The sequence below is a fragment of the Aquarana catesbeiana genome, linkage group LG09 (genome assembly GCF_042186555.1).
Source record: "Aquarana catesbeiana isolate 2022-GZ linkage group LG09, ASM4218655v1, whole genome shotgun sequence".
Lineage (NCBI taxonomy): Eukaryota > Metazoa > Chordata > Amphibia > Anura > Ranidae > Aquarana > Aquarana catesbeiana.
In genome coordinates this window covers 222822627-222876073 of record NC_133332.1, presented here as the reverse complement: position 1 = coordinate 222876073, position 53447 = coordinate 222822627, and the positions used below count along the sequence as shown (strand labels likewise).

Below are 53447 nucleotides of genomic sequence, written 5' to 3'. Positions count from 1 at the left end.
AAAGTAGTTCACAAATTTGTATTTTAGGTGTACATTTAGACATTTTCCTGGAGTTAATCAATTTTTTTTTTTTTTTTTTTTTTCTCTTTACGTTTTTATTAAGTGTTCAGATAAGATGACATATTCCAATATTGTTGACAGAGTATATCTATAGCTCATTGTTTAAACACTGTAAAAAGGCAATGTTAGTCAATAAGAAACAACGTGGAAGAATACAAGGTAATATCATTGTTCCTGCTAACCAATTTCCGCTTACCCCAATGAGAACTAACTTGAAGCAGAGATTGACCATCAAGATCTTAAAATCTTAAAGCCAACAAGGAAGGAGGAAGTAAATCTAGATTACATGCTGTACTAAAATCTAATTATTACAATAATCTTATTTCAAACTGGTGACAATCATAAATTGCTTTAAGTAGGTAGAAGCTCTTGGGTTATTTAACCAAGCTTGCCATTTTTAAAAAATTGGTTGTAGAGTAGTTTTTATATGCTAATAACAGTTTGTATTGTGCTTGGGTCTTCAGTCTAGTGATGGCATTGGTTAGGTTAGAAGTTTTGGTATCCTGGAGTTCATCTTTAAGCAATTCAAAACATTACAATGGAGAAACACAGAAAAATAAAAGGTGATAAGAAATATAAGATTGTGTTCACACATCTTGTTACAAATTGCTCAGTCCGTGTATGTTTTATCATTTTTACAGCATTGCTGAAATTATTGTTTACAAGCCATGAAGAGTTCTATTAATTTCCTTTCCAAATATATGTAATTTTATGTCACGGTCTCCTTTACTTTCCAGATTAGTGAGAGGCTCTCCTAGAATTGATTTTTTTACACCCCCACCCATTCATTGCAGAATGACAAATTCTCTCTGTTTGTAGTCAATGTTTCTTCTTTGGAAGAGGCAGATGTGATTGGCCAGGCTAATTAAATGGACATCTGTCATTCCCTCTGGCAAAGTGATTGGTGTGCAGGACTTGGACAGCGCCATAAGGAAATGTGACTCTTGTGTGGGTCACACGATACAAAATGGAAGCAGAACCAAGCCTGAATGAGGCTGACAGTCTGGTCAGAACAATGGATAAAGTACTGGTGAACCCAAAAGAGATAGAAAAAGACAAACAGCATATTCCCTAACATGTTTTAGGTACTGGATGGATAGTACGTGCATAATTGTCCCCTAGAGTAGCTGGCAGTTATTGGAGGGACTGTAAAGTATTGTTAATAGAGGGCCATGCTAGATAAACCAGAAACACAGGACATTGTTTCATTTTGTAAAATATAGGATGTACGGAAAGGCAGAACCCCGGAGGGCAAGGGTGCGAAGTGTTGACACGTGCAAAAGATCGCGGGACAGGGAAAAGGAATACTGCATTTGAGATTTAAAGGGTACACAGAGGACTAACTTGGGGTCTTGAGGAGCAAAGGAAATATTTAGAAAAAAGAGAGTGTGTGTGTGTGTATATGTATACACACACACACACACACACACACACATATACATACTGTGTGTATGTGTATGTGTGTGTGTGTGTGTGTGTGTGTGTGTGTGTGTATATATATATATATATATATATATATATATATATATATATATACACATATATACATACACACACACACACACACACACGTGTGTATATATGTATGTATGTATGTGTATGTATATATCAATTATCTCACAAAAGTAAGTACTCCCTTCACATTTTTGTAAATATTTTACTCTATCTTTTCATGTGCCAACACTGCAGAAATGACACTTTTCTACAATGTTAAGTAGTGAGTGTACAGCTTGCATAACAGTGTAAATTTGCTGTGCCCTCAAAATAACTCAACACACAGCCATTAATGTTGAAACAGCTGGCAACAAAAGTGAGTACACCCCTAAGTGAAAATGTCCAAATTGGGCCCAATTAGCCATTTTCCCTCCCCAGTGTCATGCGACTCGTTATTGTTACAAGGTCTCAGGTGTGAATGGGAAGCAGGTGTGTTAAATTTGGTGTTATCGATCTCACTCTCTCATACTGGTTACTGGAAGTTCAACATGGCACCTCATACCAAAGAACTCTCTGAGGATCTGGAAAAAAGAATTGTTGCTCTACATAAAGATGGCCTAGGCTATAAGAAGATTGCCAAAACCCTGAAACTGAGCTGCAGCACGCTGGCCAGGACCATACAGCGGTTTAACAGGACAGGTTCCACTCAGAACAGGCCTCGCCATGGTTGACCAAAAAAGTTGAGTGCACATACTTAGCGTCATATCCAGCGGTTGTCTTTGGGAAATAGACGTATGCGTGCTTACTGCATTGCTGCAGAGGTTGAAGGGGTGGGGGGGTCAGCCTGTCAGTGCTCAGACCATACGCCGCGCACTGCATCAAATTGGTCTGCATGGCTGTCGTCCCAGAGGGAAGCCACTTCTAAAGATGATGCACAAGAAAGCCCGCAAACAGTTTGCTGAAGACAAGCAGATTAAGGACATGGATTACTGGAACCATGTCCTATGGTCTGATGAGACCAAGATAAACTTATTTGGTTCAGATGATGTCAAGCGTGTGTGGTGGCAACCAGGGGAGGAGTACAAAGACAAATGTGTCTTGCCTACAGTCAAGCATGGTGGTGGGAGTGTCATGGTCTTGGGCTGCATGTGTGCTGCCAGCACTGGGAAGCTACAGTTCATTGAGGGAACCATGAATGCCAACATGTACTTTGACATACTGAAGCAGAGCATGATCCCCTCCTTTCGGACACTGGGCCACAGGGCAGTATTCCAACATAACGACCCCAAACACACCTCCAAGACGACCACTGCCTTGCTAAAGAAGCTGAGGGTAAAGGTGATGGACTGGCCAAGCATGTCTCCAGACCTAAACCGTATTGAGCATCTGTGGGACATCCTCAAACGGAAGGTGGAGAAGCGCAAGGTTTCTAACATCCACCAGCTCCGTGATGTAGTCATGGAGGAGTGGAAGAGGATTCCAGTGGCAACCTGTGAAGCTCTGGTGAACTCTATGCCCAAGAGGGTTAAGGCAGTGCTGGAAAATAATGGTGTCCACACAAAATATTGACACTTTGGGCCCAATTTGAACATTTTCAATTAGGGGTGTACTCACTTTTGTTACCAGTGGTTTAGACATTAATGGCTGTGTGTTGAGTTAGTTTGAGGGGACAGAAAATTGACACTATTATACAAGCTGTACACTCATTACTTTACATTGTAGCAAAGTGTCATTTCGTCAGTGTTGTCGCATGAAAAGATATATTAACAAAAATGTGAGGGGTGTACTCACTTTTGTAAGATACTGTGTGTGTGTGTATATGTGTGTGTATATATATATATATATATATATATATATATATATACACACACACACACTGTATTTTTCGCTCCATAAGGTGCACTTTTTTCCCCACAAAAATGGGGGGGGGGGGGTAATGTCTGTGCTTCTTATGGAGCGAATATTGACCAGCCTCGAACCCCCCCGGTCACCATTGCCGTGTTAGAATACCGGCACTCGGCTTCTCTGTGGCAGAAGAGAGGAGGATGGGATGTGAGGTGCAACCTGGCAGGGGCGTACAATGGGGGGGGGGCGGGGGTCCCACACATGGGGGGGTGTCAGTGGTGTTGCTCCGGGTTGACACCCACCAGAGCTGACATCATCCCGATTGTGGCGAGAGCCCTGGCTGCTCTCTTTGGTATTTTTTTTTTTGGCCGCACTAGCCTGGTCCAGTCTGTCACTTCCTGCTCCTCTCACTGTCAGCTGCTGCTGCAAACTATGTCCACAGTCCTCCAGACCTTCCTCGCTGCCGCCCACCCAAGTGTAGCTGAGGCTGAGAGCCAGCCGCCCGCCGGGGGAGGGGGCTGTGGATTGCAATGGCAGTGTCCTCCGCTGCCTGAGATGAGCTGGTGATAAGGGGGTGGGAGGTGTGAGTTTTTCATGGTATCCACTGCCCAGTCACCTGAGCTGGTGTGAGAAGAGGCTGAAGGGTTATTTCTGTCTATCCTGCCACCCTGAACAGATCTGTAAAGGGGGGAGGTTGCTGTGTCCACCACCACAACCCTTATATCGTGCAGCTGAGCTGATTTGATGGGGGACTGCACAAGTCACCAGCTCTCTGCTCAGAAAAAAACAAAAAACAATCCCATACTTCTCGTTTAGAAGTAATTAATAAGAACTGGGCACTAGGGTCATACAGATTGTACCAGTAAAGAATCTGCAAGGTCAGTATGATGTCACAAAGTTAAATGGTTTGTGTGACGAGCCGCCTGGTGACCCGCTGGGTGCCTCCGTCAAGATACAGCTTCCTTCACTCTGGAACCAGGTATTATAGCTGAATATTGCACTCAAGAACTAGATGACACTAGCTTAAGTGCAAACTGGAACTAACTTTATTGTAAACTCACACAGAATATATACCACACAAAATCAGGTAAGAACTTGATCATATTATCCTAAACACAATGCAAACTGTAAACAGTAATATCAGTACATCTAATAAGCAGCTAATATAAAGACATAAACATCCCACAATAGTTTGGTATCACGGTGAGCTGAACACAATACTAGCAGACAGACAGAAACAATAGGTGACTCAATTAACAATGGGGATTCACACCTAGAAAGCACACGATTATACAATGAGGGAAAAACACCTTAAATGGATTATAGCAGGAGACCACGACATCAGGTTGTTTTGAGCTGATTATATTAACATCTATTCAGAATCCCTAAGTCTAGAAGGGGGTGAAGCAATCATTGCTTGTTTGGGCACAGAGGCCCCAAATCTGTATCCAGGTCCTAGGATCCCAGAGTCTGTGTGTTTTCGGGGGAAACATGAAGCAAAACCACTCCAAAGGTCCCCCAGGTACACATCTTCCAAAGAATAGAGCCCCCTCAAAAGCCAGGGCCCATAGTCAGTAGGCAAGAGGCTACCCTGCAGTCCCCTCCAAAAGCCCCTGTCCCCGTTGGGTCTGTCACAGTAGCTATCTTGCTTGCTGACATTCTCCTATTGATGAAGAAAGGATGATTGAACAAGTGATTTTAGTGTCCAAATGTGTAAAAGACAGTAGAGATAGTATTAAAGGAAAAAAATGAAGAGAGGAACAATGATGTGTACTGAGGGGGAGGAGAGCCAGGTCACTCCATCATAGCTGACTTTGTTCGGAGGGGGGGAGGCGGTTAGCCTCCAAAATCCAATCTGGAAACACTGATGAAAATCTGAACATAGACAAGGAGGTCTGCTGTTCTCTGTCATTTTCCTGCAACAACATATATTATATGTCCCTGATAGAGCCAAGTTCACGCGCCCATTCTGCAAGGGAAGGTGTGGTTGTAGTTGATAAGATATAACCATCCTGGCTGCCACAAGAAAGTGTCTTAGGACATCTGTCTTGGCAGGTCCTGGGTTAATGGAGAGAAGCACTAATGTAGGGGATATGAGTTGCCATGAGCTTACAAAAAAGATTAGGAATTTGTGTCCAGAATGCCTGAATTGGGGGATATTCTCACCATATGTGGGGCATAGTGCCTTTAGAATTATGACACATCCAACAAGAATCTGGAACTGCATGGTTAAACTGATGAAGGATGGTGGGGCACCTGTACCATGTAGTGATGAGCTTGAACCCTTTTCCTGGACCTTGCTTAAATGAATATCAACATGCTCTTTTTAAACATATGTGATACATTAGTGCTCAATTGTTCATTCCACCAGTGTAATAGTAATAATAATACAGTCCAAAATAGTCCATCCATGTGACAAAATTCATGCAATCCAAATAAAATCACCACATGATGGTGAAGTGGATTGCATAAATTTTGTCACATGGGTGGACTATTTTGGACTGTCTTCTTATTACTACACTGGTGGAATGAACAATTGAGCACTAATATATCACATACAGCGGGTAAAATAAGTATTGAACACGTCACCATTTTTCTAGGTAAATATATTACTAAAAGTGCTATTGACATGAAATTTTCACCACATGTCGGTCACAACCCATGCAATCCATACATACAAATAAGTTCAGAAATTAAGTTATGTGTAATAAAATGAAATGACACAGGGAATTGAACACGCTAACTGAAATGTATTAATAATTGGTAATGACATCTTCAAGACGCCTCCTGTATGGAGAAACTAATCACATGCACTGCTCAGGTGTAACTTTGGCCCATTCTTCCACACAAACCATCTTCAAATCTTGAAGGTTCAGTGGGCTTCTTCTATGAACTCTGATCTTTAGTTCTTTCCATAAATTTTCCATTGGATTCAAGTCAGGTGATTGGCTGGGCCATTCTAGCAGCTTTATTTTCTTTCTTTGAAACCAATTGAGAGTTTCCTTGGCTTTGTGTTTGGGATCATTGTCTTGCAGAAATGTCCACCCTCGTTTCATCTTCTTCATCCTGGTAGATGGCAGCAGATTTTTATCAAGAATATCTTGGTACATTTTTCCATTCATCCTTCCTTCAACAATATGAAGTTTTCCAGTACTGTATGCTGAAAAACAGCCCCACACCATGATGTCCCCACCTCCAAACTTCACTGTTGGCATGGGGGTGTTTTTGGGGTGCAGTGCCATTTGACTTTCAAACATGGTGCGTATTATGGCATCCAAAGAGTTCAGTTTTGGTCTCATCTGACCAGACTATATTCTCGCAGTATTTCACAGGCTTGTCTAAATGTTGTACAGCAAACTTTTAACGAGCTTCAACATGCTTTTTCTTCAGCAATGGAGTCTTGCATGGTGAATGTGCATTATTATTGTTTTTTGTGAAACAATTGTACCTGCTAATTCCAGGTTTTTCTGAAGCTCTCCACAAGTGGTCCTTGGCTCTTGGACACTTTTGATAATTCTTTTCACTCCTCTTTCAGAAATCTTGCAAGGAGCACCTGGATATGGCTGGTTTATGGTGAAATTATGTTCTTTCCACTTCCGGATTATGGCCCCAACAGTGCTCACTGGAATATTCAGAAGTTTAGAAATCCTTCTGTAACCAATGCTATCAGTATGTTTTGCAACAATAAGGTTGCAAAGGTCTTGAAAGCTCTTTGCTTTTATCCATCATGAGATGTTTCTTGTGTGACACCTTGGTAATGAGACACCTTTTTATAGGCCATCAGTTGAGATTGAACCCGCTGATATTAATTTGCACTGACAAGGGGCAGGATTGCTTACTAATTACTGATAGATTTCAGCTAGTGTCTTGGCTTTCTGTGCCTTTTTCCACCTCTCTTTCTTCATGTGTTCAATACTTTTCCCCTGTGTCATTCCATTTTATTACACATAACTTCATTTCTGAACTTATTTGTTTCGGTTTCTTTGTATGTATGGATTGCATGGGCTATTACCAACGTGTGGTGAAAATTTCATGTCAATAGCACCTTTAGAAATATATTTACCTAGAAAAATTGTGGCGTGTTCAATACTCATTTTACCTCCTATATATTTTAACCCCTTCCCGCCGACCGTACGCAGATATGCGTACTCGGCTTTCCGGGGTTATACCGGGATGATGCCCGCAGCTGCAGGCATCATCCCGGTACCGTTGTTTACAGCGGGCGATCGGCTACCCGTGTATAACAACTGATGCGGCTAAAAGCCGCTCGGCTGTTATACCGGAGGAGTGGGAGGGGACCTCCCGCCGCCTCCCGCCGCTGTTACCGGGCCTCCCGTGCGATCGGGAGGCCGGTGTCCGTTCGGCTGCCTTCGGTGGCTGGGGGCAGGCTGGAACGAAGCTGCGCGCGGCTTCGTTCCAGTCTTCTTGTTGTAAACGCGGAAGCGACGTCATGACGTCACTTCCCGTTTACTCGGCTGCCAATGGCGCCGAATTTAAAAAAGTACACAGTATTCAGAATCGCCGTTTTCGGCGATCTGAATACTTTGAAGTGTAAAGGAGGGATGGGGGGTCTTTTAGACCCCCCATCCCTCCATAAAGAGTACCTGTCACCACATATTACTGTCACAAGGGATGTTTACATTGCTTGTGACAGTAATAAAAGTAAAAAAAAAAAAAAAAAAATTTTAAACACAATTTATAAAGTACAAAAATAAATAAATTAAATAAAAAAAAAAAAAAAAAATTTTAAAGTGCCCCTGTCCCCGCGAGCTCGCGCAGCGAAGAAAACGCATACGGAAGTCGCGCCCGCATATGTAAACGGTGTTCAAACCACACATGTGAGGTATCGCCGCGATCGTCAGAGCGAGAGCAATAATTCTAGCCCTAGACCTCCTCTGTAGCTCAAACCTGGTAACCGTAAAAAAATTTTAAAGCGTCGCCTATGGAAATTCAAAGGTACCGTAGTTCGTCGCCATTCCACGAGTGCGTGCAATTATAAAGGGTGACATGTTTGGTATCTATTTACTCGGCGTAACATCATCTTTCACATTATACAAAAAAATTGGGGTAACTTTACTGTTTGGATTTTTTAAAATTCAGGAAAGTGTCACTTTTCCAAAAATTTGCAGTTAAAACACCGCTGCACAAATACCGTGTGATAAAAAATATTGCAACAATCGCCATTTTATTCTCTAGATTCTCTGCTAAAAAAATATATATAATGTTTGGGGGTTCTAAGTAATTTTCTAGCAAAAAATACGGATTTTAACTTGTAAACACCAAATTTCAAAAATAGGCTTAGTCATGAAAGGGATTTATATATATTGAATTGCTTAAAGCTCAGTTGTGCAGTGTGTTTGCACTTAATTTATGGCATTTTTTTTATGCCTCTATACAGAGTTTTATATTAGCCTATGTGGCCATGTACATATGGTGTTTTGTATCTGTATTTTAAGAGCAGCGTTTACAGACAAAAAAAATGCACTAAAGCTGCATTCAGAAAGGAGCCTATGAGCATAATTTTCGATCATATAAATGTATTCCAATGGCCAGAATAAATGAATGGATGATGTTGGTATTATTAGATATATTGTATGTCAGATATTGGATGATTATACATGCTATGGCACTGAATATCAGAGGTAATAATCCTGGCATACACAGAATGGATGATGCTAATATTATTAGATATACCTGAAAAAGTTTTCATACCCCTTGAAATTTTTCACATTTTGTCATGTTACAACTAAAAACATAAATGTATTTTATTGGGATTTTATGTGATAGACCAAGACAAAGTGGCACATAATTGTGAAGTGAAAGGAAAATGATAAATGGTTTTCAACATTACAAGTAAATATCTGAAAAGTGTGGCGTGCATTTGTATTCAGCCTCCGAGTGAATACTTTGTAGAACCACCTTTCGCTGTAATTACAGCTGCAAGTCTTTTTGGGAGGTCTTTATCAGCTTTGCACATATAGAGAGTGAATTTTTTGCCCATTCTTTGCAAAATAGCTCAAACTCTGTCAGATTGGATGGAGAGCGTCTGTGAACAGCAATTTTTGTCTTGCCATAAATTCTCAATTGGATTTAGGTCTGGACTTTGACTGGGCCATTCTAACACATGAATATGCTTTGATCTAAATCATTCCATTGTAGCTCTGGCTGTATGTTTAGGTTCATTGTCTTGCTGGAAGGTGAACCTCCACCCCAGTCTCAAGTCTTTTGCAGACCCTAATGCCCCGTACACACGATAGGATTTTTCGACAACAAAATCCATGTTTTTTTTCCGACAGATCTTGGCTCAAACTTGTCTTGCATACACACGGTCAGACAAAGTTGGTTGGAAATTCCGAACGTCAAGAACGCGGTGACGTACAACACGTACAACGAGCGGAGAAAAATTAAGTTCAATAGCCAGTGCTGCTCTTCTGCTTGATTCCGAGCATGCGTGGCACTTTGTGCTTCGGAATTGTGTACACATGATCGGAATTTCCGACAATGGATTTTGTTGTCGGAAAATTTGAGAAGCAGCTCTCAAATTTTGTGTGACGGAAATTCCTATGGAAAATGTGTGATAGAGCCTACTTGGTCTGAATTTCCGACAACAAGGTCCCATCACACATTTTCCGTAGGAAAATCCTATCGTGTGTACGGGGCATAACAGGTTTTCTTCTAATATTGCCCTGTATTTGGCTCCATCCATCTTCCCATCAACTCTGACCAGCTTCCCTGTCCCTGCTGAAGAAAAGCGTCCCCACAACATGATGCTGTCACCACCATGTTTCACAGTGGGGATGGCGTGTTCAGGGTGATGTGCAATGTTAGTTTTCCGCCACACATAGCGTTTTGCTTTTAGGCCAAAAAGTTCAATTTTGATCTCATCTGACCAGAGCACCTACTTCCACATGTTTGCTGTGTCCCCCACATGGCTTCTCGCAAACTGCAAACAGGACTTCTTATGGCTTTCAGCAATGGCTTTCTTCTTGCCACTCTTCCATAAAGGCCAGCTGTGGATCTCTGCAGCTCCTCCAGAGTTACCATGGGCCTCTTGGCTGCTTCTCTGATTAATGCTCTGCCCGCCCGGCCTGTCAGTTTAGGTGGACGGCCATGTCTGAGTAAGTTTGCAGTTGTGCCATACTCTTTCCATTTTCCGAAGAGGATTTGAACAGTGCTCCGTGAGATGTTCAAAGCTTTGGATATTTTTTTTTTTATATAGCCTAACCCTGTTTTAAACTTGACAACAGAAAATATATACTCAGCGCTACCTCTCTCAATCATAAATGTGCATATACTCGCATCAAATATGTGTCATATGACAACATGTGTAACAAAGTGCCAATATAGTGCAAAAAAAGTGCATTCAATAAAGTTCAAAAATTCAAAAAAATTGCAAAATAAGGTGCAAACAATAAAGTTCATCAAGTGTGAGGTGCAGGGCTGGTGACACGTTGACGTAATCTTGGTGACTTCCTGTGCTCCTCTCCTGGATCCCCACTCACTAGATAAAGATGATAAATACGCCTGTGGTGTCTCCTGTCCAGCAGATATGTAGATTGGTTGTGCCTCAGAGAATGGAATCTCCTCTCCTTCACCACTTGATTGTAGATCCTACATACTTTACTTAGTCAAAGACGATCGGAGTAGTAAAGTTTGGACAAGTGAAGAGAAGAGGGCATATAGTGTAATACTGCAAGGTTTATTAAAAAGTTTAAAATCATTACACTTACATCAGAATCTTTAAAATGTGCAAAAATTGCCGCCTTGGCATCCAAACAGCCTTCACAGATTATCCTTAGCTTGACATGTTTCGCCCCTCCCACTGGGCGTCATCAGAAGCTCCACAACTTTATCCCTGACCAGTCTGGTGTGTTCCTTGGCCTTCATGATGCTGTTTGTTCACTAAGTTCTCTAACAAACCTCTGAGGGCTTCACAGAACAGCTGTATTTATACTGAGATTAAATGACACACAGGTGGACTCTATTTACTAATTAGGCGACTTATGAAGGTAATTGGTTCCACTAGATTTTAGTTAGGGGTATCAGAGTAAAGGGGAGCTGATTACAAATGCACGCCACACTTTTCACATATGTATTTGTAAAAACTTTTGAAAACCATTTATAATTTTCCTTCCGCTTCACAATGATGTGTCACTTTGTGTTGGCCTATCACATAAAATCCCACTAAAATACATTTATGTTTTTGGATATAACGTGACACAATGTGGAACATGTCTAGGGGTGTGAATACTTTTTCAAGGCACTGTATATACGCAACATTGGAGTAATTATTCTGCCAAGTTCTGTCAGAACAAATCCAACACATTTGGGGCACACAATTCTCCCACCTGTGTATGAGGCGGTGGCGGCCTATTAGATGGATTGTATGTAAGGTGTTGGAATGAATCCTGATGATGATATTTGTATTATTAGATATATTGTTTGTATGGGAGGTGTTGGAATATTGCACATGCAATGACACTGAATATCACAGGTAATAATCGTGTCATGATGTTGGCTTTATTATCTCTATTTTGTGTCATATATTGTAGTATGATCTGAGTGTGTGTGGTGATGATGTACACAGTGTATGGAGAGGGTAGCACTGCTGGATGTCATTAAAGCATCTCCAGGGAAGATGATGCAGCGCGGAGGGATCTCCATCTCCAGCCTCATCACCAAGGTCATCCACCCTGTCCATCCTCCGCTGACACAGCCGCCCATTCAGAGCCCCGCTCAGCCCCAGTCGCTCCGGTTACCCCCGGGTACCCCTCAGCTCACCCAGTCCCGCCTCCCCCCCGCCCTCTGGCCCCTCTCCTCAGCTCCTCCCGCCCCCGGGGGCCCCGGCTCATTATCGGGGACTACTTGTCGTCGCGGAGGCAGACAGGGCGGTGCTGCTGTGCAGCCATCTTTGGTCCATTAGATCCGAGCTGTGCTAGAGGCAGAGGAGCTCCCACCCCGGGCACCGACTCAGGATGGACGAAGAGTACGATGTCATTGTGCTGGGCACCGGCCTGACAGTGAGTATGAGGGGGGACTTCATTGTGCCAGGGCTGGGCACTGCATGGGGCTCTGCCATCCTCTGGGGGGAAGACTACAAGTGCCAGCATGCCCTGCTCAGTGTGCAGTGACTGGGCTGTGCCATCACCTGCAATGTATTGTCATCATTGGAAGGTTCCTTATATGGGGGGCAGGCCTTGTGTCTATGAAAAAACTACAAAGATCAGCATGCCCTGCTTCATTGTACAATGGCTGGGCACTGCCATAGGGGCACCTGTACCCCCTATGCTAGCAGCTGGGCCATATAATCACATTGGGGGTTCCTTATATGGAGGACAGTCCTTGTGTCTGTTGAAGAACTACAAGGATCAGCATGCCCTGCTTCATTTTACAATGACTGGGCACTGCCATAGGAACACCAATACCCCCTGTTTTATCAGCTGGGCCATATAATCACATTGGGAGGTTCCTTATAAGGAGCACATGCCACGTCTCTATGGGAGAACTACAAAGATCAGCATGCCCTGCTTCATTGTACAATGGCTGGGCACTGCCATAGAGGCACCTATACCCCCTGGGCCTGGGCTCAGCTGGGCCATTAGTCATCATAGGTGTTCCATATATGGAGGACAGGCCTTGTGTTCATTGAAGAACTACAAGTAACAGCATGCCATGCTTTATTGTACAATGACTGGGCATTGCCAGAGGGTACCTACACCCCCCCTGTGCTATCACCTGGGCCATATAATCATCATAAGGGTGCCATATATGGAGGTAAGGCCTTGTAATTATTGAAGAACTACCAGGATCAGCATGCCCTGCTTTATTGTATCGTGAGCACCAACACCCACCGTGCCATCAGCTAGGTCATTGAACCCTCATGGGGGTCCGGGTAGTGGAACGGGCCTGGCATCTGTTGGAGGAATACAGGTGTCCGTATGTCTTCTCCATTGTGTTGTAGTGAGCATTGCAACCGGACACCACTGTCACCTGTCATCTAATGGATCATCATGGCTGCTGCACTTATTGGGGCCCAGGCCTTGCTGCCTTTGGAGAACTACAAGTGTCAGCATGTCCTGGCCCATCGTGGCCTCTGCCATCTCCCGTGCAGTCAGTAAACCTATGGACTATATAGTTGTGGGTCTAGACCTATCCTCAGTGAATGGGCGCTCTGATGCCATCTGCACTATATGGCCGTGTATAGTTGGGGGACTACAAGGGTCAGCTTGCTTTATCAATTCCCCGATTTCTTCATATGCAGCTGTTAGACATGGCCGATGTAGCTGCCAAGGAACTACAAGCACCAGCATGACCTGTTTAGGTTGTCTTCGCAGTACAATGACTTCTATGCACTGGGCAGTGCCCTCTTAATGGCTAAACACACATTCATTGGGGGACAGTAAGGTCTCCCTGTGTATTTGGGAACTACAAGCTCCAGCATTACCTGATACCGTCGTAGAACACTAATGTCACCTTTGTGGCCAGCTAAATGTTATATTATTATTATTATAATTATACAGCATTTATATAGCGCCAACAGTTTACGTAGCGCTTTACAACTTGAGGGTAGACAGTACAAATACAATACACTTTAATACAGTAGGAATCAGAGGGCCCTGCTCCTTAGAGCTTACAATCTAAGAGGGAAGGTCAAGAGATACAAGAGGTAATAACTGTGGGGGATGTGCTGATGGAGAAATAAAATGTACAGTTGTTAGGTGGGGGCCAGATAGGCTTCTCTGAAGAGATGAGTTTTCAGGGATCGTCTGAAAGTGGATAAAGCAGGAGAAAATCAGATGGATTGAGGTAGAGCATTCCAGAGGATGGGAGAGGCTCTATACATATACAGTGCATTTGTTAAAGATTGGAGAACTACCAGCACCAGCACGGCCTATGTTGTTAAGCAGTAACTGGGCTCCCTATTGTGCCATGTTCTTCCAGTTTCTGGAGTCAGCTTAGATACATATGAGTCCCATTCAATCCATATATTACATTTGTGCTTTTGGGGTACTACAAATCCCAGCAAGACCTGACTCCCCCCCTCCTTACAATACAGTGATGGGATGCCACAGCTGGCTCCCTGACTTCCACTATTGTCTAAATCAGTGGTCCCCAAACTGCGGCCCATCGGCCCATCTATTTCCGGTCCTTGGGCTTTACTCCCAGTACCACTGATGATGGTCCACTATTCCTTCCACTGACACCAACAATGGGGTACAATTCCTCCCACTGACCTTGATGATGGGTCCGAATTCTTCCCACTGACTCCAGTGGTGGAGCACTATTTAAGGTGGCCCACTAATATCAAGGATTGGGCACTATTCCTCCCACTGACACCAATCATGGGGCACCATTCCTCCCACTGATACCAATGATGGGGCAGTATTTCTCCCACTAATGCCAATGATGGGGCACCATTCCTCCCATTAATAGCAAGAATTGGCCACCATTCTTCCCAGTGACACCAAAAGGGGCACTATTCCTTACCCTGACACCAATGATGGGCACTATTCCTTCCCCTGACACCAATGATGGGGAACCATTCCTCCTACTGACACCAATGATGGGGCACTATTTCTCCCACTAATACCAATGATGGGGCACCATTCTTCCCATTAATAACAAGGATTGGCCACCATTCCTCCCACTGAGACCAATGACTGGGCATTATTTCTCCTACTGATAGCAACGATGGGGCATTGATACTCGGGCACTTTCCATTCACACAGACAGACTGCCCTCCCCAACTCTGAAGGACAGTAAACTGGCTTTTTGTTTAGAACGTTTGTAGACCCCTGATCTAAATGATTAGTATAGGGTATATCTGTATATTTCTGCTCTCATTGTGCCTTTAGTGGAGACTTCAGTCAGTTGTGTTTATGAATTAGACAATGCAAGCAAGATCTGAGATGCCTGGAAATGGGGATTGCATTGCAGTGCAGGGTTGCATGGAAAGTGGAATAAAGCTGAGTGTGATGAGGCTGGGGGGTGGTACCGTGCTTTCTCTTGCACAGCGGAGGGGAGCGGCGATAGGCCATGGACTGATGCAAGCTGTAGGTTTTCTGATGACAGCAACTGGATGATTCAGTGTATGAGGCAGCGGTGATGTGTCAAGTGCAGTAACCTCTAGCAACCAATCAGATTCCTCATTACCAGAGGCAGAGCAGGGAGACGTGAGCAGTGATTGGTTGCTGAGGAACTTTGCTCTTTGCCTTCTATGATAAACCAGCAATTTTTCTCTCTCCCTGGTGCTGGAGGAGTTAATAGCACACCAGGCGGACCCACCCTTTTGCCCATACTGGAGATTGGGATGCTGGTAGACGCGGGATGTGGATGCAGACATCTGATGGATGGGTGGCAGATTGCACCCGGGGAATTGATATGTCGGCAGTGCTGGTTGCATTTTTGCCAGATGATTTTCGATCAGCCTGTGTGTTCTGGGTGTCTGTGCTATGGGTGGGGGCTCTTACTCTAGCTGGATACTCTCATTGACAGGTGTCAGGTTTCTGCTGGCAGAAAGGATCTGCACATCCTGGAATTCCAGCTAAACACAAGCACTCATGCAAACCTGCCTGCCAGGGTGTCACCAAGCAACATGACACTCCGAGGTGTCACGTGGCAATGTGACGCTCTCTATAAGCAGCACAATCTCTCTATAGAGAGTGACAGTTGTCACGTTGTAACAGGATGTCACTGTCTATAGTGTTGGTCACATTGTAACAGGGTTTCCCTGTCTAAAGTGTTGGGGTCACATTGTAACAGGATGTCACTGTCTATAGTGTTGGGGTCACATTGTAATAGGGTATCCCTGTCTATAGTGTTGGGGTCACATTGTAACAGGATGTCACTGTCTATAGTGTTGGGGTCACATTGTAATAGGGTGTCTGTCTATAGTGTTGGGGTCACATTGTAATAGGCTGTCTGTCTATAGTGTTGGGGTCACATTGTAATAGGGTGTCTGTCTATAGTGTTGGGGTCACATTGTATTAGGGTGTCCCTGTCTATAGTGTTGGGGTCACACTGTAACAGGATGTCACTGTCTATAGTGTTGGGGTCACACTGTAACGGGATGTCTATCTATAGTGTTGGGGTCACATTGTAATAGGGTGTCTGTCTATAGTGTTGGGGTCACATTATAACAGGATGTCTGTCTATAGTGTTGGGATCACCTTATAACAGGGTGTCACTGTCTATAGTGTTGGGGTCACATTATAACAGGATGTCACTGTCTATAGTGTTGGGGTCACACTGTAACAGGATGTCTGTCTATAGTGTTGGGGTCACATTGTAATAGGGTGTCTGTCTATAGTGTTGGGGTCACATTGTAACAGGGTGCCCCTGTCAATAACGTTGGGGTCACACGATAATAGGAAGTCCCAGTCATGTATTTCAGCATCACGCTGTAACAGAATGTCTCTATAGAGTGTTGGGGGTCACACAGTAACAGGATGACGTTATGTAGAGCAGTAACCATTTTTCTGATTGCTCTAATCCAATGGTCTCCAAACTGCAGCCTGTGGGCTGGTTGTGGCCCTTTGCTTGCCTTTCTTTGGCCCTTGGGGCACTGTGCAATCCACGGACACCAGTGATGGGGCACCATTCCTTCCACAGACACCAGTGATGGGGCACCATTCCTCCCACAGACACCAATGATGGGGCACCATTCCTCCCACAGACACCAATGATGGGGCACCATTCCTCCCACAGACACCAGTGATGGTGCACCATTCCTCCCACAGACACCAATGATGGATCACCATTTCTCCCACAGACACCAATGATGGGGCACCATTCCTCCCACAGACACCAATGATGGGGCACCATTCCTCCCACAGACACCAATGATGGGGCACCATTCCTCCCACAGACACCAATGATGGGGCACCATTACTCTCACAGACACCAATGATGAGGCACCATTCCTCCCACAGACACCAGTAATGGGACACAATTCCTCCCACAGACACCAGTGATGGGGCACCATTCCTACCATGAATATAAACAAATGAGTACCATTCCTTCACTAAAACTAACAATGGGGTCCTTTCTAATCCCACTGGCCACAGCTCGGCCCCCCTAAAGCCTCAAGGACAGTAAACTGGCCATTTCTTCCAAAAGTTTGGGGACCCCCTGCTCTAATCTAAAAAAAAGTGGAGCTGTGACTAGTAAAAGTATGTTTGGAGACTCCGCAGGTACAGAAAAATACCTGTTGATCTGCCAGAAATGTGTCCAGCTTCTAAAGCTGACCATAGACTTATAGATTTTTTCCTTTCAGCCTGATCTGATTCCCCCATCCCATCTACACAGTGCAGATGGAGAAATCGCCCACTGCAACTATTTTATCTTTTTTATTGACAGCCAGCCTTGCAGCTGTCAGATTCCCTGAACAGCACCTGCATCTGATTGGATGCAGCTGCTGTTTGGCCAACAGTTTTCCACGAGATCCTTTGTTTTTTTCAGTCGAGGCCAGAAGGGACACCTACCTACTGAATGAATTTGGGCTGGTTCATGAGGAACCAACCAAAATGTACTCTTTGTATGACCAGCTTAAAGCAGTTGTAAAGCTTAATGTTTTTGTCTAAAATAACAAACGCAATATACTTACCTGCTCTGTGCAGAGGTATTGCAAAGAGTGGCCCCGGACTTCCCCTGCCAGTGCTTTAGGCTCCTCCTCTTCTCACTTTCTCACTGCGCCATTGCAGGAAGCTGCTCCTGCTGCAAGATCGTTCCCGAGACGGGCTGTGTGCATCTATAGACATACACAAGGCAGCTTGGCCCAACCCCCTGTTCCCTCCTCACAGGATTTGATTGACAGCAGCAGGAGCCAATGGCTCCTGAGTCCTGTGAGGAGAGGAAGAGAGAGCAGCGCTGCTGCACTCGAGCACAGCGCTAGATTGAGAGAGAGATCAGGTTAGTATTTAGGGAGGTGAGAGGGTAATAATACTGGGACATTTTTTACCTTAAAATATAACTAAAGGAAAAACTTTTTTTAGTTTTGAACAGAGTGGAGAGGAATTAGAACCCCTGTCCATTTTTATTGCTGCCTGCGCCCTCTTTAGGGAGATACCTCCTCTCTATTTGTCCTGTTTACCATTATCATTGAAAGTGAAAGTAAAAGAAAATCCCAAATTTTGGGTTGTCCCCAGAAAAGTAATAGGGGGAGATCTTCCAATGGGGACACTAGTTCTGGTGACTTGGGGGTCCCCAATTAATTCCCTTAATTTGCAGGGATTACCTCTCACTTACTGTTTGGTTCTGGGACAGGAAGTGAAGAGAAATCTACAAAATGGGACACAGATGGCCAAAAAAAAAAAAAATGACAGGGGGAATAACCCTCCCTTGTTCTATCCAAAATGAATTTTTTTTTGCCTGTAGTTCTAACTTAATGCAGGGAATGCATTAAATCGGTTGCAAACCGTTGGAGAATAAAAAAACAAAACAAAACTGTAAGACAATGGCATAATGAGCTAGTATGCATCGCATACTTGCCCCATCGTTGGTTTTATTGGAAGGAATGGTACTCTATTGTTTATATTCATGGTAGGAATGGTGCCCCATCACTGGTGTCTGTGGGAGGAATTGTGTCCCATTACTGGTGTCTGTGGGAGGAATGGTGCCCCATCATTGGTGTCTGTGGGAGGCATAGCATACTAGCTCATTATGGATTACTTACCTGAGATCGAAGCGACCCTCGTTCACGTCCTCCGTTGCCGCCATGATACCCGGAGTGACTTCTGGGTATCGCTGTTCCGGCGCTGTGACTGGCCGGAGCAGCGATGACGTCACTCCGGCGCATGCACGCGGGAGCCATCAGTGACGGCATGATCGCCTTCATTAACGGCACACTTAGTGCGCCTGCGCCGTTGCGCGCCATAGACATCGCTGCCCGTTTTTAGGAAAATATCTCCTTAACCGTGTAGGTTAAGGAGATATTTCTTGCACCTACAGGTAAGCCTTACTCTAGGCTTACCTGTAGGTTAAAGTGGTCTGTAAGGGTTTACAACCACTTTAAGTCCTGTTGTGGGCTGATGACACACAGCATTTTTGTAAACGAAGTGGTGTCAGCCTTGACCACGTTTTTATTTGCTAAATCACACCCCTTTTCTCATGTTCACAACATCAGCACTAATCATTTTGTAGCCCAAGAGCTAGGAGGGCTAATCGGGCTCCCCGAGATAACACAGGAAGTGTGCACAGGACCCAGGACAACTCTGAATTTCTGACAAGATCAGCAGGTTTTTTTTTCCACTTATCAAACAGATATAACAAAAGACTTTCAGTGGCATTTTCAACAGACCACAAGGGAGCGGATAAAAGAAGATCATTGTCAGGGTTTATCCACACTTTAATATACAGGGAAAAGCCCACATGGAATTTGTTTTATAGCTGTCCAGGGTTCAGCCTAAAATTTTAGGTCTTGCATAGTTTTTAAACAAAAGTGCTGACATCACTGTCTGGCACACATCTATCCACACTAGGAAAAATCTAAGCATAAATTGAAAGTCTCCTAAAGTACAGCAGAGTATTAAAGTGTTACTAAACCCACAACAGTAAAATCAGTCTGTATATACAGTACAGGATGCTTGTTATACTCGCTGTAGAACTTAAGGGGTTAATCCTCTGCATTTTGTAAAAAGGCTGTTTGATCCTTTCTTCTCTGATCCTCCCCTTCCACAGTCCCCAAACCATCTGATAGTATAGATCCCTAGGAGGCACACTCTGCACATGCTCAGTTTGGTGTGTATTGCTAGAGAGTTTTTTTTTGTTTTTTTTTTTGGGAGAGTGCATGTGATCAGCACAAGGCCAATCAGCACTGTCCAGACAGAGGGTCAGGAGGCATGCAGCCTCATAAGACAGTCAGAGTAGAATGAAAACCCCTCTTACAAGCTTTAACCAGACACTGATAGAAGTCACAAGACTGCTCTAACTACTGATGAGAAAAGGTATTATATTTACTAAAATAATTGCATTTCCATGTTCTGTGTATTGTGGAATACTAGATATAGTGAATGCAGGTCCTGGGTTTAGTAACACTTTACGAATGGAAAATGTAACAAAATTGTACAATCCATGTGTACTCACTGAAAATACTTGATAAGATCTTCCCTAACATATCTGACACTTGTATTGGAACTGATGAGTTGTTTTTAGCTGTCTGACATGGATTGTGTGCTTTTCAGGAATGTATCCTGTCTGGTATTATGTCTGTCAATGGAAAGAAGGTCCTGCACATGGACAGAAACCCCTACTATGGCGGAGAGAGCTCTTCCATCACCCCTCTTGAGGAGGTACGTATCCTTCCCAGCGTTCATTTTTCTTCTTATGGGAAGCATTTAAAGAGCACATGTCACTATTATAAAGCAAAAGCAAAAAATTCAAAGTAGCTGTAATTGATCCTTTTTTTTTTTTTTTTAAGGACGTCCCTGAGTTGTTTTCTGTATGCAAATTCCAGGCCACACCCCTTGCATCCCTCAATGCATTGCATAAGCCCGTGTATAGGTTATTATTGTGCATTGAATTGTGCTAGAGTACTAGGCCGGCCTACAAGTTGGAATTAGCATACAGAATGTATGGGACTCCAGCCCCCCCCCAGGGCCAACAGGATCGCTTAACACAGGTTCATTTCTTCTGTGTAGGTTGACTTATGGTGACTACTACTATTAAGCAATTATCTAAGAATGTTTCACTTTAAGCTGAACTCCAGGCACACAGCTAGAAACACAGATGAAATAGAAATAAGGGAGCAGCGTTACCTGCCAAATTGTTTGTATTTCTGTCCATCTAGTCCTTAGATTTACACAGCACTGCCACAAAGCACAGTTCTGTCCGGCAGGGGAGGAGAACTGATCATTCTTTGCTCCAGCTTCGCCTTCAGACCGAGTTCACATATGTGCAAATTGGATGTGGGTTTCACCACATTCAATTTGCATGACATGCGAGTGTGACTGCCTGGAGTTCAGCTTTAATACCACGTTTACTGTAATGCCGCGTACACACGGTCGGATTTTCCGTCGGGAAATGTTCGATGGGAGCTTTTTGTCAGAAATTCTGACCGTGTGTAGGCTCCATAGGACATTTTCCATCGGAATTTCCGACAAACAAAATTTGAGATCTGGATCTCAAATTTTCCGACAACAAAATCCGTTGTCGGAAATTCCGATCGTGTGTACACAATCCTGGCTCACAAAATTCCACGCATGCTCGGAATCAAGCAGAAGAGCCGCACTGGCTATTGAACTTCATTTTTCTCGGCTCGTCGTACGTGTTGTACATCACCGCGTTCTTGACGTTTGGAATTTCCGACAACATTTGTGTGACCGTGTGTAAGCAAGACAAGTTTGAGCCAACATCCGTCGGAAAAAAAACATGGATTTTGTTGTCAGAATGTGCGATCGTGTGTACACGGCATAAGGTGTATGTAAAGCCAAAACTTTTTCTGTATTAGATAGTTTAGGGAACAATTGGAGCACCTGTCATGTTTTTTATTGCTGTCTGTGCTTGAGCTAAGTAGATTTATCTTCTCTGTTTTGGTGAATATTGTCACTAAGTCAGAAAGGCGTGGGAAATCATTTTTAGAGTTGTCACCAGAACAAGAGATGAGAGCAAATCTTCCAGTGGAGACAACTGTCTAAGACTGGGGTTCCCCTCTGTAAAGATTCCCTCTCACTTTCTGCTGCGTCTCCAAGACGGGAAGTGAAGGGAAATCTCTGTAATGGGACACAGGCAATAGACAATGAAAAAAGTTTTTGCTCTATATATATATATATATATATATATATATATATATATATATATAATTCCATGTTAATAATACAAATGTTATTTTTAATGGGCTGCATGCAGTTAGCGGTCTCCTGTCTGTATATAAGCCGAATGTATGAACCACAAGCCGGAATGAACAAAATTACAAATATTTGGCGAAACAATTCACTGGCTAGATTATGCACACAGGTATCCAGGATGGTTTGCTAGATACAGTTCCTGTTTGGAGAAAACATTGTAGATCCAGACAGAGGTGTACCCCATGGGCTGCTAGTGTCTCATCACAGTCACATGGTCTGCAATGACTTTGGCTACAGCCTTGGTCATCTTTACACAAACCCAAATTTCAAGCCTGCCAGTGGTGGTGCTTTAATGGTCTTCTCAAACAATAGTGCCAATCCAGATCTGCAGTCTGTCTGGTTGTTATATGCACCATATTTCTAACAGTCTCTTAGTCCAGGCACCTAATTAGGGCGGGAGGCCTGTGGGTAGTGCCTAGATATCACATAGAGAAAAAACTGGGTGTTCTGAAAATAGCAAATGTTGTCCCATTAGGACAAAACAAAATGATAGGAGGTGAAACAAACAGTGGGTGCAGAGAAAATTCTGACTATTTACAGGTGGGCCACGCTGTTGTGGTTGTTTGAAAAGAAGTCTGACTGTTATCAGTTATAAAACCTATCATTGTCCCCGTCGGGGTGATTCTGATTCCCTTCCTATGAGGTCAGTAGGACAGGAAGCAAGAGGAAAGCTCTTCAATTGGATTCCAGACAGCAATAAAAACCTGTCAGAGATTGTGTCCCTTATCCACCTAAAACTGAAAGCAAAACAGTTGTAGCCTGAGGTACAAGGCAGATCTCTAGGTTTTAGTGAACTTTAGATCGTTTGGACCAAGGTGGTCTAAAAGAACTAATTACTTCATGAACAGATGCAGTAGCAGATTTTTTGGGGGTATGTGGATAGATTATGGAAGGGATAGAACATCTGTCAGGTTTTTATTACTGTATATTTCCCCACTGGGTAGATTCCTCCTCTATTTGTCCTGGTGACCAATAAAGAAAATGATGGGTAATACAAAATGTTGGGGTTGTCACTAGAACAGTAGAGGAGGGAAAATCTTCTAATAGGGACACCTGTTCCTGTAACATCTTTCTAAGATGGGATGCACCCTAAATTGGAGACATTTTCTCCCACTACCAGTTGTGTCTCTGGAATAGTAAGTTCTCAGCATCTCTAAAAATGAAGGGTTACTAAACATTTTTCCTTCAAAATAATAAACATGTTATACTTACCTGCTCGTTGTAATAGTTTGGCACAGAGCAGCCCCAATCTTCCTCTTTTCGGGTCCCCCCGCCGGAACTCTGGGCTCCTTCCCTCCTCCGAGTGCCCCCATAGCAAGCTGCTTGCTATGGGGGCACTCGTGTGTGCTCGCTCCAGAGCCATAAGACACACAGAATGGGGCTTGGCCCTGCTCTAGCTGCCTCCTTACTGGCTGTGATTGACAGCAGCAGATGATCAGCCGCTTGTGTACATTGCTGGATCACAATTGTGTTCGGATTTAGGGTTGCCACCTCATCCCTTTAAATCCAAACACATATTCATTACACAGGTTCTGTTGCTGATTAAGGTGGTAATTAGACTCACTTGGTGCCTTATCTGCATTAAATTAGTCTCAGAACCTGTGTATTTCATATGTGTTTCAGGTATAAAGGGATGAGGTGGCAACCCTAGCTCAGGTAGATATTAGGGGGAGCTTCACACTGAAGGTTTTTTATTTTCATGCATAGAATGCATTAAGGTAAAAAAACCTTCAGCCTTTTCAATAAGTTTAAGGGAGCAAAAACAACTGCTAGGTTTTATATAGCCATGTAATGGGTATCATATTCTTGGGCAAGCTGTACATAAACTACTAGTCCCAGCATGGTCAGGTACCATATCTTGTATAATGTTTATAATCTGCTTTTTTACCTACAGCTTTATAAAAGGTTTGAGATCCCCGATGGGCCCTCTGAGAGCATGGGAAGAGGACGTGACTGGAACGTGGACCTAATCCCCAAGTTTCTCATGGCTAATGGTGAGTGTATATTTTAGCACATCCCAGATGCATTGTAGAAAGGGGATCTACTAAAAGGCTTAAATGGAGGGTTTGCACAGGATAGGTGCAGTATTCAAAATTGTCTCTGACTTCAAGGCCTCCCTCCATACCATTGCATCATGGTAACATGGTTATTGCTGTGCATTGCGGTAATGAGCGGCACTGTTTGCAGTCTTCATAAAGAATGGCACCCCAATGCACATTACAGTAGGTGCCGATGGGCCCACACCACAATTCAAAGCTAAAATCAGGTCCTGTTTTTTCCTATTGCTGTGTGCTGGCAGCACATTCTAAATGAATAGAATTCATAATGCAACGACACACGCACTGTAATGTACTGCAACAGTGTGAAGGGGGTCGAAGAAACATTTAGCCTTTTTACAGTAAAAACCCTTTTTTTGCTACAAAAGCTTGCTCAGTGGCCATCTCTATTCCTGGATTGGTCTGGCTACTGAGGCCTTAACATCCCAGAATTTGAGGCTAAGCCCTGTCCTTTTATTGGCAACATGGATCTGATGCTGTGTTAGGTGCAGAACCTTCAGAATTTGGGAGATTTACTAAAGCTGGAGAGTGCAAAATCTGGTGTAGCTTTGCATAGAAACCAGTCAGTTTCCAGGTTTTATTGTCAAAGCTTAATTGAACAAGCTGAAGTTAGAAGCTGGTTGGCTACCATCAACTGCTGCACCGGATTCTGAGTGCTCCAGTTTTAGTAAATCCCCCTCTATGTGTCTTTTTTTCCTTCTAAGGCTGGGTTCACACTCATGCAAATTGGATGCGGGTTTTCCCGTACCCAGTTGGCATAACGTGACATTCTCTCAATGGAGCCAGTTTACACGGCTCTGAGGCAGCCACTGTCCGTATAGTAAAAGGGTCCTGTGCGTCTTCAGCTCTGTTTTCAGGTCCGAATTCAGGCAAAAATTCGGACCTGATTCGCCCTTGAAATGGAGAACGGGGACACAAGGGACCCCTGCTGCAAGCCGTAAACCCGGCCTTAATAAGAACCCGGAGCTGTTAAGAAAACATGGTCTGGGCTTTTCAGTTAACCACAATTGTGAAAAAGTTGAGTAATCCAAACACAAAAATGATGACTGCATGTTGTTGTAAAACAGGAAGCAAAATCTGAACACAATGTTGAATCCGAGCCACAGAAGAGGAAGCGCCTGGATTGCAGCTGTATGTCAGTTTAGCCGGAGCTTCTAAGAATTGTGATGCAAACGATGGTTGATTTTCTGGGTGTTAATCTTCCTGTTTGACTGCCACCTAATCTACAGTACATCCACATATACCCCTCGGTTGTACTTCACTGTACTCCACTTCTCAGAAGTACCCAAATGTTAACAAAGAGTAATTTAGTAAAATGTCTAACAATCCCCCCCCACCCTCCTTTTTGCAGTAGCGAGAGTGATTCTGATTGGTTTCTGTGGGCAATAAAGGAACTACTTTATCTCCTCTTTTTTTTTTTTTTCTTTTTTTTTTAGCCCGATATGGCTTACAGATGAGAAATATACAGCCCTAGCCAAAAGTTTTGAGAATGACAAATATTAATTTTCACAAAGTTTGCTGCTTCAGTGTTTTTAGATCTTTTTGTCAGATGTTACTATGGTATACTGAAGTATAATTACAAGCATTTCATAAGTGTCAAAGGCTTTTATTGACAATTACACAGTGTTAAGCAAAGAGTCAATATTTGCAGTGTTGATCCTTCTTTTTCAAGACCTCTGCAATTCGCCCTGGCATGCTGTCAATCAACTTCTGGGCCACATCCTGACTGATGGCAGTCCATTCTTGTATAATCAATGCTTGGAGTTTGTCAGAATTTGTGGCGTTTTTTGTTCACCTGCCTTTAGAGGATTGACCACAAGTTCTCAATGGGATTAAAGAGGACCTTCAGTCATTTTTTCAGCTTTCCATTTATTTAATCTTCTGTCCTTATAGCATAACCCGAGCCACCAGGTAGATGACATCAATGGAAGCCTCCCCCAGAAAGGCGGATGCCAGCCTGATTTCCTGGATAGGCGAGCTTCTGGCCACTTCACTGGAGATACCTCTGAGGGTCTCATCAACGCTGTCCAACCAGGATTCCAAGGCTTTAGATACTGCGGCTAAGGCCAGGACCGGTTTTCAGGCCATGCCCGCTGTTAGGTAGATCTGCTTCAGATCGGAGTTGATCCGCCTTTCCAAGGGATCTTTAAAGGAGACCGTGTCTTCCAGAGGAAGGGTCACATATCTAACCAGTCTCATCAGTGCTGCGACCACCAAGGGACTTGAGATGCATAACCTCTTCCTCCCTGAAGGGATACAGCTTCAAAATTTTAGATTGCATGGAACTCTTCTTGTCCATTTTGCCCCATTCATCAGAGATGATGTCGCCTACTTCTGTGAGGAAGGGGAAATATTGACGCTCCTTATTGAGCTGCTTGAAGAATTTCCTCTGCTTCGGAGGAGAAGTTACAGAATCTTCCCAATTCAGAGCTTCCCTTACAGCTCTCACCAAAGAGGGAACCAGGGCATACTTGAAGCCCATCCCTGGATCCTCTACTTCTGACTCACTATCCGAGGGAGGAACGGATGGGTGGCTTGGCTGGGAAGATTCCCATGTCTCGTGGGCCTGCCCCTCTCCCGTTGGAGAGCATAGTGGCTCTGGTGGGGGAATCCCTCTCCTGTAGGGATTCTCTCACGACCCGTTTAACTAATGATTCGAGGTGCTGGTCTGCACCCTCCCTCTCGTCAGCTGCCTTGGAAAAACAGTGGTCACAGAGAGACTTGCTGGCAGGGACTGGGGCCCTACACCCCCAAGACGACTTCTCCGCCCCCTTGCTGGGGTGAGATGACGGGGGATGGGGAGGATCTTTACTGTGGTGTCTGGACCTAGAAGGAGATCCGCGGTGCCTGTGTCTAGAGGAAGAGTGCCAGCGGTGTGGTTTCGAAGACCCGCTTCCTCTGCAGGAACTGCACTGTGGATCAGAACTGGAAGGGCTGTGGGGATGAGAAAAAGAGGAAACAAATACGTTAAAGCTGGTGCCCTGAACTCCACTCTCCTCCCCCCCAGCAGGCAGAACACAGGGATAATCCCCAATTCATGCCTGCTGTGAGAGGACTGGCCATTAGGAGGCAGTGAAGGGTTCATGTTATCCAAGGTAGATCCAAGGTAGATCACTGCAGGTGAAAAAAAAAGATCAGCTGCCAGGTAGGGATTTATCCAATCCCCTAAAAGTCAGTACTTACCCGGGGGAGCCGCTACAGATGCCTGGAGAAGTCGCCGCATATGCCCACGATCATTTCCGAGGCTCTGCAGGCTTCCCCCATGTTTTAAAAGTGGCGCCGCCTGATGTCACAGTCAGCGCCAGGTAAGAGACGCTCGCGTGCATGGGCGAACCAGGCCTCACTTTCGCATGCTCAGAGCGTACGCCGGGACCCAGAAGAGAGGGCGGCAGCTGGAGGAACCAGCTGCCAAGCTCAGGGAAACACCAGTGGGAAAAAGAGAGGAAGGGGAACAGACACAGGGCCAAATGGTACAAAACAAATAAACATACACAAATACTGCTGCCATGGAAGGCGACGTCCATCTTACCACTCCACCTTTGAACGCCTAGGCCTAGGAATCCCAAACACACACCGGACTTTATGGCAGATAATGGCCGCCTCCTGACAGCTAGGCAATCAGGTCTGTGTGCGCTCGCCTGCCGATGGCCAGGCTTCCAGCACTTCAGCACTATTCTGCGTATACACTCCATACCCTGCTTAACAGTCAAGGCTTATCGGAGGGATGTGACACCTTGTCGCTCGGCTGATCCTGATCGCTGGGATGTCGTCTTTAGGTAGGAGAACCATCAACTTGGTCCTACGGAGGAGGACAAAAAAGGAACACGGCTGGTAGCCCAGAGCAAAGATTTATGGGAGAGGTGTCCTATAGTGTAGTTATGGAGGCGGGGGTAACCACTTGTATGCTGCCATGGAGCCTGTCAGGAAACAAGCATTGGGTAAAGGAAAACCAGAGAGGACAGTAGAGTAAACTTACTGCAACCCTCCCAGGTGGTACACACTTAAAGTGTTGCGCACCAGGAAGGGTAGTGAAGTATGACTAGTCACTGGCAGTAGGGTTAACAAGTGTGTCGTACCACACGGGAGGCAATGTCCCAGATCCACAAAGAGGAATGTCTAAAAGGTCCCACAGTTCCCAGATTCGATTGTAGTTATCTAAGGTGGTAAGGTATTCCATCCTTTTTACACCCTGGATCCTCGTATGAAGTTCAACCAAGGAAGAAGGCGCCCATCTGTTCTATTTGAGTGCAACTAAGCACCTCGCTGCTGTTGCACATGAGCAAGAAGTTTTTTAGAAGTTTTAGAAAATGATCATTGGGGGAGTCCTAAAAGTTTTAGGATTAAAGGGGATCCAGTATCCAAAAAAGGTGATGAATGAGGATGTGGACAACCCGTCAGTAGGGTATGATTATTGGGCAAAACCAGTAAATGTGTAGAGTTCCCAGCTCTATCTTGCATTGCCACCAGCAATTGTCAGCAGAGGAATATATGAAGTGGAGCAATTCTGGGGTTTGGTATCAATGAAAAGCGGATTTTGTACTGCATTTCCTTATAGAGAAACATATTGAGCTTTTAGAGTTCCTTCTAATCTTATCTAAAGATCACAATCATTATGATTTACTAGTATTATGAAGCAAAGCCATGGAAAACTGCTTACCTGGTTAATAAAACTGTGATTTCTTTACAAAAGGAGGAGTAAATAATGCATAAATATGCTAAATAAACATCTATTAACTATTTCCCTAATATCATTTATTTAATCTGGCCCCAAAATTACAAACCATAGTTTTAAAAATATATGGTGGCTGTAGAAGTACAGCATGTGCAGAGGGCTCTACTAGGTTTCTGTCTAGTTGCACTTTATCAAAACTCATTCTTCCTCTCCAGTTCCTACTAAGTTTCCATCCAGGATTGAAAGTATAACGAGTATGTGGTTAATATGAGAACTGGGTCCCAAGAGAGACAGTATTCTCAAAACATGGAATGAGTATTCAACTTTCCCAATATAAAGAAACAATAATAACCCTGTTTTATACTGAATTTTCTAGGCCAGCTTGTGAAGATGCTTCTATACACTGAAGTTACTCGTTATTTGGACTTCAAAGTGGTGGAAGGAAGCTTTGTCTACAAAGGAGGGAAGATCTACAAGGTGCCATCCACCGAGACTGAAGCTCTGGCATCCAGTAAGTGAAAATCGCGTTAATAAACATCAGGAAAATTCCTGAAACTGTTATTATTTCCCCAAATCTCTAATATAGGAGAGCCACATACAGCTTTGTTTTCTGGGGTCATTGTAAAATATATTAAAGGACAATTTATGTCAGACTATATTGGGTAAAACATGGATTGCAGGGACTTAGGTTTAATTCTATCCCACCAACTTGTTTTTCTGCAGACCTTATGGGCATGTTTGAGAAGCGACGCTTCCGCAAGTTTTTGGTTTTTGTGGCCAACTTTGATGAGAATGACTCAAAAACATTTGAAGGAGTGGATCCCAAGAGCACAACCATGAGAGACGTCTACAAGAAATTCGACTTAGGCCAGGACGTCATTGACTTTACAGGACACGCTCTGGCCCTTTATCGAACTGATGAGTAGGTGGATTTATTAAAGCAGTGGTAAACTAAAAAAACAACAAAAGACTGGTCCCCCTGCAGGTTAAATGTCATATTGTACTAGTATACACCACATACTAGCACAATAAGACAGACTTACCTATAAAACAGACGCGCTGTCATCACTGATTTCCATCTTCATCCAGTCTTCCTTCTGAGTTTGCAGGTTCTGACTGTTTGAATGGCGGTGACATCACTCCTACGCATATGCGCCAGAGTCACGATCGTGGCACAGCACTCTCAATGGATGACATACTCGAATGTGCTGTCCATTCAGGGTGCAGTGCATGTGCGACGGTGACGTCTTCGGCTGCTACACATGCAAATATCTCCTAAACGATGCACGTTTAGGAGATAATAACTGTACCTACAGGTAAGCCTTTTTATTGGCTTGCCTGTAGGTACAAGTTAAAAAGCGGAGTTTACTACCGCTTTGAAGAGTAACTACACTTTAGTGTAAAAAAAAAAAAAAAATGATCAAAAATAAATAAATAACATAGCATATACAATTGCGACACAAGTCATATTGTAATTGATTGTTATTAAAAGTTACCTTTGCTTTTCAATCTGTAGCACAGTAATCTTTTGTAAAATTCAATGCTGTATGGCTACCTGGAGGCATTCTGCACACAGAATGTGTACAGAACACCCCCCATTGGCTCACTGATTTCCCCAGAAGTCTGCACTTACAAGTCAGATATAAGTCAGATTTTGAGCATCCCCTGCAACAAAAATGTGTTTTTTGGCGAGATACTCTCAGAGGGAAATCATGTCTAAAGGGTTGCAGACCCTACAGATTTTCTTTATTAAAGTCCTGCAAGTGCAGCAGCTGATTGACAGCTATATAATCACTACAGATTCCCTCCCTTAGCACACGGACACAGACAAACAAACAGATATTTCTTTAGAATAACAAAAGGTAGGAATCTGTTACAAAGTTTGTTAATCTCCTTGTAATGTACATAGATCACCCAGAGGGTTTTTTCTTAACAAAAGTGGAGTTACTCTTTAAAGTGATAATAAAGTCTCACTTTTTATTCTTTAAAAATAATGAACATGTCATACTTACCTCCTCTGTGTAACGGTTTTGTACAGAGCAGCCCAGATACTCCTCTTCCCAGGTCCCTTGCCGGCGCTTCTGGCCCCTCCCCCCTGCCTAGTGCCCCCACAGCAATCAGCTTGCAATGGGGGCACCGAGCCAAGCCGCTGCTCTGTGTGGCCATTCAGACACAGAGCCACGGTTCGGCCCCGCCCCTCTTTTTTTTTTGGCTCACTGACTTTGACTGACAGCAGCGGGAGCCAATGGCGCTATGCTGCCGTCTAAGCCAATGAGGAGGGAGAGTCCCGGGCAACTGATACACCATCGCTGGATCAAGATGAGCAACATCGCTGGATCAAGATGGGCTCAGGTAAGTATTAGGGGGGCTACTGCACACAGAAGCTTTTTTATCTTGCTGCATAGAATGCAGTAAGATAAAAAAACTTTCTGACTTTACAACCACTTTAAGTATTTTTGTACACTGTTCTAAAATAATGCATTTGGATGACGTCTTGTCCTGTTGAATCTTTGGGTCAGACTTTTCCAGGAAGAGCTGAAATCCCCAATAAATAGAATATGTGGGTCATTGCTAATCTGTTTTTTTTTTTTTCTATTTCAGCTATCTGGATCAGCCTTGCCTTGAAACTATCAATCGTATCAAACTATACAGTGAGTCTTTGGCGAGATATGGAAAGAGCCCCTACCTGTACCCTTTGTATGGACTTGGTGAACTGCCACAAGGGTTTGCTAGGTGAGGTGACATTGGGTCTAATAAATTTATATGAAGATCAAACATCGGTGGGGTTTTAAGTTGCTCTAAGCAACTAGTCAGTTGTCAGGGTCATTGTTTATTCTGGACATTTCATTCATTTCCCTAGACATCAAATAAGTCTTTTACTCTGTTTATCCTCACAGGCTGAGCGCAATCTATGGTGGAACATACATGTTAAACAAGAGTGTAGATGAGATTGTAATGGAGAAAGGAAAGGTGGTGGGAGTAAAGTCAGAGGGAGAGGTAAGTTCTGAACCAGTGACTGGAGGATATTGAAATGTGGTGTTTTAATGTTTGGGCTAATGATGCATTTTTAAAGTCTGCGAGTTCCTTAAGTATGGACAGTACAAGCCCTGGGTTGCTGAGTTGTGCATAGATTTCAGAAATATTTCTGTCTAGACATCTGGTGAATTTCTAAGCAGTGACTGTAGGCCTGTTGTACCATCAAGCAGTGACTGAATATCTGGCGAGTTTCAAAGCAGTGTTTGAAAATTTTAAAACTTTTTTAAACAGTATTATGGAATCTTAAACTCATCAGTGTCTAGATAAATAAAAGACCCTGGGCATTATATGTAAAGTTCCTGAATAGTGTTTTAAGGTCTGTTGGGTTTTAAGGTACAGGGAGACTGAGGACAAGTGTTGAATACCTGAGCAGTGTCTTCATATCTGTTGAGTTGCTAAGCTGTATCTGGACTTCAGGTGGGTTCCTGAAAAGTGTCTGAATGTGTGGTGGGTTCCTGAATATTTTCCTGAGCCTGGTAGAGTTCTGGAGCCCTGTTAGATGCATAGTGAGGTCCCAAGCAATGTCTAAATGTCTGGTGGGTTCCCAAGCGGTGTCTTAAACTGAATCTGTGACATGGCTATGGTCATCGAGTATTTTTAACAGGCAGGAAATGAGCTTTAAACCTTTATAGCTGTTGGCACTTAGAGAAATTCATCCTCAAAGTTCACAAGCAGTGAAGTGTCCCAAGTTGTTCTCTTGATAGATCAGCCCACTTTGACCCCCACCCCCCCCCGCCAAAGTACATGCTCTTTGTCTCTTTGTTCCAAATTAATTTGCTACAGAGTGCTAATTTACTATATCTTTAAAATCAATATATGCATATATCTGGGGAGTTTCTGGGCAGAGTGTAGACATCTGGTGAGATCTTAAATGCTTATTTCTTCTAAGAGTAAGGGAACATAACTATCACATTATGCCTGTATCATGTAGGTGGCACGTTGCAAGCAACTGATTTGTGACCCCAGCTACATTTCTGACCGAGTACGCAAGGCTGGTAAGGTAATCCGCCTCATCTGCATCTTGAGTCATCCCATCAAGAACACCAATGATGCCAACTCTTGCCAAATCATTATTCCACAGAACCAGGTCAACAGGAAATCAGGTAAGACCAGTAGAACAGCAGTGGAGTTGTTAATTATACAGACTCACTGTGATTAGATAATCAGTGAAAAGGAAACTTTGTGCTTCTGTTCCAATGCAGACATCTATGTGTGTATGATCTCCTACGCACACAATGTGGCCGCACAAGGAAAGTATATTGCTATCGTCAGCACCACGGTGGAGACACAGGAGCCTGAGAAAGAGATTGAGCCAGCCCTAGAGCTGCTGGAGCCTATAGACCAAAAGTAAGAATCTACATGACATCTGCCAAGACTTTTTGCTAAAATCTGTGTAATGTGCATAGATAACCTTGCAGAAAGAAGTATTGCCTAATCATTAAATACAACCAGTGAACATTTTAACCTCCTTTTGTTGTAATAGAGAGCAGCCAGTATTCATACTCATAGCTGCCCAGTAACTGACAACCTCATGGTCTATATAATCTGTGTCTGCTCTCTTTCCATACTAAACAACAGTACTCTCATGCACTAGCGGTCAGGGAAACCTTACTAAGGGCTTGTGTTGTTAATGGGCAAATGCAGCTTCCTCTCATGTGCATTCAGCCTGCATTTGACATCAGTTTGATGCTTTTGAGATCAGAGTTTATTGATGTGCATTTGACCTGTAGTTGATCTCTTTTTGACCTCCATTTGGCCTTCTAAGCTGGATCACCTTCCTTCAAGCTGCTTTTGCATCCCATTGACTTGTACAGTAGAGCAGCAGTTACATTGACACATGTCCTAAAGGAGTTGAGTAATAACGCAGACCTGTCCCCCTGCAGCTTCTGAGTAACTGCTATGCTCCTCTCAAGAAATGAAAGGCTGGCTCACCCTAGGAGTGCCTCTGCAGTTTGATCTTGTCAAGTGAAATGTATGGGTTGTTAGAATCTAGAGTTTTAAAGTGTTCACATTCACACTTAGCCCTGATTCACACCAGTGTGATTTTTCATTCGATTCGACTGTTCAAAATCACATGACAAGTTGCACCCCATTGCCGGCAATGGGACATTTTAAATCACTGTGACCTATGTCGCAGTGACTTTGATAAAGGTTCCTGCACTATTTCTCTGCAATTTCACGTGCGACTTGCCTTGACATCTGTGTAAATTAATTCGCACAGATGTCAGGAAGCCACACTGATCGGCGGCTTTGAAATCACGCTGAAGTAGTATGATTTCAAAGCCGCACTGGTGTGAACCAGGGCTAACACACTGAGCTGAGATGTGTTGGCAAAGCATTCTGCCTACTGTATCTCATGCTAAAATTGTAGTTAACTCAGTGGAGCCCTTAAAGTGATACTAAAGTGTCCTTTTGTTTTGTGTAAAAATAACAAACATGTTATACTTACCTGCTCTGTGTAATGGTTTTGCACAGAGCAGCCCAGATCAGGAAGATCCTCCTCTTCTCGGGTCCCTCTTTGGCGCTCCTGGCCCCTCACTCCAGTTGAGTGCCCCCACAGCAAGCAGCTTGCTATGGGTGCATCCGAGCCGAGCCGCTGCTCCCTGTGTTCATTCAGACACAAAGCCTTGGCCTGGTCCCGCCCCCCTTTCTCTCCTCATTGGCTCACTGATTTTGATTAACAGCAGCGGGAGCCAATGAGGACTGGGGTCCTGGACAGCCGAGTCTCTCGTGCAACATTGCTGGATCTAGATGGACCTAAGGTAAGTATTAGGGGGGCTGCTGCACACAGAAGGTTTTTTCTCTTAATGCATAGAATGCATTAAGAGAAAAAACCTTCTGCCTTTACAACCGCTTTAATAAAAAATTTTCAAAGTGCATCTAAATTTGCACATTAAACTATTGCCATCTGCTGTAAATGTACCCTAAAAGTGAAATGTGAGCCAAAATCCTAATTGTACAGTATAAGACACCTATGGTCATGGTGAACAATGGCAGATTCTTGGACCATGGTTTAAATGTTGCTATCTTTAGGCAATTGGACAAAAGTGTTGTACCCATATAACCCCACCTACTTTTTGAGGCTCCAGTTTTTGCTAGTGTCCTTAGGTGATAGACCCCTTCTGTTGGAGAAGATTTTTGTCTATTTTTCACAAGCTTTATTTTTCTTCTTTGAATGTCACTTCACTTATATGGAGATCTGACTGCTTATTGCCTTGTGGCTCACCAGCAGTTTCCAGATCGGTTACCCTTGTTGTATACCTTGGGAACCATACCCAGGCCCCATGGGATCAGGGCCGGTCTGTAATATTTGCTTTGGGCACTGGATCCTGTGTTTGGCGCTAACCTTGGCACATGGTGCAACTAGTGGGTTAGCCTCAGGGTGCTATGCCGGTCCAGGGTCATGGTTCTTTCCTATGGCACCCTGACAACCCCTTCAGGGGTATGCTCACCATGACAGGTGAAGCCTAGACCCTGGATAACACCAGTGAAGTAGACAATCTAAGACATGGTTTCCCTGTACCTTTACACGCTGGTTCCTGGCTATACCTTTCTTGTTGGATCATTACTTGGATCTGTATTACACACTACGTTCTATCCTTTCATCCTACAAGACACACCACAGTGCTAAGCACACAAGCAATTTTAAAGGCATAGGTTATAGGGTAATCTACACTTTTTGAATATTTTTTCCTTAGCTTTTATTGTCTCGTTTTATTTATCCTCATAGATAATATTATCATAGCACTCACCTATTTAAATTTGGCAGTCACACCTGCTGCCAGATACCTCAAAGACACAACCACAGGAACGCAGTTAGCCTTTGGTTAATGCAATTCCTTCACACTGGACACATAATATCGATTCCATGATTATCCCACATGGGAAGATCCTCACTTAGCAATGGCAGATTACAGGAGCTTGGGACAAATAATGACCATTCTGCTGCCAGCCATGAGAAAGCTGCAAGTCCTTCTCAGTTTGATAGCTGTTCCCTTGTTCCAGAGGAAGCTCTTATGCTGACACAACTATTTTCCTGAATGGGGCTCCCTCACGGACGCACAACACATGGCCTTTCTGAATAAAGCAAAATTCATGGTCCGTATGTTTGAACTATTCCAAAGGCTTTCCCCAGTTCTGGAAACGGCGGGTGCCAACAGCTGTAATCTCTCTTCTGCCTCTCTTCCCCTGACTATATTCATGGGTTACAACCGGAATTGCTTGGCACACTTACACTTGCAGAGAGTAAAGGGGACCCACATATCCTAGCTTTTGAAGATTTTTCACCACCAAATTTTGTGAAGTTAATTCTTTAGCTTCTCACCACATGCTGGCCACGGTGGACTCTGACTGAGGCAATATGTTCGTCTTTGGCTAGACACAGCTTGTTCTGCACAGCTTCTGTATATTCCACTAGGCACAAAAAAGGGGTAAATCCTAGAAAGTCTGTCCCTATTCTTGACAAGACAATTGGGCTTTATATAATGGATTGGCCACTCCTGATTAGTAGACAGTAAAAGGAAAGGAATTGGCAAAAGCATCTCGATATGTGGGTAAGAGGGTAGAGAGGGAATAGAATGGGATGGTGGTAGAGAGCACAACAGCTAGCCAGAATCTGTCTGGAATATATCTCCAGTATATGTTCTGCAAAGAGGCGCCAAAGCAGACCCAGGCTTTCCACATCCATTGAAAAGCATTGAGAGTGTTTTTCATTCTCGCTGTAAGAGCTTCCATGAGTTCAGCTATTTGAATGTGAGAGTATAAGTCAGGCATTGTCAGCCCCTGTGTCCGCTTCCAGTGAGAAGCGATCAAGCATCTGGTGGCAGTAAGTACATGCAAAAGTAACTTATTGGCATCTTTAGATACTGCAGATGGAGGAAGATCCAGCAAGTAAATGGATGTATTGGTCAGCACAAGTCTGTCCACTGCAGTACAGGCAGGCTGTGCACCCAAGTAGAATGCAAATAAGCAAACTGACCAGGCTTGCATAGATGTGCTTCCATGGCCTGGCATGGTCAGTCTGAAATAGGAAAGCAGAGGGACTGGCAGTATCATCAGGTTCACACAACGGAAGCAATACAAAGAGAGTGGGATAATTTTTAATAGAAGTACATGGTAACATGGACACATATTGGAAATATGAAATGTCTTGAACATTCATTTTCCAGGGTATCTTGAGGTTTTTACTACAAGGCTCTTGTGCCTAATTTGTTAAACCACGTGCCCAAATGCTTTTGAATGATCTCGCATTCAATCTAGAGAATCTCTCTAGCAGGTACATAGACCTTGACAGGTTTTTCCACAAAATGAAAAAACAGTTTTGGCTATTGTGCAATTTTAAATAGAATCCGTAACATTGGGTTTTAGGAGCTACAATTGCTAACTTAAAGTGGAGCTCCACCCAGAAGAGGGAGCTCTGCTTGTCTGCCTCTTCTCCCCTTCTGCTGCCACATTTAGCACCTTTTGGGAGGGGGTACCTGGTTTTGAAGTTTGGCCCCCCTCCTTCATCCGCAGCCTTCTGGGACACTTCACAGGTCCCAGAAGATGGTGGCCCATTCACAAAGTGCAGCGTGCTTCACTCATGCGCAGTAGTAGACCAGCTGTGAAGCCACAAGACTTCACTGCCAGTTTCCCTTAGTCAAGATGTCGGTGCCAGCACTCGATAGCTGATTAAAGAATTAATTCATTAATTTTCAGGAGATCTTATATGCAAACACTTTTTTCAGGTCAGTTACTAAATCAAGAATACAGGCGATAGCCATGTAGCTAATTTTCACTTAACAAGTTTTCTTTTAAACAAAAGGAACTGAAACCACAACATTTTCACATACTTGAAAGTGAGTGTGAATTAAAAAAAAATGTTTTTGCAATGTTTTAACCTGTTGCCCTAGAAGATCATTTGTTTCAGGAACCACAGTGCTTGGTTATTCTTAAACCAGTAGCATTATCAGTACATTTTTAACACAATAATTTTCTTAAGGCAATAGTAAAGTTTGTGTTTATTCTAATTTTTGTTACAGGTTTGTTGCAATCAGTGACCTATATGAACCTACTGAAGATGGAACAGAAAGCCAGGTAAGCCTCACAGTGAAATCTTCTTTTCTGCCCTATGGCAAGCCTGCCATAGAGTTACTGTCTATTTGTCTTTCCACTTACAGTATCTCACAAAAGTGAGTACACCCCTCACATTTTTGTAAATATTTTATTCTATCTTTTCATGTGACAGTACAGAAGAAATTACACTTTGCTACAATGTAAAGTAGTGAGTGTACAGCTTGTATAACCGTGTAAATTTGCTGTCCCCTCAAAGTAACTCAACACACAACCATTATTGTCTAAACCGCTGGCAACAAAAGTGAGTACACCCCTAAGTGAAAATGTCTAAATTGGGCCCAATTAGCCATTTTCCCTTCCTGGTGTCATGTGACTCATTAGTGTTAAGAGGTCTCAGGTGTGAATGGGGAGCCGGTGTGTTAAAATTGGTGTTATAGCTCTCACTCTCTCATACTGGTCACTGGAAGTTCAACATGGCATCTCATGGCAAAGAACTCTCTGAGGATCTGAAAAAAAGAATTGTTGCTCTACATAAAGATGGCCTAGGCTATAAGAAGATTGCCAAGACCCTGAAACTGAGCTGCAGCTCGGTGGCCAAAACCATACAGCGGTTTAACAGGACAGGTTCCACTCAGAACAGGCCTCGCCATGGTCGACCAAAGAAGTTGAGTGCACGTGCTCAGCGCCATATCCAGAGGTTGTCTTTGGGAAATAGACATATGAGTGCTGCCAGCATTGCTGCAGAGGTTGAAGGGGTGGGGGGTCAGCCTGTCAGTGCTCAGACCATACGCTGTTCACTGCATTAATTTGGTCTGCATGGCTGTCATCCCAGAAGGAAGCCTCTTCTAAAGATGATGCACAAGAAAGCCCGCAAACAGTTGGCTGAAGACAAGCAGACTAAGGACATGGATTACTGGAACCATGTTGTGTGCTCTGATGAGACCAAGATAAACTTATTTGGTTAAGATGGTGTCAAGTCTGTGTGGCGGCAACCAGATGAGGAGTACAAAGACAAGTGTGTCTTGCCTACAGTCAAGCATGGTGGTGGGAGGGTCATGGTCTGGGGCTACATTAATGCTGCTGGCACTGGCGAGCTACAGTTTATTGAGGGAACCAACAGTACATGCCAACATGTACTGTGACATACTGAAGCAGAGCATGATCCTCTCCCTTCGGAGACTGGGTGGCAGGGCAATATTTCAACATAACAACCCCAAACACCTCTCCAAGACGACCACTACCTTGCTAAAGAAGCTGAGGGTAAAGGTGTTGGACTGGCCAAGCATGTCTCCAGACCTAAATCCTATTGAGCATCTGTGGGGCATCCTCAAACGGAAGGTGGAGGAGCACAAGGTCTCTAAACATCCACCAGCTCCGTGATGTAGTCATGGAGGAGTTTAAGAGGACTCCGGTGGCAACCTGTGAAGCTCTGGTGAACTCCATGCCCAAGAGGGTTAAGGCAGTTCTGGAAAATAATGGTGGCCACACAAAATATTGACACTTTGGGTCCAATTTGGACATTTTCACTTAGGGGTGTACTCACTTTTGTTGCCAGCGGTTTAGACATTAATGGCTGTGTGTTGAGTTATTTTGAGGGGACTGCAAATTTACACTGTTATACAAGCTGTACACTCACTACTTTACATTGTAGCAAAGTGTCATTTCTTCAGTGTTGTCACATGAAAAGATATAATAAAATATTTACAAAAATGTGAGGGATGTACTCACTTTGTGAGATACTGTATAATACCAGTGCCTTCCAAATTCATATATCAATATGATGAATTCATGAATCAATAAATGCCGTAACCAAATTCCATGCAATGCCATGGTAACATGAAACAAATGGTAGTGCAGCTTATCCCTTTCTATACAAGAAGTCAACTAAGCATAGATGTGAAGACCAAATTTAAGCAGCTTCAGTTATCTTGAAAATAACTCTTTCACAAACTTACCTTCCTGAATAATTTTTACACTAAACCTTTTTTACACCCTGTGTTGCATTGTGGTAGCTGCCCCCTGATGTTTCAGCTTTTACAGTTCCCTTCCTGTGCAAAGCAAAAGCTGGCAGGTGTGTTTGTAAACAAACCTCATTCACTAGGTTTGGCTGTCATGGTGATCACATGATTGAAAAGTTTGTAGATTTCCAATCATCAGTGCAGACCAGACAAATTACTTGCAAAGATCAGTTGTTTCCTCTAGAGAAAAGTTAGCATGATACAACCCCCATTTAGAACCCTTTCTCTGCGTTTTTTTTACCTTAAAGAGAAAAACTCCTTTAAATGAGTATTCCACTCTTCACAGTAGAACCTTTTAATTTGTCAAAAAAGGTCTATGTTCTCTTCTGCCCTCCTGCTTTGCAACATAATGTTTCTTACAGTTATATGCCAATTTATTTTTTTTTTTTTATTCTTTAAACTTTTGCAACCATGCAAACATATGTGATGACCAAATTACACACTTTATCCCAATTTATCTCTATGACTAAGCCCTATTGGGTGAAACGTGTTAGCGTGGGTAGTCCTAAGTTAGGGACCACCATTTCCAAGCCTGTGGACATTAAACACAATAAAAGGTGTGTGATGGCTCTTTTCTTATCTACACTGAGTTTATGAACAGGGGCAACACCATTTGCCTTCTGTAACTGGGGTTTAAGTGACAGTGGGAAGGAGTGATTTGGAGTTGAGCTGCTTAGAGCGTAGAGCTGCCTATTATGTTGTCATTCAATTTATATAGCAGTCCAAAGAGCCATTTCAAACTCGTTAGTACAATTGGTGGGTCAATTGTGGGATTACTTTTGCTTGTATACATCCTACAGGTGCATCATTCCACATGTTTCAAAGATAAATATGGGTAATTTTTTTTTTTTCTTTTAATTAGAAAAGAAAGTTTATTGTACAAAAATATAAAAAAGTACAAACAGTTGGAGTATACACAGAATAAACCCTCCGGTAGAAAAGAAAGGAGAAATACAATATAAAACAGTGAATCAGAAAGTATACATACCAGAAAACAAACCCCGGGCAGTATCCGCTTATCACAGTACTGCATATACTTTACATGTACAATTCAGTGTTCATCAATGCTTAGTCTGACCAACAAAACCAACATAAAGTACAAAAAAAAACCAAACCAACTAGCAGAGAGTGTGTCCTTATCCGAATAAGTTTTACAGTTGAGTTGTGCATAGATTCACAGCGCAAACCTGTACCAACCATACCTCTACATCTGAAGCAGTCTATCCAGGACTAACTGAGGCGGAGCTACCTCAGGAGCGTCTAACCATTCTTGCCAGATCTTGGTAAATTTACCACACGCATTTCTATGCTGATAGGTAGTTTTCTGTCTAATCAAAATGTCATTGACCTGTTGAATCCATTGATGCAATGTAGGTGCATGAGGAGTACCTCGCTATCAGCTTTCTGGCTAGGTAGAAAAATCTAGTTAAGGCAATGTAAGTATTAGGTGAATAAAGTTCTTCTTCCTGACCACCGAGCACGCAGATGACTGGGTTTAGCTGTATTTGCAGTTGATAAATACTATTAATAACCCTGAGCACTTCCTGCCAGTATCTCACTAGCTTCGGGCAGTGCCACAGCAAATGTATGAGGGTACCTGGGTGTAATTGGCACTTCGGACACAAGGGGGAGTCCCTCCTACCCCATAATGCGACAAACATGTAAACGATACCAACACCAGCGGTCCAGCAGCTAGAATTTGTGACCAGCTATCCCCATCTATAGGGCCAAGATCTGCTTCCCATTTTTCCCTGCAAGGTAAAAGATCTGGTGCCTGTATATACGGGAGATAATCCCCTTCTTATCAGGAGTAGCTAAGACTGAACTAATGGGTAATTTTTTTACTGTAGAATCATACTTATCTAGGTGGATGCAGCATTGGTCCTCCGCCGGCTCTAAGACAACCGAGCGATCAAACACCGCCAACCGCACAGTTCTCAGACATCAGTGAGCAGAGACTTGGTGACCGTCAGTCACTGGCCTCTGCTCTGCACCCCCGCACTCACTAACACTGGGCTGTGGAGGGGGCGGGACTTGCTGGCTCAGACTCCCAGCAGCTTGCTTGCATAACAAGCATTTTAAAGTGATTAATTACCGCCAAAAGAAAGCTCTGTCTAAAAAAAAAAGATAAGGATTTAATTTGGGTAGAGTGTTGCATGACTGAGTAATTGTCATTCAAAGTGTGACAGCGCTGAAAACTGGCCTGGACAGGAAGGGGGTGAAAGTGTCTAGTCTTCATCTGGTAAAGGAAGCCCCTCGGAGCTTAGTCATGGGGATGATGATCCCCATGACCATGTTCAGAGGAGCGGAGTGAAACGCAATGGGGGCATGGCCTGGCGGGAGCCCAGGCTGAGGTTGTCTCTCCCATCACCATCACAGGACACTGTGAATGTGCGGCACCAGGGATCTTTCCTCTCTTTCTCTTCTAATGACTACAGGAGCTGGGACGAGCTCCATCCCTTGCTGGCACTCCTGCAGTGGATGCAGCATCACCCACACTACTCCCCACAGTGATCGAGCCTGAGCGGCACACTAACAAATCGTGGGTCACTGTGTATTTTTAATACTGTCTTATAAGCCTTATTAAAGGAGCTGCTTCATGCTGAATGGCAATTTTGTTTTGCATTGATAAATGTCACACCGGCAGTGCCCAGCTACCCATATCTTTTGTTTAAAGGGGGTCCCTGCGCCATTTTTTTACAACAAGAAAAACAAGCAAGCAAGGAAATGTCATTTTTTGCTTGTATACATCCTACAGGTGTGCCATTTCGCAGGCAGCTTTAATGCATCCCCAACACCACTGTGGGCGGCACAGTGGTGTAGTGGTAGCACTCTCGCCTAGCAGTAAGAAGGGTCGCTGGTTTGAATCCCAACCACGACACTACCTGCCTGGAGTTTGCATGTTCTCCCTGTGCCTGCGTGGGTTTCCTCCGGGTACTCCGGTTTCCTCCCACATTCCAAAGACATGCTGGTAGGTTAATTGGATCCTGTCTAAATTGTCCCTAGTATGTATGAATGTGAGTTAGGGACCTTAGATTGTAAGCTCCTTGAGGGTAGGGACTGATGTGAATGTACAATGTATATGTAAAGCGCTGCGTAAATTGATGGCGCTATATAAGTACCTGAAATAAATAAATAATAATAAATAATAAATAAAAGAGAAGTGTGGGAATCAAAAATACCAAACTCATCTAGATGGCTGCAGCACTGATCCCAGCTGCAACTGTCCCCAACCAATAACCCCCCCACCCCGATCAAAGATTGCTGATTTTTCATTGGTCATTCTTCAGTGTCTCCGGCTCTCTGCTCTGCCCCTCCAGCGCTTACTGGAGTGTTGGGCTATTCAGGGGGCTGAAGCAGCTGGCCCAGGCTCTCAGCCGCTCAGTGAGATGCTGAGCCAGCTGCCAGTCCTGGTATCTGGATAGATCCCAACATTAAAATCAGGATCTCTCCAGAGCCTGGACCCGCTCTGTGACAGCAGCCGACCTGGCTGAAAACAGGTCACAGGATTGCAGAACTAGGTGCCCTTTAAACCTTATTAAAACAGCTGCTCCCTGCTAAATGGTATTTTTTTAATGTTTTTTTGCATTGAAACATGTCCCACAGGGAAGTGTTCAGCTTGCTTTACCCTTTGATTTGGGGTGGTCCTAATGAACAAGCTTGAAGGAAGTGTTATTTAGTAGCAAATGGTATTTCTTTATCATGCAGTACACAACACAGGATTCCGTTCATAGACCATGGGTTATATGCTTCTACCTTCAGGTCATTGGACATTGGAAAAAGCTTTGCTGTTTCCACCCCCTAGTGTCCCCCTATAACCCACCCACTCTGTAAGGCTCCATTTTTTTGCCTTTGGAGAAGATGATTTAATTATCTCCCTCAACTATCACTTCTATCAAGATCTGACTACTTACTGCCCTTATGACTTATTAGTTTCCAGATTGGTGACTCTCAAGTACATCTTGGGAAATGCACACAGACCCTGCAATCGTGGGGCTGGCCTGTAATGTTTGCCTTGAGCACTGGATCTTATGTTAGGCACTCACCTTGGCACAAGGTGCAACGAGTGTAGTTAGCCACAGGGTGCTATACAGGACCAGGGCCGCGGTCCATTCCACTCAGACCTTGAGGACCCTTCTGAAGGTATGCCCACCGTGACAGGTGTGACTGGGCAGTACTAGCGATGTGGAAAGTAAGACAGGGCTTTCCTAGTCCCTTTTACATACCAAGTCCTGGATATGTGGAATATACTATATGCCTATTCTTCAAAATATACTAGAGTGCTTTGCACACAGGTGGCTGTAAAGGAACAAGTGTAAGTGGACTTGCACCCTTGTAGTTTTTTTCCTAACTGTATTTTCTATTTGGCCTAACGGGTAATGTTATTATTACATTTACGTATTCAGATTTGGCAGTTCTTGTCCACCTCTCAAATAGAAATTCCTTTACAGCTAGTAACGTGCTGCTTATAAGACTCTTAAAGTGGTTGTAAAGGCAGAAGGATTTTTATTTTAATGCATTCTATCTTTCTTTGTGCAGCAGCCCCCCTCATTCTTACCTGAGCCCCATCTCGATCGAGCGATGTTGCATGAGAGCCTCGGCTGTCTGTGACTCTCCCTCCTCATTGGCTGAAACACAGTAGCGGTGCCATTGCAGAGCAGCAGTTTGGATGCCCTCATCGCAAGCTGCTTGCTGTGGGGGCAGGAGTGCCAGCAAGGGACCAGAGAAGAAGATCCTGGCTGCTCTGTGAAAAACCACTGCACAGAGCAGGTAAGTATGACAGGTTTGTTATTTAAAAAAAAAAAAAAAAAAAAAACAAGACTTTAGTATCACTTTAAGGCTTGGTTCACATATATGCGAACTGGATGCATTTTAAACCGCATCCAATTCGCATGACACGTGAACCGGCAGCCCAACTTTATAAATAGATATAAAAAAAAATTCTCTACCTTTTCCAAAAGATGTACAATTCTTTCTTGCTGGCTTCTCCTTACCTCTCCAGTTCTTCTCTGCTTCTATTTTCTTGCAAAAAGAACAAGATTTCTTAACCTCTCTCTTACCTTATCATTACAATGGCGATCACCTCCTTTTTCCCCCCAGAAAAAGATTTCAGGATTTACCAACCCCTATATAGGAATTCCTGTCCTTGAAGCTTTTCATACAACATTGCACAAGATGCATTAATGGGGTTGTAAACCACTTAAGGTTTTTCACCTTAATGCATTCTATGCATTAAGGTGAAAAACCTTCTATCACTCAGCAGCCCCCCCAAGCCCCCGTTATACTTTCCTGAGCCCTGTGTTTTCGACAACGGGAACAAGCACACCAGCTCTGGCTGGTGCCTCGTGTCCTGATAGATTGATAGCAGCGCAGCCATTGGCTCCCGCTGCTGTCAATCAAATCCAATGACGCGGGCGCCAGGGGCCTGTTTTCTGTGTCAGTAGACGCAGAAGCAGGACACGGGAGCACGCGCGCACGGGTGTCCTGAAGGAGAGTGCTTCTCGGACAGGGCACTTGAGAAGAGGAGGAGCCAGGAGCGCCGCTGAGGGACCCCAGAAGAGGAGGATCAAGGCCACTCTGTGCAAAACCAACTGCACAGAGGAGGTAAGTATGACATGTTTGTTTTTATTTTTAATAAAACCCTGAACCTTTACAACCCCTTTAAATATGAATTTTTTGCCAGTCAGGACCCCCTCCCCTCCAAGACAACCATTTTTATAATCCTTAGCTGTACTTGTAGAGACCCCTGTACTTCTACATCCAAATCTCTGATGCCACAGAAATGATTCTCTTTAACTGAGAGCATTTTCCGGGGTTAATTTCTTTCCTATCTGCTTTTCCATGTAAGCCTTTTCTTACTGACGTGAATGACTACTTCCATTCACCATGTCCTGCGCAGGTACTGTAATTTTCTAGTATCCTTACTTCCCGTATATTCCATCCCTTTACATCTCTATTTCAGCACAAGATGATTCTCCTGCTTGTTTGTAATATTTTGGAAAAACAGCACCACCTAGTGGGCTAATAAAAAATCTCATCCTGAGTTCCTTATTGTCCCTCATTATATATATACCTTGAGCAGGACAGAATTCTGGCATTTCTGTTAGAACCCTGTAGATCCTAATGAACCCTATACACCCTTTTCTTATCTTGTGAAATCTTTCATGCCTTGTGCAATCTGCTGCTACACAGGTTTCTTCATTGTCATCCACTGGAACTCCTACAGGACCCCATGGCCACCCCAAGCTATCCTTGTAAATAGAGAAATTGCCTTCTGGGGGGACCCTCATGAGATTTATGCCGCGTACACACGGTCGGACTTTTCGTCTACAAAAGTCCAACGGACGCCGACGGACTAAAGCTGGCTGGTAATCCGATCGTGTGTGGGCTTCTCCGGACTTTCAGCAGACTTTTTCAGCCTCAAATCCGACGGACTTTAGATTTGAAACATGCTTCAAATCTTTACGTCGTAACTACGACGGACCCCGAAATCCGCTCGTCTGTGTGCTAGTCCGACGGACAAAAACCCATGCTAGGGCAGCTATTGGCTACTGGCTATGAACTTCCTTATTTTAGTCCGGTGTACGTCATCACGTACGAATCCGTCAGACTTTTGTGTGGTCGTGTGTAGGCAAGTCCGTTCGTTAGAAAGTCTGCTGCAAGTCCGCCGAAAGTCCGCCGGAAGTCTGTCGGACAGGCTGTCGGACTTTTGTAGACGAAAAGTCCGACCGTGTGTACGCGGCATTAGTCTTCCTTTTTCTGTTCCCATCATAGCAGTAACCTTCCTTAGACTCCTCTTCCACTTGGGACAGGATAACTGGTGTTCTTCTTACCTTCATGATGTTTCTTGTTTTCCCTTGAAACATTTGTCATTTTCTGCCATGTCATATACCTGTAAATTCTGTATCTTGCCGTACAGTACGGAACACAGGACTCTATCCTCCCCTCTCTGTGATCCCTCTATTGTTTGCTAATAAAACTAGAGCCTCATCGAGTGGGTGGAGATTATATGAGGACACTAGGAGAGGACCCAGCAAAGCTTTTACCAGTGACCAATCACCTGAAGGTAGCGGCATATAACCCGTGGTCTATGGATCTATTTCTGTGTCCTGTACTGCACTCAGTTACAAACATAATCATATTTTTACTTCATAAATGGCACTTTTACTTCAATGCATTGTACAGGTGTGCCACTTTACAGGTAGGTTTAAAGAGGAAGTAAACCGCTGGCTTTTTTTCCCCTGACCTGCAAAGTAAAGGCATAATGTGCTAGTCTTCCTACCAGGTCTGCGGACTCTGGCTGTGTGACTGGCCGGAGTTGCGGGACGTCACTCCCACGCATGGGAACCATCGGTCACGGCACAGGGCTCCGTAGGAATGGCACAGGTGGCTGTTCCTTCAGAGCGCATGCGTAGATGACGTCATCAGCTGCATATACAGTAAATATCTCCTAAACGGTGCACATTTAGGAGATATTTACAGTACCTAAAGGGAAACCTTATTATAGGCTTAACTATAGGTACAATTAATCAATAGGAGTTTACAACTACTTTAAGGCTTCCCCCAGGCATGTTATCTAAAGGAGTTGTGCATTTTTAATGTTGCCCTTTAAGGCATATTAAAAAAGCTGCTCCCTACCAAACAGTATTTTGTTTGTTTTCGCATTGTTACATGTCCATCCAGTTCCAGATGTCATTTCTTTGACAACCTCAATTAGTCTTAAATTAGTCTTGAAAATGAAGAGAATTGATTTTGAAGATTCGCCTCTTTAAAAGGTGAAACAACAATTTGCAGATTTTTGGTTGTGTTCACCAAAACATGCCCAAGCAGATTCGCTCATTGCTAGTAATAAGCCAATATGGCTGCCCTGATATATGTATATATTTATAAACTATACTTATAAACATTTGTTTTTTAGAATACTAATGTATTTATAATGTTTACATTAAAGAGGATCTTCAGTCTTAACAAAAAAATAAATAAATTAAAAGTCAGCAGCTACAAATACTTAAAAAAAAAAAAATCACATTTCCCTTTTCAAGGATCCAGCACCATCCTCACCCGGGCCGGTTCTTTGCTGATCTTAGGGTTTTGGGTGCAGGCATGGATACCAAAAAAAAAACAGCGGTGACTCTTTGCTACTTCACAGCCTGCTTCCCACTGCATATATGCGAGCCACAATGTGCTTTGTGAATGCTACCACAGCCTCCTGCGATCCGTGACATGTCACAGAAGGTTAGCAAATGGGGAGAGGAGGACATCTGCTCGGATCGCCCAGGCGGTCGGAGCAGAAGTGGGAGTGGATACCTACTAAAACTAGGTACCTGCTCCCCCCCCCCCCTCAAAAAAAACCTCAAAAACCTCCAAAAGGTGGGAGAGGAGGGGATGGAAGTGTTAAAGTTGAACTTCCCTTTTAGGGTGATGTTCCGCTTTAACCACCCCCAGTCCGGGCCAGTTCTGACACCTCTCTCCTACATGTAAAAATCTGCATTTTTTCTGTGAAATGACTTAGAATCCCCAAACATATATCTTTTTTTAAGAAGAGGCCCTTGAGAATAAAATGGTTGTTGTTACAATTTTGTATGTTGCACAATATTTGCACAGCAGTTTATCAAACACAAATGTTCAGAAAAAAAATTAATTTGCATGAATTTTAGCACATAAAAAAAGCAATATAATACCCAGTTTTTGGGTAAAATATAAAAAGATGTTACGCTGAGTAAATAGATATCCAACATGGGCCACACGCCCACGTAATGGCGACAAATTTTGGATCATTAAATTATCCGTAGGTGTTGCTTTAAAAGCCTTTACAGGTTACCAGTTTAGGAGGTTTGATGCTAGAATTATTGCTTTCACTCTGATATTTCACAGTGATACCTCACATGTGTGTGCAATCACTGTTTACATATGTGTGCAGGGCCTATGTTTGTATTCACATTTGTCTATGAGCATGGGGAAGTTTTTTATTTCAATTTAATTTTTCTAAAACTGTACCATAATTATTGTATTTTTTTTATTGAACTTCATTGCTATCAAAAGGGATAAACAACACCTCTTGTGATAGCATGAGCCATGACAGGTCCTCTTTATGGAGAAATCTGGGGTCTGATCAAATTAAGATCAGTTTGATCAGATGCTTTACAAGCCGGTAACGGCTTGTGAACAAACCAACCGAAACCAAAAGTGACAAAATCCTCACTGCTGTATAGCCACTCGATCGCTTTTACATCGTAGGGAATCGCCAGCAGAACAAAACAAGATCTGGATCATGGCTGCAGCCATGGCCCAGATATTACCGCTCCAATCCGAGGATGTACAGGTGCATCCTAAGGATGGGAAGCGGTTACACCTGTTCCAAAAAAATAAAAACTAAATGACAGAAAAAGTTGGAAGATAACCACACCCACAGTAGTCGTGATTTTCTTACTATCAAATGTTGCCATAGCACCTGTTCAAGTAGGTAACAGTAAAGTAAATAATTGTGGATGCCTCAAGCAAAGTCCTTTTATATCTGAAATAACCTTTCTTGGTCATCCATGGTCTCTACAGCAGAATTACACTTTTTTTAAAGTAAGTCTACCCCACTGTTCATCGGATATCTCTTTCTGTCCTGCAGGTGTTCTGTTCACGTTCCTATGATGCCACCACACATTTTGAGACTACATGCAATGACATCAAGGACATCTACAAGAGAATGACTGGAACAGACTTTGACTTCGAGAACATGAAACGCAAGCAGAATGACGTTTACGGGGAGGACGAACAGTGAATTGGGCATTTGGCTGGGGTAGGGTGGGATAGCAATGAGTTGAAAAGGAAAAACAACTACATTTTTTTCCCCCCGGAAAAGAGGGTTGGTCTGAAATTTTAGAACAAGCATGTGGGGGGAATCATGGTATATGATGAAGCTGGGAATGGAGGTTGCCTAGTACCAGTAAACAAAGAAACATAGCTAAATCTTCCATTCTCCCTTTTGTCCTCATGATTCCAGTTTAACTTTTTAAGCCTTGGGCTAACACTGTGGTGGAACTTCAACCTCCTGGTTCCTCTGGTGGGGTTCAGTTCTCAAAATGTTATCTCAGCTGTACAAGCAGCCATACACTTGGTTTTACATTTTTAGCACACTTAGCCCAGGTTGTTCCTCATCTCACAACTGAGTGTGAACATATATGCATCAAGTGCTTACTGATTCTTGTTACTTAACCCTGCCCTACTTATTCTGACATATTCATGGTCAGAGTAACTTACAGATGGGTTTTCTGATAACTGGCAAAGGTTTATCTTAACAAATAGATCAGCTAAATATTACAATTGTTTGTGTGGTCAGTCTTTCACTACGTCTCATACCATGTCACTCAACAGTCCAGCATTGTGACAGGATTATAGTGTCCTAAGTCATTGATTCCCTACTTTTACATACTTTAACGCCTTGCAGTTTTCGAGGACCTTTGTACATTTACATAACTTTTCTAGTTTCCATAATAAGATATTAACAATGAATGTGGAGGACCTATATACTGTTGTTTTCGTTTCCATGGCTTGTCTTCTTGTGAAGATCTTTCCAACAAAAACTAGACTTTAAGTCTTTTCCAGTCAGTTCAAAAAGGCGTGTATCATGTTGGCTTCAATGGCTCCAATGCCAAATGTCTTCAAGTTACGATTATGTCCCAAGTAGTTGTAGACTATATTGCCAGCAGTTTTCATGCGATATGGCCGTTTAAAGTTGGCAGTTGGCCCCATACCACATGAGGATTTGTATCCAGTTGGTTTTACAGATAATTGCCCATTGATTGCATACTGAGACAAACTTTATTTCTTGTCATATAGAAGTCTTATACCCACTTACTTCTTCTTAGCCAGGTAATTCCACATCATGCCAGGTCTTATTAGAAAATGACTGACTAGAGGACTGGAATGTGGCAATACATTTCATGTTGAGTGCCTTCAGCAGAAACTTTAATATGTTAATTTAAAGAATTATGTTTAGTAGAGCTCCACAAAAGAAAGGTTCCTCTTCTAGAGTCATTCCAACTTCTTGGGGTATCATCGGTAACAAAATTTTTCATGTGAAATCCCATTCTTTATTTCAACAGACTATCAAACTACATTTTGCCTGCAGAGTCCAGGGACCTGGGCAAAACTTTCCATATCAAGATCTTACAACTAATCCAAAATGTTGATTGATTACATCAAGTATACAACTCATATCATCAATACCATAGCTGAGTTGGCTTCCATCCCCAGTGTTTTCTCTAATAAGTGGCTTAAAAAGTTACATTAACATTATTATATTCCTAATCTAATTTATTTAACTTATTAGCAAACAGGTCTTAAAGCCATGAATTTTAAAAACAGTATGTTCAATTTATGAGGAAATACACTAAAAGAGAAAAGAACAATAAACATCCTAGTTTGCTGGTAACTAGGTGTAGTGGCTGAAGTACAGACTCTATACAATATTTGATTTCAATTAAAAATGTCTTAGAACATTACGCCAAAAGAAAAAAAAATAGAACACTGAACAACCTAGACTTTTATCACTGAAGACAAGGGACCAATTTCATCACTCATGTGCTTGATTCCTACTAAACCAATAGGCTATATTTATTTGATGGTTGAAGGGCCTCCATGGCTTTGGCAACCAGAACACTTTAAGGGTAGGTCAACCATATTGAAGTCTTCTGTACTTCAGTCACCACTGTGCTTACAATAAACAACACTACAGGCTACATTATAACTATGTTAAGCTCCACTTAGGTCCTTGTGTTTTTATTTCAAGTGTATTTCCTTTTACAAAAAATAAGGACAGCGTAGAGTATTGATCCGTTTCATCAACAGGTCACCGTGTAGTAGATACAGTCCAGTGGGATCAGATCTAGTTTGTCAGTTAATATACTTAACTGTAAGAGATCCTTTTATACACAGACTTCGTGTATGCAGGAAATCCTGTGGTTGTCACTATGTACAGTTAATTTGGTGTCTCCTGAAGGTCAGTGATGAAATATCCCTCTGGTGCCATACAGTATGTCTTCTGTGTTGGTGACAGCGGTTTATGGAACGTGCCTCTTGCAGTGCTGTTTGCATGGCTGGATTTCTGGACCTAGGATAAAGTACCACCTGGAATACTTTAAATATTTTTAAAGTCTTATGTAGTCTGTTAAATTGAACCCACATTTTGCTGTTATGGTAAATGCCAAATAAGAAATTGTTCGTAAAATGGTCACAAAAAAATACACTGAACATTTTAAACAAAGGGGTTATATTATAAAATCAAAGTGTGGTACTTGAAACATGGTGTAGAAACCCTTCCATCAATAATGTTATTAGTGATCCATAAGGAATTTTTTCTCTGTTCGTTTTCTTCACCAGTTAATCTGTTTCTGAAATTCACCTTATTAGGAGGTTACTGATAATTATGAATCCCCTCTTCTTTGCTAGTCGCCACTAAAAAATTGATCTTGTCTTGTTTGGTGGGTGTCATCCAATATTGTGGAGACTACTAACTTTAGATTTTCTGTGGTGGTCACCCGAGAATACGGATCTTTTCTTTTCTTAGTGGTTAACCACAGGATGTTAATGATTATTTTGGTGATCCCCAAAGAACTGCACCTTTCTCTAGTGGGCGTGACCATCCAAACATGCCTTGTCTTTGGTTGTTTTCATTTTGAAGATGGATCTCTTCTCCTGTAGTAGTCTTTCTATCCCTTGTAGTGGACACCATGAAGTTTGGACCTTGTGTCTTTGGGTGGTCACTGTACATACTATGGATCTCTCTCGTGTTGTGGGTTTATTCCAAATACAGCCTAATCCACTTTGCTGTCTATACAATTTCTTTTTTGAAATGTTGATTGTCTTTTTTTCTCTCAAAATATTTATCAGCTACTTTGCATTGTCTGCCCCCTATAAAAAGATCTTCTTACTAGTAGATATTATTAATTTACTGTGTTTGACAAAAAACAATATCAAGTAAAAATGTTGTGGAAAACGCTGTGTTTTGTTTTGTTTTAGGTTTTACCAACTCATAAAACTTCACACATATTTGAACGTGTTTGTGTTTGTGTAGGAATAAAGTACAGTAAAATGATAAGTACAGTAAAATTATTCTAAAGTCAATAAATAAAAAAGGCAGAAACTACTGGACTATGCTTTACACACATAATGTTAACTGAATGAAACTCAAAAATTACAAACTTGAGGATTGGTTACTGTTGTCTGCAGTCTTGGAACCAACCAGTCAGCTCTTTTTCTTTTTTTTAAAGCTAAAAAAATCTAAAAAAGAAGACTAATACAATTACCACATCTAAGGAAGTGTAAACTACAATATATTACAATTTAGATTTTTGGCTTATATATCATTAAATCTGGTTTAAGCTGCAGTTGGCCAGTGAAAGCAATGAAAGACCTTTTCTCAATGGAGGAGGAGGGA

The 53447-nt window shown here is 43.1% G+C and overlaps 1 protein-coding gene across 1 annotated transcript; it reads left to right on the top strand.

The window, feature by feature from the left end:
• Nucleotides 1–12201: 12201 nt before the first annotated feature.
• Nucleotides 12202–53059, top strand: GDI1 (GDP dissociation inhibitor 1). Its single transcript, XM_073599804.1, has 11 exons — nt 12202–12359; nt 20520–20627; nt 24076–24175; nt 29287–29421; nt 29634–29832; nt 31512–31643; nt 31808–31907; nt 32878–33049; nt 33149–33293; nt 37967–38021; nt 49638–53059. The coding sequence occupies exons 1-11, from the start codon at nt 12315–12317 to the stop codon at nt 49788–49790; spliced, it is 1344 nt and encodes a 447-aa protein (XP_073455905.1). The 5' UTR covers nt 12202–12314; the 3' UTR covers nt 49791–53059.
• Nucleotides 53060–53447: the final 388 nt, after the last annotated feature.

Excerpts from the sequence above, each read along its gene's own strand:
- GDI1 (XM_073599804.1), top strand. The coding sequence starts at position 12,315 with ATGGACGAAGAGTACGATGTCATTGTGCTGGGCACCGGCCTGACA. Across the intron at positions 12,360-20,519 it reads TGCTGGGCACCGGCCTGACA|GAATGTATCCTGTCTGGTAT; the intron begins GTGAGTATGAGG and ends TGTGCTTTTCAG. Across the intron at positions 31,644-31,807 it reads CTGCCACAAGGGTTTGCTAG|GCTGAGCGCAATCTATGGTG; the intron begins GTGAGGTGACAT and ends TTATCCTCACAG.